Below are 72,089 nucleotides of genomic sequence, written 5' to 3'. Positions count from 1 at the left end.
TTCACAAGAACAACAGAAGCAAATACCGCAGAACAAAAACAACTTACACTTATGACATGCAAATGACATGTCTACACATTTTAATGGAAATCTACTTCAACAGTTTAAACAATAATGGAAGAACAACAAGTAGCAGGTGCTGCATCACAAAACTCGTTTATCTTCGTTCATCTCAAATAATCTCAAGTGAAGGTGAAGAGCACAAAAAAAATCTAATTTAAATGTATACACAAATAAAAGTGGTTCTTACATGAGTGGCTTTTTTGTCATCTGTATTATAGGAAGACAGGAATGACAACTAATATGATGCTGCTGGAATTGTTCACTTGAGGAAACGTAACAGGAAATGTTCAATCTAATTTGATGTTGTGTAGCGAATGTGGATGTGGATGTTGATAGAGTTGGAGGTGAGTTTAAGGAATGGAAGTTTTAAAGCGCATTTCAGGGGTTCACTTGCCTGAATTCACAAAAATCCTGATCCAAAATTGATATTTTATCAAATTTCTAGCATAAATTTAGCTATTCGTTGATTTTACAGATCAATTGTGATTCATAGCCGCACTTAGTAGGCACTTGGAGCTGGTTTAGTCGTTATGTTACTCTTTGTCAAGCACCATAACCAAGACAATTACCAATACAAGTGGAACAATGTGAATAGTGGGTTTTGATGTATCCATAAAGGGATTAGAGGTCCTTGATATTGCTGCAATTGATCCTGAAACTGCTTTATCACAGCATAGCTTAGAAATTGTCCAGTTTTTGTCCATTAGACCATGTCCCATGTACATTAGATCATTAACCCTCCTAAAAACAGCTTGAATCAAATTAGCAGCTGATATGTCTGAAATAGTTTAGTCTGAACCCTGTCACATCCCTCCTAACCCCTAACTTCATCCCATTAGCATCATCAGAATCTTCCTTCCCATCAACATCATCAATAAAGTCCATCTCATCACAGCAAAACCAAATCATAAGCTCAATTAAAACGTCAAGCAGATTTATAGATTTAAAGACACACAAAAAAAGGAACAAGATGAAAAATGAACATCCGACTCATGGGATTTTCAATTTTGTACCAAAAAATAAGAAAATAAAAAGTTTTGATTTATTTTAATACCCATCTAAATCCCATTGAACTTAAGCGATTCGTTATTGCTGAAAACTTTTTAAAAAGTAATTTCCTCTAAAGAGATTTTTGAGGATTTAAAAAAAGCTAATATCCCTTAATGCAATAAGGTTGAAAAAAGTTATTTTCCTTACTAAAGACTGTAGAAGATGTCGCATTAGCTTAAAATGTTAATTGTGAAGTAGTCTGGTGCTCTTAGGGGAATTTTGGGAGGATTTTTCATAGTGCTGGATGTCAAGTTGGTCTGAAAGGTAAATTTCAAGCTTGTTTCCTTATTTTGGTGGATGTACAGATCAATTGTGATCCATGGCTTCTCTTAGATGACGAATGAATCTGACTCTATTGCTGGTTATCGTTAGTCTATTACCAATGCTTAGTTAATTGCTGTCATTGTCAGTTCTAACCAAATTACAGACAATTTGGCAAAAAATGACAAAATATTTGCTAATCAGCAGAAATAAAGGAGACTGAACTGTCAAAATGCCGTAGTAAGCTTCAGTCTTTTTTATTGAAAACCCTTCAAATGTCATTTCCAAATTAGCAGATGGAAGCCAACGTTAGAGCCAGCTTTAGGCACCATCTGAGGGAGGCCTTGGATCACAATTGATTTGACAGTCAGTGAAGTAATTAATCATACTTAGTTCCTTGACTGGAGTGCATGTGGGTCCATTGTTGCACGGAGACAACGTCTAAATCCAGCTCTATCCTTCGAGAACCTCTGCCAGTTCGGAACGTCTAATAAGACGTAATTAAGTACACAAGTAAATGCCATTTCCAAAATTGAATTTGAAAATTTTTCCACTCAAAATCAATAATTATCTAACAGCTTAAAATCCATTTCCAAACAATTTCAAACTCAATTCCACTCAAAATTTTATTATCATTACTAATTGTCTATCTGTTAAGTGGACATGATGGCAATAAAAGTCCATCATATTTCACAAAAAAACTTTGTTCAATAAAAATTGAAATGAAATTAGAAAATGAATTTTATGTGTGTCTAGAAACGAGCATTGAGCATATCCAAAGGGGAAAGAATTTCAATCAAATTCACCTGGAATGTTTGCTGCTTGTCAATTTAAGCAGCAGTTCAATTTTCTGTACATCGCCATAAAATGAAGGAGAAAAAAATAGACGACATGAAATTAAATGATGATTATGGACTAGACGATGAGAATAGATGTGTACACATGCAACTTGAAAGTAAACGATTACAGCACGTGATAACTTGAGGATTCCATCACAGATTCGAGAGGTTAATGTAGTAATAAAAATGTTTCTATCTCTCTCTCTCTCTCGGTGCTTTCCTCATTCACTTAATTCAAGTGATGAGCAATTTATATGCTTAACAATTTTAATGGAACTCTTTCGTTATGCATGTGTGGCTGTCGATTGGGAAAATCTCTTAAGCAATCACAGATTTTTTGAGTATTTAAAAATAAATTTTTTCCTGCATGGATTTTTGAGCAGGAATGAATTAATCTGTCTGTGTCTCAATTCTCTGAAATGTCTTTTTGTCTATGGCAAGTCTATAAAGTAATCTACTCAAGTTAATACGTCTGCATCCTATTGTGTCCTTCACAGACGTCCGGCAAGCAGATTATTTGTCCACATTTCCGTTAATTTGTTCATTGTTCTGTGATGATGTCTATTATGTCATCCATTAGTCTAGTCTACAAATCCGTACATTAACATTAACAGGGAACAAAAGCTGTTGACTATCCTGAGCGACACAAATGAGGAAGGCAATATCAGAGAGCTTTTAAGGCTTGGATTAACTTCTTTTATTGACACTAAATGGATGCCGGCTCTGTTTAGCGTTCATATGGCAGCCAAACGCAGCAGACAGCACCAAATGAGAGCTTTTAGCAGCCATATGGACGTTTCAATACTGCCGGCGGCATTTAGAAGCCATATGGACGCTAAACGGAGCCGGCTTCCATTTGGTGCTAGTAAAAGTGTCATATGGACGCCAATTGGAGACGACTTACATTAAATGCAAAGTTTTGCAGCACCTTCTTCATGTGTTTCACTCGGGTATAGACTGTGCGATCGAAATGGTGAATTGTGGAACTTAATTGTAAGATAAAACAGCATTTATGGTGGCAAATTACTGTTAAATCATTAGATCTTCCTAGAAAGCTCAGTTTTATGGATTAAATTCAGCTTGTGCTGAAGATTTTCCTTCAAAAAATGATGAGAAAAATCTCAAATCAATTTAACATTTCACACTAATCTCAAAATGCGATTAAATTCAATATCCAACGATTCCCTTATGCTTAATCATCTCCACCCATTCACATCTATTATGTCGATTCATCAAATGATGCTTGCTGCTCATTTAAACACCATCAAATGTAGAAAACGAAGACATTTATATCCATTTTACAGTCAGTCAATGGTTTGATGTTCTATTGATAAAAAAGGTTGATGATAAATTAAATATTTACACAAAACTATCCATTATGTGGCACAAAAAAGTCTCTATAAACAGCTTAGCAAAAAAATGGTGAATTCAATAGCTGACATACGTGATGATGGGATCGAGTAAGAATCGAATTCTACAATGTTTCCAATATTTACTTACATTTTAACTTAATTCAAAAATTTTACTTCATCATTCATGCAAAATTTCTACAAAATCATGCTTTTTTTTGGGGCACCATCTTTTTTCTCCCATAAAGGATCAAGAGTGCTTACACAGAAAAAGGCTTTAAGGGGGTTGTTGGGGTGTGATGGTGAATGTTTAGGTATTTAGGTGATTTAGTGACTGAAGAAGGATTTTGGTGGTCTGTAGCCTTTAAAATGGAATAAACTTGAATTGGATAGGCTGAGACTAGTTGAACCTGTGTCTATCTGAGCCAGGGACGTAGCCAGTAGATGTATGAAGTGGTTAGAGCTACGATAAGCTCCTTAGAGCATGGAATTCACTCAGACAAATGTCAATAAAATAGCATGAATTCTCAATTAGACATCACTTACAGACTCCCCCCTCTTAAAAGCTCGTCGCACATTTTTCCTTATGCTTTCAAAAAAAATGATTCTTCCTTGGTCATGGAAGCATGCAATAAATTTATGTTTATGTATAAAAATATTCATTTTATTGAATATTTTATGGTCTACCGTAATAAATTCAATTTTTCATCCTACGTGTTCCAATATTATGTATGTGCTTTGTGGACTCCTTTTTTCCTTTAGATGATTACACGATAAATCTTGCTATTAATTGTAACATTTGCCTAAAAAAAAGTTTGATACAATACAGTTGGGGCTTTAGTTTCATAAAAAAAAAATAGAATTTTGAAGCTTAACATTTACATTTTTCATGAAGGTTGGTTGTGGATGCGAATGAGCTTAGATGTTATGACTAGATGTGTTCATTATGGAATTTGGAATTTAATATAACATGATCATTCAGTTTATATCTAAATTGTTAGGGTTGGATAATGGTTATGGCTGTGAATGAGAGAATTTTTGAGGGGATTTTACATGTTTGATCCTTATAGGCAGTTTAATAGAATATCGCGTTTATGGGTTAGAGCTAGATATTATTTGAAATGAAATGAAATTTTGCATGATTTAATAAATTTGAATTGCGGATATGATGAAGGCATACAGTCACAGCTTGAAGTTGACTCGGATTTTGTATGGATATATCGACTCAAGCTGACTCGTCTGTGTATCGTTGACTTAACTATGCAGTTGTACAAATCCGAATCGAATTTGAACCTCTGTAAGCAGTATTTATCCTCACGGCTTCAAGAAATTGCAAAAATGTCGGTTCCAATGGTATAATTACACAATTTTTCAAACTAGTCTCTCTTGTGGGCAATTTGACATAACGTCCAGTAGATTACTAGGTCAACTGTCGACTTATGAAACATTCTATGGAGCATTTAGGAGAAAATGACTTTAGTCGACTGAAGGTCTAGTTATTTAAGTTGTAAATTGTCCAATCGTTGAGAGAGGTCATGGTTCACAATAGATCTGTACGGCCAGTGAAGTTAATTAAGTAGCAAGTTGTCCACTCGAGTCTGAATCTCCTTTATACCCTGAAACACCACACCATCTAAACAAAAGCCAACAATCACAAGCCAACATTTCGTAAAACAGCGCAAAACCACCTGAAACCTCAAAAAATATCCAACTCTTTACTCACCTGTTACCGATAAAAATGTGCTAGCATTGTCTCGTGTAGCTATCCTTTCATCTTACATCAGTGCCTTATTTAATGAATCCAAATAAGTTCAGCACAAACAACACGTTTGGTGTCAAAATTAAAGATTTCTAGAATCTGATATGCAAAATTTCAAATTAGCCAAAAAGTACCAAATTGGGTAAATTTTCATAAAAACTCATTTACCTGATGATCTTTTGGAATTGCCACAAAGAAGGCGGAAATTCTAAAAAAAATATTAAAATTCCAAAAGCAATTTATGAACAATTTTGAGAGCACTTCCTCTTGTTCTACAGGTGGTTGAGGTTTTTGACTTGATATAAACGTAATTTTGGGTACGATTTATATCCAATATATGTGATGTATTTATAAAAAAGACGTGAAAGCTTTTACTGTAACTCGATATCCTTCGTGCATTATTCGCATTTGCTAAAAATAATGCTGAGTGGGAAAAAGAAGCCAAAATTTTATTGCGTAGAAAAGAAAAGGCTGTGCTACGTCACGGTAATACCGTACTTTAATTCTAACAAAATGAAAACATTTTTCTACGAAAAAAATGAATAAAAGTTAAGTCTTAAGGATATTCTCGTTCAAGGTATATTGGCAAAAGTAGAATAAATTGCGTCTTATTATGAAAAAAACTTTACATTAATCAGCTCACAAAAGAAATTATGATGGAAAGGTTAAATGGGAGGAAAAAATTAATTTTATATCAAAACAAATTAAGGAGGAAGAATGCAATGATTTTGAAGCTTATTTATGATTCATGGATGAGTCACATTTGCAAAATGTCTGTAAAAAATTGAAATTTTTCATTGTCATCTTGACTTAAAAGCAATTTGATTAATTTATTTAATTTATTGAAATATCAAATGATTCCTGAGCAGCGTAACGTGTTCGCTGAGGCACTGCTACGACGCTGTATTAACGATATGATGCAGAGTTCCTCTATCGACACTGTGACGTCGAATTTCGACCTTTTTATATGGTAAACGATTCGTTTCCAACAATTTTCGTTTGAAAGCGTTGCTCGGGTTTGTTAACTATTCAAGCACTGCCACTATGCCCACGCTATGTTAAGTTATTGACGGAAAAACGTCAAACTGATCAAAATGCTTCCTAGAAGCTCCATTTTGACTATTTTTGGCTCATTTTTAAGGTTGAAATCAAAATTTACTACAATGTATCGTTCAGCACATGTACAGCATATTATGTTAAGTACTGCATTTTGTTAAGCACATTATTTTCATGACTGTCTATGTATGTTTCATTATAATCGCTTCAACTGACGCTAATTCTTTATTTTTGTTGTTTTATTTAGTTTGGCAGATAAGCAACAAAGTTGTTTGGTCAATAACACATTGAACTTTGAATATAGAGATATATTGGAATTCAATGAACGGAATCAATAAGAAATTGGAACTCTGAGTTACATTGGATTAGGGAATGTATCAGAAACTTGAAGTTTAGAAGGATTAATAGAAACAAGAGTTATAAGATTAAGGATGATTGAGAGATGTTGAGTCAGAAGCACAAGTTTATAGCAGAATGGACTTTCAATCCCGGTATCAAAGTGTACTGGCTCCCGGGGTTTATATCACTATTACATTTCCGAGGCTGAAAATCATATTTAAACAACCTTGGTTGGAATCTGCTTAGGAAACGACACTTAAGAGCTCTAAAAGCCTCTTTTCGTAGAAAAATTATTAAAAAATGTCAGCTTAAGGTGCGAAAAGAGAATATCTACAAACTGGTAGGAAGAGTCAGCATCAGAGTCTGGTGGAAGCCTAAGCTCTTCATAAGAGCATGACTGTAAGCTATAAGACGACCTTATCAATAGAATATTCATCTCTTAGGCAGTTTGTCACTTTAAAAGAACTGAAATGTTATGCAAAAATGAGAAATTCACTAAAAAAAACTTTAATTTGAATTTTTGAAGCAATTTATTCAACATAATTTATAAATTTGTATGCAAAATAATGAGATGTCCTCAAAATTTGATCCCTGAAGTCGATCAGCTATTCTTGATCTTCATGTTTGACTCTAACATGCTTTAAACCATCGTCTAGCCTCCAAATCTCCAATTTTGATTGTCAAGTATAGTTCATCATCAGTAAATGTTCTGACCATAGTGATTGGCTTACGACCCTTTTGTTCCTGAATCATTTTGTTTCCATCAAATGTAATAATGCATGGAACTTCCTCACCATCCATTCTATTTTCGATGAATTCAACTCCAGGCTGGAATTTGATTGATTGTGTACGGAACGATGAAATTGTGTTGAAGCTGTACTCGTTATCACCTTCCTTGACAAGTTCAACTGTTGATGTTGTGGATGAGGCCATCTTACGAATCACAAAGTTAACACCAAGTTCCTTCAAGAATTCGTCAAAGTTTTCGCTTCTTTCAAGCTTGTATTTTCTGTTGAATGGAATCGACATGATGAATAGAATTTTTTTTACTTGCAACTTTTTACTTGAAAGACAAAAGACAACTGTACAGAAATGAGGAAATGTTCTGGTTTTTATACACAGACTGCTGTTGAGTAATCTGTTCTTACTTTTTATTTGCTTCTAAAGATAAGGAACATTGAGAATAACACATTGAACTATGAATGCATAGAGATAATGCTGATTATTCATCATCTTATGGTGAATCTTATCGATTGCTTATCGGGTAAGGAACTAATTGTATTATCTTCTGTAAATAGCAATCATAAGTACATTTAGAAAGTATGAATAATATGTGATAGAATGAATAATTTTTGAATCATCAGTTTGAGTATGACTTCATGATTGAGATCTTGAGATTTTGGCTTGATGTTGAGATTTGAAGATTTTGTGAATTCGTCAAAGTTGAGATATCGGAAACGCTCAAGTAGAGCCGATCAGCACAGATTATTTATAACAGCCAAGTGAGTCATTTGTCGTCCAATTGGCAATTTTCATGTTAATTGGCATAAGTCATCTGGTTGCCATGAAATACATGTTCCGGTCTTGATAATTAGATATTGACTCAGATTTTATATGAAAAAGTCGACTTGAGCCACGGACTTGACTCCACGGAAAATTCATATTCTGCTCTTTTGCTTACTTACTCATCTCGATGACCATACAAATCAATTGCTCATCCATGATCACCATGGATCTCACCTGAAGCTGACTGTACCGCTGGTTTCCAACTGGTAAATTTTCTATTCCGAGGAAAATGCTAATAAGATTCAGTGGAAATGTAAATTTATTATTATTTTGAACATTTATAAAGGCAATTAAATGGAAAATTCCAATTTTAGTCTATTAATTCCAAGAAATCTACATAAATTAATGTAAAATTAGCAAAAATATTCAAAATAGAAACTTTCAGAAACTGTCGAAAAATTTATGCTGAATTTGATATTTTCGATCAAAATAGAACTTTTATTTCAACATTTGCAAGCTATTTTGTTCAAATTTCTTAAATTTTGTTTTGTCTGTCTCTTCTATTTTTGTTTACTCGAATTTCAATGAAGGATTTATGTTTTTTCGCTTATTTTCGTCGATTGGGATTCCTTGCTGTGACATTTTAATCTAATTCTTCTTTTCGTAGAATTGAAGATTTTTCTTTCGTTGTTTTGTGGGAGGTTTTCAATTCCAATTATTGGTAAATTGTGAGATCCACTAAGGTATGATTCGGTAATGATGACCAATGTTTTGATATGGGATAGTTTTAGAAGTTAAATAAAGTCTTTCATTACTTGTCTTTATATGCCATAGTAGGTGGAATAAGGGTTGAAATACGAATTTGAGGATTGATTGTTATTCCTCAACATTTTTTGAAAAATTAATGAAAATTCATACAAAATATAATAAAATTGTGAAATTCTTTAGATGCGGTTGAGAGGAAGCAGAGTGGTGTCTGGGGTATCGAATCATATATATGCAAATCTGTCAGTACAAGAGTAAGGCTTGTATGGCCGAGAATGGATGTGTCTATCAATTTTAAATGAGTAAGTGGCCTCGATTCCCATAGACCGACCTCTCAACCATCATATAAAGTCCTGTCGACATGACAAGAAATCATACAATGTTCACGAAATTACAATATGCAGACATCATCACCGCACATCCCTTTAAAATTTCTCCTTCTTTCACTAAGCTTTAGTAAATCGAGCAAAATTTCTGCTGATGTTGAATACACATTTTGTGCTTAATAGACTAGTTTTGTAAATTAATTAACAGAACTCAAGCATGCAAAAATCTTGTTATATCCAAACCAGCTGAAGCATTATTGATTTAATTCAATATGAAGATATGAAACTTACCCACTTAGTATTATAAGACTACTTGTCTAACATTCACAATACCTCAATAGTCCAAAATATATATGATATGATATGAATTGAAAAGAAATGGATATAAAGATTCCGAAATGGATTATTGTTGTATCCTTTCATTAATAAAATATATTTGCAGACTTATGTTGAATTTCACATATATTGGATAAATGTCCATACGTGTACATTCATAACCCATCATAGACACAAGACATTCTGACACGAATACGATGAGTATTCTAACCCATTCCATTTAGCTTTATATCATCATCATCAACATCATGAATGGAAATAAAAAAAAATGGGCTGAAGATTGTGGCATGTTGTTATATCAATCACTGACGGATCAATAGCATGTGATATGTGAGGCTTACAAGTGAAACTGGCATACAATAGGATTCATATGTCTGGGTAAATTTATCTTTCAACAGATTATGTGCGTGCATGTGTATTTTTTTTTTCTTTATCTCCATCCTCCTTCTATCGGATATGCTTGTTATTATTAATTCAGATCAATTTTATTGTATTATATTATGTCGTGATAGCATGCATGATGTGGGAAAGTTTAAAGACGGTAGATGGGAGGATCGCATCAATTTAGGTCAATTTTGAAAGATGCTTTAATGCGGAAGGCAGGGTTGGTGACGGTTTTTATGGGTTTGAGGGATGTTTGAGACAGTGAAGCACTTGGTATTGGCAATTGATAAAAGACAACCAGATATAGAGCTAGTTTGAGATGTCAACTGAGAGAGGCTATGGAGCATATCTGATCTGTATAGCCAGCTAAGTAAGTAAGTAAGTTAAGGCCTTTTCGGTCATTTTTTGAGCTTGTTGTTGAAGATTGTGACTAATTTACGTGCATTTCTCAGAGATAAGCCTCATTTTTATAGTTTCTGAGTCAGTGACGCATTAATTGCGTACCAACTTATGAAATGACTTCCCAGTAGTCCTATTCCTCCCAAAAATCCAGCTTACAGTCCCTCCCAGCATCACCAACCTCTTATCAACTCACAACTCTGATTTAGCATCTCTATCTCCGTAAATGAACATAATTTCACTGTGTTTAAAGCATGTTACCACATGTATGTATATATACAAAACAAGAAGGTCCCCATAATTATCTCTGTAAGCACATACTTATCTTGTGACAGTAGAAGAAAGAAAATAAAACTTTTTTTTCGGTTCTGTTCTGTTCCGAATATAAAGCAATAAAAAGTTTTTTTTAGCAAATGATTCAACATAACGATTGCTATCATAATGGCACTTCAGAATTTCATCTTTATCAGTTAGTGAAATGGATCGAGCAAGCGGAGTTAAAGTGAGTGAGTGGAAGGAAACTTTTAAAGTAAAGTTGATATTTGATGTGAATTATGAGAATGCGAAAGAATTGTTTATCGAGGAAAGTGGAAATAAGATAAATTAAAGAAAAGATTTTTCATGCTGTTTCGTCCGTGGGTGGATTGGGTTGTAGAGCTTACTGGAAAGTTAGTTGTTGTACCTTTTGGCCTTGAAGATGAGATATCTTATGGAAAATTAAGAGGATTTACTTAGGAATTGCATCAACGAATTCGTAAGTAAATCTTCAATGCCATCGATGTCTGCCTTAATTTTGGTTTAAGATTCCTCGAACTGATGGTTTAATTGGAACATAAAAATATCAATTTATCGCAAACTATTCCGAAAAGCGCAAGTAAGTTGCGTACTTACTGTAATCATTCTTCTATGTGGAACTTAAATTACAACAAAATGCTGTTCATTTGACTCTGTTGCTGGCTCTGTCACCTAGTTTGTACAAAATTCTCAGTCAAAATGTAGCTGACAATCTTTAATCACTGATCTGCGCCATGTAGCAGTCGGTTGATCAATCCAAAATTCAGCATCAGGTCGACATGAATCTAGCATTTTCTAACAGACAAAGAGCATGTTTTTATGGTACGGTACCTAAAAGCGGTCTCTTTGCCTGTTAGGGATGGAGTCAGATTTGATTCGATTTCTGCTATTCGGGTATCATTCCCCAAACTATTAAGAACCTTTAACTTCTTTAATCACATTTTCCAGCCATTAGTTCAACAAAATATAAAGCTCTAATCAGCTTCAAGATATACAATAAATACGAAGCCTTAAAAAGAAATCAGATTGTTTTGATAATTGGCATTATTCTCTCTTGAATATCCTCCTCGTGTCTTGTCTTAACAATACAATTGAATCTCGAAAAGATCAATTATTTATTTACAATTTGGAAAACTTTTGTTTTATTTCTCATTAATACAGCCTTAAATGGTAAATAATGAACGCTTTCCATGGAAATTTCTCGTCTTGGTTTCAGCTTAATTAGACGAATTTTAAATAAGATAGTGAGGAATTTAAATGAAAAACACATAAAAGGAATTAACAGTTAAATACTTATAATGGAAAACTTTTCCCGATATTTTTCTAGAAATAACTTATTCAATAACAAAAGGCATAACAATTGAATACAAAAGAAATACACGTGCCACATTATTAATGCGTTTTATGTTTCGTGAAGCTTATTTCTTATTAAAAGACTTCCTTATAATTTTCTTATCATTTTTTCACATTAATTGACTTTAATTTCAGGTACTAAGGTGATGAATCACTTGAATTTCTGGTAGATAATGTGCTGTAAAAAAGAACGAGAAAGTCCCTAACATTCCGAACTGACAGAGGTTCTTGAGGATAGAGACGGATTTAGACGTTATGTCCGCGCATCACTGGGTCCATGTGCACCTCAGTCAAAGTAGTAAGTAAGTAAGGAATGTGCAGTAATGAGCACACAAGCGTGCAGTGAGATTTGAAGGAATTGGCAGCCATATGATGTCCAAGTTGCAATTTTTGTTAACTGTAATGAATGTCATGTGGCCATCATTTGGTTCCCATGAAAATCATGCCCCGATCGGGACTATTTCATATTAAATCGATTAAAGAGGAAATAATCCCATACTTAACAATCAACAACTGTACAGTCAATTCCAACAAAACTGACTAAAGTCTTCAATTTCCGCCTCCAAACACAATTCAATTCTTGAAAACCTTTAGCAAATCCAAAGGCATAAAAACAGCAAACAATAATGAAATAAAGAAATATTGTTGATTTCCCATCACAATCATGAACAATGGAAGCGAAAAGCAATTTAAAGTCGTAGAGAAAAGCGGATGAAAAAAAAACTGTTGCTTTACCCAATGAGACCATTTAAGAGCTTTATTTAAATCTATTCATCCATAAATTGAGGAATGAATATTCCTTGTTGACTTTGGAGCTTTTCAGTATTGAGGAAATTGATGAATAAAAGTGAAGGGGAAATTGTGAATGTTAAAGGAAGATACAAATGGATGTAATTGAAGCGGAAGACTTGATTTCAAAGATATAATTCAATTAGTATTAAATGAGAGCATTCGATCTTCCGATCAGGATATATTGAAATGTTGTTACCTCGAGCGACACAAGCGAAGGTTCATCAGGGAGCTTTAAAGGCTTCGCTAGAACTCTTTTGTTAATACAAATTGAAGGACACATCCGTGAGGCATCCATATGAACCCATATGGAATCTGATGGATGACAAATTTAGGTGTTTGTTGAATTTCACCATAATTAAGGCTGACTTGACTCTTATTTGATACTTAATTCGGTTTAAATCCAGCACCATGTCAGATTGGACATCTTGACATAATGTCTAGTTATTAACCAGACCTAAGATCGACTAATGACGTTTTCTCCGTCTAGTTCCTTAAAATTTGTCATTAGTCGACCTTAAGTCTAGTTATTAATTAGATGTTAAGTCGAGTTGTCTACTTGAGATGCTAAAGTCACTTCTGATGGCGGATTTTGCATCGATCAACTTCCAAAGCGTCCATTTCTTCATTGCACTTCCATTCAGTAGTCCTAGAAATGCCACAGCCATGTCCAGTGCCGATTTTTGGATCGACTAACTTCAAGACGTCCATTTGTCAATACACATCCATTCAATAGTCCTAGAAATGCCAAAACCATGTCTAATACCGTATTTCGTGTCGATTATCTTCCAAAGCGACCATTTTTTAGTTGCAGATCCATTCAATAGTGTCCTTGGTTTGCCAAAGTCATGCCTGGGGCCATATTTTGGATCAATTAGCTTCCAAACTGTCCATTCCTCAACTGCACATCCATCCAATAGTCCTTGGAATTCTTTCTCTTGCTCTCTTTATTTTCCAACGAAGCAAATTATTAATTAAGACACAAGAAGCATTGAGGAAAAAACCTTTTGATGTACAATAAACGATTCTACCTTTTTTACATCACTTTCATTGAATATAAATTAGAGAAAGTAAGAAACTTAATTTGCTGCTGAATTAAAGAAGCTTGAAGTTTTTGCTGTAAAAATTCACTTTACTTAACATTCTTAATTAAATCAATTAAAGGAAAGCGATGACATGTTTTGGGAACATAAAAAATAATAGAAAATAGAAATAAAAGTGTCACAAACAGAAGTGACGAACGGATGATGAAGGCCAAAGTATGGCAATTTATGAATTGAATGCCAAATTCATCAACCTTTTTTTTTCAACTTGAAGAACCAGCGTCAATAAATAAGAAATGTCGATGAGCTTGTTTGTTTTGTACTCAACGCCTTGTCTATGTCTGAAAAATATCCATGTCTTCTTCCTTCCTCGTCATGATTGAATTGCTTCTTTTTATCGTCGTAAGTCACTTTTATATTTACGTCTCAATGAAATTCTCCTTAGAGCTTGTTAGCAATAGATAGGTACACAAGAAGAAAAATGAAATAATCTTTTGGTTTAACGGTGGAAGCTGAATTTGAGCGTCCCACGCAAGCTCATTCGTGCGAAAAGCATTGCTGAATTAAATTTGTTGCTGTCCTTCAAGTAGAGACAAATTTAATTGATGTTGCTGTTTAGTCTGTTGAATCTGATGAGACTTATTGGAAAAATATGTAATTGTGCATGTTTTGGTGAGATCCTGGACAATACAAGGCTCTATTTGGAAGCAACATGAAGTTCAGTGTCAAATCCGTTTGGACTTTTCTGTCTACATTGTGCTGCTTTATAATATATTCCACTTTTTTCAAGATCAACCCTCCCAAACAGCACAACGTGGTTGACACAACGTTGCCGTATTAACGGTAAGACGCGATGTTAACCTGACGGCACCATGATCGTTGATGTCGACCCATTTTTTTGACAAGACGTGCAGTTTACTACATTATAGCGCGTGGGCCTCAATTCAGCAGACAAAAAGCAGACAGACTCAATAAGTAAACATAAATTAAATTTGATACTCAAAACCACGACCTTGGTTGCCATATGCTTCTTACAAGGGCTCCTAAAATCATATCCAATTTTAACATCACCTTCGCATATCGCTCAATAACTCAATTTAACTCTACATAAAATCAAAAAATTCTCATAGAAAAAGAAAATCATAATTTCATCAAAGTAAATCTCATCAAAAAGTCGAGCATGTCGAGGGAACCGACTCATCGTGACATGAAAAATTTAATTTAGCGGATTTATAATTTAATGCATTCTGTACGCAAAGATGGAAAAAGAAAAGTTTAAAGCAAAAAAATATGAAGCTGTTGATTAATTGTATGTTATTTTTTGTTAGATAAACGAGCCAGTTCCTTTCCTTTTTTTCGTTTGCTTACTTAATTCCATTTTTTAATTTTTTTGTTGACGGACTTTTTTTTCAATGAATAATTTTCCATTTCCTTTGATGGCACCAAAGGGAGAGACTAAAAAAGAGTGAAGAACAGTAGACACAAGCCGAACCTTTATCAGAAAATTATGATGCGGGAGATGAAGAAGTGAGAATTTTGAGGCATTTGTGTGGTGAATTTATAAACGCATTTTAAGGAATTGAGGGAAATTTGGTGGGAAGGGTTGTGGGTTTGGTGCTTAATTGAGTTAGAGCTTAATATAGCAGAGTAAGGTGAAGTACTAAAGACAACCTGACAAACTGACAAAATGGCATGTCAACTATGGACTGGGATACGTCGATAGGTAACTAGGGTAAGTGACCTATCCTAAAACCTCATCTGCAAGACTGGTATAACCTCAAATTGAAGACACAAGACTGATTGAGCCATGACAGCACTAAACATAGATCTCATCCTTTTTTCATTCATCATATCCATTTTAAAGCTCAATCTACTAAACCCATAAAACCATAATTCAACAGTCAATCCACCTAGCCTTCAAAAGAAATCACAAAATGGATGCCTAAAGCCCCCAAAGAATCACCAAGAATAAAATATGCTCTCAAGTCCTCTAAATCACCAGAAAAAAAAAATTTCTCGCATCAAGACTCTCCAAAAGCTAGTCTCTCCACGCCTCAATACCTAAAACGAAATCAATCTTTTTCATTTCAAGACATTTTAACTCCCCTTTTTTTGTCGGTGCGAGTTGAGTGCTGTGCTTTAGATACAAATGATTTATGACAACATCACTGTTGCATAATTCAACCGAGAAATATTTTTTCCACTTAGGATCTTTATTTGGATTGTTTGAGCTTTTTTCTATTGCTGCTGGTGCTGATTTTTGTGCTTTTTATTGGGGATTGTGCAGGAGTGATGAGTATTAAAGAGTTTGTTGGGTGGCAACAGCGAGAAAAATGGCAGTTTTAAATGATTTTAAAATGAGGATTAGGGAGAGATACGCTGATTTTTGACATCAATTCTAGCTTTTTATCAGCTTGACGATCAGAATTAACAGAATTTTGGGATTCTAGACTTAAAAAGTCCAAAATGGCACCTTTACTTGAGTCCGTTTTTTGAATCATTTTTAATTATTATTTTTTTTTATTTTGTTAAGAGTTTATAAGAAAAGGCGGATATTCTTTGGAATCCTGACTCAATTTCGGTCTATCGGGAAAGCCACCTGTGCTTATGTGATGGCTACATCAGGGAGAGAAATTTGGATTAGGGAGAGATGTATTTTTGACAGCTTTTTATCAGCTTGACGATCAGAATTAACAGAATTTTGGGTTCATTTAACCTTTACTTGATCCCTCTAAAGAATACTTTGCATATCAACTCTGCTACGCATATTAAACCTAATGTGTACATAAAAGCCATAGCTTACTTAGCATGGTACAGAAATAGCCAGATTAACAATAATACCTAAAAGCTTAGGTACCTAAAATCGTTCTCTCTGCCTGCTAGGCAAACATCATACCCAAATAACTCCCCAGTAATATCTGAACTGAAATGTTATTTTATTGATTTTGCTCGTTTGTTCTCGACTCCGACTGAATTGTTCTCGGAATTGGCTGTTGAATAGAAGCTGCGTTGTAATGACTCAATTCAATTATTTTGTTAAGCAATTCAGCTTAATAGTTTTACTGTTAATACAATTAATTAAAAAAAAGAATCGATTCGAACTCATTTTCGTGTAATTATTTGCAAATATTTTTCAAAGTTGTCTGCTGAATCACAAAAATATTAATGAAATGCTCATTAGTGGATGTATTCAAAATGGCTTTTTATTATTTTATTTTATGGTTAATTAGTGTTTTTGTGTAGCATCAACGACAGTAATGAGTTTGGTATTTGGGTGTTTTAATCAGATTTGGTAAACGCAATTTTAAGAGCTACATGCTTAAAATTAATGGAAATTTGGTACCTAATAATATTAAATATTAATTAAATTTATAAATAAACTATTTTTTGTCACAACAAACTTTGTATCCAGGTAGTAGTAAGATAAAGTTTGTTGCATAACAAACCATTTACAACCTGCCCTTAAGAATCTCAGTCTGGATTATATAAGATCCACATTTCCAAATGATCATCACATATCTTTCGCAATTGTTGCTGAGGACCATCCTAAGAAACTTTATTGTGCAAATAACATCCATCGATATCATCATCAAGCATTTACATCTCATCAACCGCATACATATAGTCAACATGGCACATCGTTTTGGAAAACGTCCAATGAAGCAATCAGAGAATACTTCATCAGACGAAGATGGTAATCAAAGAAATTGTGAAAAACAAGTCACTACAGACAAACTTGCAGATCTCAATGATTTAAAGGAGGACTTGTATTTATCAAGTGAGGATGAAATGGACAAATCAAGGAGCTCTATCGGCGATGAAGAATCTGACAATGAATCATCAAAACCTGCTAAGCCTGTTCCATCACCTGCTAAAAATGAACAGAAACAATCATCCAGTGCTAAAAGATCATTTTCAAGCATCGATGCCATTTCAAACACAGAAATAGTCAACAAACGTCCAAAAATAATTGAAACTAAGGAACCTGCTCAAACTAAGCTACCTGTTTCAACTCCAGACAATGTCAAGCCAACACAGGCATTAAACTATGACAGCAACTACTCAGATAGTTCTAGTTCTGATTCATCTTCGTCCAGCGATGAAGAATCTAGCGACGATGAGCCTGCAACTGAAAATAATCATGTCAAGCCAGCATCAGCAGCAAACTATGCCAACATCTGCTCAGATAGTTCGGATTCATCTTCGTCCAGCGATGAAGAATCTGACGATGAGCAAACTATGCTACCTGTACAAGTTCCTGAGAATGCCAAGCCAGCACCAGCATTAAACTATGGCAACAACTTATCAGATAGTTCTAGCGATGAAGAATCTGACGATGAGTCATCACAGCCTGCTAAGCCTGTAACATTACCTCCTACTCATATGCAGAAGCAATCACCTAGTGCCAAAAGATCCTTTTCAAGCGTCGATTCCAAGATAAATGTAGAAATCGTTAACAAACGTCCAAAAATAATTGAAACTAAGACACCTGCTCAAATGAAACAAAATAAGGTATCTGCATCAGTAACTAAGGTACAGACTCAAGTTAAGCTACCTCCATCAGTTCCTGCAGTAAATTATGACAACATCTACTCAGGAAAGTCCCTTAAAATTATGGAAAAAATGGGATTCAAGAAGGAAGGTGGATTAGGAAAGTCGGGACAAGGAACAACTGAGCTAATTGATGCTAATCAACAGAAAGGCCGTCGTGGTCTTGGATTGAAACTTGATGCATTGGATCAAGTAGCTATCAAATGGGATCCATCATCTGAGCAACTTTGCATACCTGAAAAAGTTGACTGGATTGAAAATAATGAACCAGCTGAAAGTTTGTTGGAACTGTCAATGGATACTCTCGTGTCCTGGGTCAAAAGAGGACCAAAGAAGACAACAATTGAGAACGAAAGTAAATTTTGTGATGCAGATGTCCTGAGAAATGTTTTGGAATCAAAATCAGTCTTTGACAAATTAGGTGCTGATGACATGTTCCGTGCTAGGACAAGGTCCAATCCATTTGAGACCATTCGTTCAAATATTTTCCAAAATCGTGCAGCAGTCAAGATGGCAAACATAGATTCCATGTTTGACTTCATGTTCACTAATCCAACTGATGTAAATGGAAATTCAGTCCTTGGAAAGAATGACTTGCTGTATTTTGCTGATGTCTGTGCTGGACCTGGTGGATTTAGTGAGTATGTTTTGAATCGTAAGAAGTGGGAAGCTAAAGGATTTGGATTTACATTGAAAGCTGATAATGACTTCAAACTTTTCGATTTTATTGCTGGAACGCCTGAAACTTTTACTCCATTTTATGGCACTAATGGGGATGGAAATGTCTACGATCCAGAAAATCTCAAATCATTTGAGAATCTCATCCTGAATCAAACAGAATCCGGTGTGCACTTTATGATGGCTGATGGTGGCTTCTCAGTTGAAGGAAATGAGAATATCCAAGAAATTTTATCAAAGCAGATGTATCTTGCCCAGTGTCTGTGTGCACTGCTCATTGTGAAGACTAATGGACATTTTGTGGTCAAACTGTTCGATCTCTTCACACCATTCAGCGTATCCTTAATTTACTTGATGCATAAATGCTTCACACAAATCAGCATATGCAAGCCCAACACAAGCAGACCTGCAAATTCGGAAAGATATTTAGTCTGCAAGTGGAAAAAGCCATTCACAGACACAATTCAGCGTCATCTGTTTGACATCAACGAGGAACTATTTAAGCAAGAAAGTACAATGAATAAGGATGTGCTGGAACTAGTGCCATTTGAGGTAATTAAGAATGATAAGCAATTCTTTGACTACATCTGCAACAGCAACAACAGCATTGGAAAGAATCAAACAATTGGACTCAATAAAATCGCAGCTTACTGCCATGATTCAACCTTAGTTGAGACACGTCAATATGAAATCAAACAGCAGTGCTTAAAACTCTGGAAATTAACTGATGACGTCCGTAGGAAACCAGCCATGAAGAGCTGTGAACTAGTTTGTGCTGAATTAATGGAATCAAAATGGTTGAAGGAGAACTTCATGCCTGCACCGGAACGAGGATTGGAATCATCTGATCATCTTAAGAGACAAATCCATTCAGTTCTGGATTGGTACTTTGTTGGCGTTGACGATATTATTAAGGAAAGCAAAGGACGAACATTTTTCATGTCACGTGGACGATTTGATGTCTATTCTTATAACATGTCTACAAATAATTGGGAATCAGTTGAAAATCAAAATATTGGAAAATTGGAACTGCCAGCAAATACACTAATCTATGGAGAAATTGTTAAGGAACTAAGTGGAGAGAATCGTTCACAAATTGCATCCAACGCATTCCACATCATTGATGGAATTGTGATAGGTGGAAAGGATATCCGACAATTATCTTTAGTCGAACGGAACCAAATGTGCCAGAAATTCGTAAAAGCATTGACAAAGCCACAACAAAGTGGTGACAAAAAGACAATTCCAGTTCGCTGTAAGAAAATATTCAAATTGACTGATTTTGCGGACTTTTTTGAAACTTTGGTGCCACGACGTCTGAAAGATCGCACTGAGAAATTGGGATATAATGTTAGCCATAACATGTTCCATATTCCACGTGGTCTTTTATTGCTCAATGAAGTTCGCAGTGACAAAATGCGATGCTTCTCGTACTCACAAAAGAAAGTTTATTATTTTGACAAAAACACAAAAAAGACTGACTTCCCAGAGAACCTACAAGCTGCTGAAATGTTTGCCTCATTCAAGAATACATACACAAATCGTATGATTTGGAAGTTTGAGATTCGTGACCAAATATTGGAACGAGTTGAACAGTCGAAAAAGCAACATCAGTATTTGTATCGGGATGATTTTAATAATTTTATTGATTTTTTGGCACCGAAAATTAATTAAAGGATTTGTCGAACTTGTAAATTTGTAAATAGAAACTGTATGAGTGGATAAAAATACGTTGATGACAAGTTAATGTCCAGTTGATGATAAATTCCAACGTATTTTTTGTGTGTGTAAATAAGTGTGCAATAAAGTGTGTAAATATTATAAATAATTAAATATTTTGGAGTTTATTTTTTAAAAAATGATTTTTTTTTTCAGTTTATTCCTAACATGCTTGATAAGCATACCAGATAGAATATTAGGCAGAGGCTTATTCTCGTCAACTCTCCTCTTGCAGATCGATATCAGCTTTAAATGCTTTACAATACAAATTATAGTTTTACTAGTGTGTATTCACAAGACATCCCATTCATTGCTAATCCCAGATTTGCATATCAGGCACCTGTTACAGGCAAAAAAACGTACAATTTATTGAGTAACAAATTCTTAAACATTTGTAAGAAAAACCATACAAATTATCAAGAATTTGTACGGTTTTTGCCAGTCTTATGTGCCTTTATTGCTACTCTGGCTAATCTTACATTCAAACTGGAAACTGAAACACTATCCTAGCCACTTTCATGCCGATTCCTGTCAAATCCAGCTAAAGGAGGCTGTTTTTCTATACAGAATCCGTATTAAGTAGAAATAATAGAGAATAAGATAGTTTCTAAGTAGAAAATGATTGTTCTGTCATCCTTCCAGCAACTAAGCAACATTGCATAACATCACAACCCAACAAATGTCAACAGCTCTGCCTAACCTCCTAGTTCTATGAACTTATCATACCATCACCTCACTCAAGTGCTTTCAAACAATAAAAGTATTCAAAAGAAGGTTCAATTACTGTCCAGATTAAAAGTTATGTAGAATACCCACTCAACAAATCTATCTCTGCCTTTGCCTTAAACATCCTTCCGATAAGTACTCAAAAATAAAAGTCTCCATGACAAATGAAATCGTCTAGTCTTTCAGACAATGTAAATTCCAAAAGAATTCCTCTCGATAAATTCCAACCGATTTTTTAATATTTTTTTGATCTCATTAAGCAGGTTGTCATGGAAATGGAATTAAATAAAAATTATATTCGGTGCTATAAATAGGTACAAGAGCAGATGGGAGAGCTAATAGAGCAAACCAACGCAAATTTATCAGAGCATCCACAAAGGCGCTCGTGTTTGTTCACTCACAACAAATTGGCAGTCGGTTTGATGAAGTAAAAGGCACCGCATGTAATTCGTTCATACGCACGATTGCATATGCAGCACATAAAGCTACAAACTTGTGTTTATTTTTTGATTTTTCCTGGTTTTTCTTCATGCTGTAAACAATTAAACGTGAACAATCATGTCATCATGTTGACATGGATGTAATTGGAAATAAGATCTCCAGCCATATCTGATGACAGTCTTGACGTAAGGATTATTATTGACATTTTCATCGAGTCAATTATTTCAAGTTTGAGATAAATACAGCACAAACTTACAGGAAATGGCAATAGAAATTTTTTTATTGTTAAGGTAAAATTTTCGCATCTTTTTGTTCCTTTCATCTACAAAAAGGCACCGACATCAAAAGAAATACGTGTTTTGATTCACGTGTCATATATCAAATGGGGTCACGTACTTATGATTCACAATGGAATAAGGCATGTGTTGCTTAAGCTGCGGTAATCGATTGCTATGAAATTCTTCCTTTGTTTTTGAACCCAAAAAATTGTGAATCAAGCTTTTATGTAGTCTAGATACATATCGTATAACTTGAAGATTTGAAAGAAATTTAAAGGCTGTTTGCAGGCAGAATTTGTGTATCAAATTTTGCACATTTGAGTACTTACTTGTGTTGCTGACTGTACAGATCAATTGTGATCCACAGGATTTATTGAATGGCATCTGAAGCTGGTGGCCGTTTGTAAAATTCCTACATCAAATATGTGTATTTCCAATACGGCTGCCAAATGAGCAGTGTAATTAGATTCAATCTACATTCGGACAGTAGAGATATTCAATTGGAAGCCAAGACTTTAGGCTTGATTTTAAATTATGCCATTCTCATCAGAACTGTCTCTAAGTTGATTAAAAGTGCAATATTATCTCGATCTACCGCTTGGATTTACGTAAATCATTTTAAACATTATTTTTGAAATTCAGCATATGACGCATGATACTGATGAAAAAGAATCAGATATTGATGAGTTTTAAAATGATCAGAAACGGTTCAAATTACTTGAAATAATGAGTTTTTTACTTAGGGTATCCAATTGTTGTATTGTTGTTGAGACGCTTGGCTGTACTTTTATGAGCTGCTGTATCTCTGGCTCCAAATGGACTCTAAATGAAATCTAAATGAATTATTGATCTGATTTGCTGTAGTTTAGGCTCTGGATGCCTCAAGACGTCATAAGAAGCCTCAAGTGGCCTTAAGAAGCCTCAAGAAACCTCAAGTAGCCTCTAGAAACTTCAAGAAGCCTCAAGCAGCCTCAAGAAGGCTCAAGAAGCTTCCAGAAGCCTCAAGATGTCTAGAACTTTTCGAACAACTTAATTCATTTCAAAACTTTCTAAAGTTGTCTCGAAGTTACATGAAAAACATTAGTTATCCTTTATATTTAAAGCATGTTATAAAACAGTCTCAGATTTTAATAGAACTGCAATCAATACATATAATATTTACATTATTTAATCACAATTTCCTCAATTTGAAATTTAAATTTCTTTGAAATTTTCAATAAATAATATTTGATGAAATCTACCATTGAAGTTACAGCAATGATGTATGTTTGCTTGAATGTATGAATTTATTTTTATCAATTTACCAGATTTTTCTTTCAGAGTTGTTAGATTGGTACCTTTTGGGAAGGTGATGTTGATTGCAATTTTAAGGTGTATAAGATGTTCAAAAAAATCGTTTATAACCCCGAGCGACAAAACAGAATAGAATATTGAATTGGGTTTGCCTATGACAAGCGACGATGAATAATCTGTTGAACCATGCCAAAGCCTCTTCAGAATGCCTAATTAGCGGCACAATACTGCAAACTACATTTTTTGACATAAAAATAGATCAAATCAGTTGTCGTGGTGCCGTCAGGGCAACTTCGTGTCATCTATACGGCGACGTTCTCAAGTTAAGACGTTAGATCGAGTCATCAACTGTACATTAACTTGCCACCATGTAATCATTACGTATTTTGTCTAATCGGGGTAGCAAAGCAACAGCAAACAACATGTACTGTTCGGCAACCCCTTTTCTCCTATTCCCTCAAGCAGTCTCAAAAAATCATTAATAATTAAGAACAAGACGAAGAAAAAAAGACTTCAAAAAATGTTTCGCAGCGTCGTGAAATGATTTGTTGCGTTTGAAAAGAATAATTTAGCACACAGTCATATTATCAAATGCTCATAAAAGAATTGTTAAATATGCTCAAATGAGAACATGTCATTATGATTATTAATGTTCGTTCACATTCATCTTAGCCTCCCTTACTTTTTTTCATGTGAATATGGTATATGTCAACGTATAACATGACAGATGATTTGCATCTTTTTACTCATGATAGACACCATCATATGACTGAATAGAAAGAAGCAAAAATAAGTTTAGAGCTTTTTCATAGTCATCGTCATTCCCATAAGAATTTATTAGTAACATATATACTATATATATGAAAAGATTCATATCGCATGGGCGTGAAGTAAGTGGAGGAATGAAAATAAATGAAAGAGGATCTTAAGTACTCAATTCAGTCGAATGTAGGTTGTTGTGCACCGAAACATAACGTGTCTAGTCATAATAGGATATTAGATTAGGAAATTACGGTTCGGGTGAAATATAAGCAGGCAAGGTGGTAAAAAACAAAAATTATTAATTCTATTTGCAGACTGTTTTTCTGTATTTTTTTGGTAAATTGATTTGCAGCTTCTAAACGATTAATTACCTTTAGGGAATTGCTCAATAATAATTAAAACTGTTTTGTTGAGTCTGATGTTGTGATTTGAATAGCTGTTGATGAGTTAGAGGCATGAACTCCTCAAACTAGTTTCTAAGGTAATACCAATACGTCAAAATACAATTGAGTGTCTTAATGATGTTATGATGGCTGTTATATCAATATTATGGCTGTAAAATGATACTTGCTACTGCTGGCTATTTAGAAAGATTATAGATTGATTTTGACCGGCCATACTCGGATGTATGGATGAAATATTGACGCTTTTGTCAATTTTGTATAGCTAAGGTTAAGTTATGATTGCTGTCAACTCAATCGGCACTTACCTGAACAGCACAAAGCTGTTAATCGATCAAAAATATTGGTCATGGCAGTCTCATCCGTTTGGATCCAAAATTGGATCAATTATCCGACTTGTGCTTTTCTTGTTAGAAAGGTTTGTAGATCAGATGGATTTTGACATGCAAAACTCAAATGTATGGATTGTATAGCACTGCTTTTACCTGTATTATGTCGCTCAGGTGATGACTTGCTTGTTCTCAAGAAACTTCTTTAAATTTACAATTCTACAAATTTAAATCCCACTTTTCCAAGATACTCCAACTCCACCCACTGACTACTCATCTGATTCCATCATATAAACAGGTATGCTAGCAAATATGCCAGAATACAATTCACAAATGTTGTTTTGCTTCAATTCCATTTCAATCCAAAAATATTACTCAAGAGTATCATCATTGTGACCTTGCATTTTTAAACCTGAGAAGTCTTATCATGACGTAATACAGCATAAAAAATTCCATACCCTTTTGTAAACAAAAAAGTTACAGCTTGTTGTTTTCTGACAAAAATTCCAAGAATATTTCATCAGATGATTTTTTTGGAGACAATTAGCATAAATTAAGAGTCATTCGCTTTGGTTCCATCAATTAATTCCATCAGAATATGAACGAATGGCAAATCAAACGCAATTTCAGCAATTGCGACTCTTTTTATTTACCCAAATTTGCGTATTCTATGAATTTTTATTTATCCGATGAAAGTGGAATCAAAATTTAATCTTGGAAGTTAAATTGCCTAGCAGCTGAAATGGAATAAACAAAATTTCAATTTTTGTATGTGGTTGACGTAAACATCGGCAATCAACAATTTATTGCTATAGAATCTTATGGGTAAGGTTCATGAACTCTTTAATGGCTTTTAATGACAGTGTTTACACTTACCGAGAGGCACAAATGAAGGAGGCTTCGTCAAGGATCGTTTTGACAGCCATATAGACTGCATTGAGCCTCCACGTGGCTTTAAACGGAATCTGAAAAGCATCGCGACAAAGCCATCTTCATTTGTCTCTCTCGGTAAAATTGAACACTGTAGACCTTTCATGATCCAAACCAACAAGAGTCTTAAGAGCTCTGAGACGATACCTCGGGCTTGATTGTTGGTTTTTCATCCAATACCCGCACTATGCAGCACCTAAATGAGATCTTTGATTCAAATACCTAACAAAACATGACTTTGAGACGTTGCTACCCTTAAATACATCTTACCTCACTCTCCTCTTTTGAGCATGCTCTTTGACTGCTAGGGAATTCTTCCTTTCACTCTTTCATTAATTGAAATGCTGTCTTACTGCTTCTAGAACTCGTCATCATTTATAAACAACTCTTTACCCACCTTTTTAAGTATCCTTTTGATGTAATGCGACAAAAGAGGAAGTGAATGGAAAATTCCAACCCACTGGATCTTCTAAGAATGAAAGAGGCAAAATTACTTTTGTGGTTGATGAAATACAGCATAAATATGAATGCAATGACAGTACTCAGTACCAGTAAGTACTGTTAAATGATAGAAGCATTAAATTCTAGGAAATAGAAACTGTTGCATTTACTATTGGAGTTGGATTGACCACACCAGACAACAGGCAACAGACATTGGTTTGTTTGGATCATGAAAGCCCAACAGCGTTACACTGTTGCTAAACCCGAGCGACACAAAGGATAAATGGCGTCAATATGGTTGGCAAACGGAGGTGGCTTCCACTTGGTATTAATGAAAGAAGTTTAGTGTCATTTGTGTCGCTCGGGCAGAAAATGCTGTTACGTCCAAGAACAGAAACTTGATCAGCCACTTTATTAACCTCCTGCGGTTCACAATGCTCCAATAGAAACTAATCATCATCAGATAATATCCAAATAATTGTTGTAATTCCTTCAAGATTCTCATCCGCGCACCAAGACACCACACCTTCTTGTTATCCAAAAAAATAATTGCCATTTTGAGCCTACAGCAAGCTAACAATATACCTAAAAATAAATCAAACAAAAATCTTTGTTAATACTTTTCATCAATAAGCTGTTGCTAAGCATTTACATCGAAAAGCTCGTTATTCAAGGTCGATGATATAAAATAGCTGTTGACATAAACACGCCGTCTAATGTAAATATCTTCCAATGATATTGAAAATATGTGACATAAGTTCATTCTCATTCACGAAAAAAAGGAACAAGAAGAAGATTATTAGACAGCACAAAAGGAGTAATCGAGTTAAGCTTCACATGTTGTAAGCATAAATTTCATAAAAAAAGGAGAGGATAAGTTGACAAAAATGTAATTAATCTCTTCTACAACGTTTAATCAAAGGCGACATAAAATGGGGTATGGATGGTGTGTATCATATGCTTAACAATGGAAATGAAATCCGTTCCACTTCACATTTACATGTCTTATAAAAATTCACTTTGACAAGCCGCCAACGCACATTTTTGTGTAAATAATACATACTTTTTTTGTTGTTGCTGTTCTGTTCATCATTTCCATTCCAATTTACAATGTTTTACTAATTCTCTTTGTTGTTTGAAGCAAAAATGTAAATTTTTTTTTTTTGAAATTTTATAATCTCTTATTTTGTTGATAACGATGATAACATTACATAAGAATCTCATTTAATCCTTTTTATTCTGATTTTATATGAATGTAAAAATGTGGATTTGTAGGGTGGAGCATTTGGGTTTTATGCGGTGTTTTGAGGATAATGACATCAAGCATTTAGTATTCTTTATATTAATTTTAGATTAAAAATTGGGCAATAGATCCTCCTAGCCTTTAGCCTATAGTCCCTATCTTCTAAATCTTAATCACTAGTCCTTAGAACAGTGGTGATCAACCTGTGTGCCACGGCACGATCATATGACTCCAAAAAATATTGAAATGACAAAAGCCATAAGTCCTATGTAGTTTTGGTCGAGGCTCATCATCAAAGTGCCGTGAAAATAAAAGGTTGTCCACCACTGCCCTAGAACCTAGTTTCAAATCTCAAGCTTCTAATTAAAGCTTCTAGTATTATTCCATATCTCCTAACTCAAATTACCTAATTCTAGATCGTTAACGTCCAGCTCACCACTTTTGGACCCTAGATCCAAATCCTTATTTCCCGGGCCCTAACTCCTTGTCCTAAGATCCTAAGCTTTAGTCCCTTACTTCTATTTTCAAGCAATTTTTTGCCTTCAGAAATAATTTATTCGCAACATCCTAAGAGCATACTCATAAGGATGCTCACAGATATTGACCATGCTCACTTACATTGATTGAGTATACTCATAAGCACGCTCATAAAGTCACTTTGATGAGTATCAACATTATCTGTCAATACATTGCAATTCAACAAGTGTTCCACAAACTACCAACTAACAACAACAATTCCCATACAAAAGCCATACATTCACAAAGAGCTCAAAACAAAAAATCATGCAAATATAAAGAAAAATTTCTTATTCATGCTTTTAAATCACTTAATATTACTAATTGAGTAAAAAAGAGAAAATTTCACCAAAAAAAGAATTCGATTCTGGAGGGACTCGAACCCCCAATCTTTGGATTCGAAGTCCAACGCGGTAGCCATTTCGCCACAGAACCCATTTTTGGTGATGATTTGTTCTGGCAAAAAACTTTTTATGTATTTATTAAGAATTTTCAATGAAAATAGGAAAAATGTTGGATATATATTTTTGGGGTGAATTCATAAATGATATGAAAAATTGCAAAATTGATATATGAGATATTTTGAGACTGGGAATACAAAAAAATGTATGATAAATTGTGAAATCTCGAAAAAATGAGGGAGAGGGGGTAAAAAATCCCACAAAATGCAAATCACGTTACTTACCCATATCCCCTTAAAATATGCGCACCCTAATACGATAATAAATTTATGGCTATGCGAAAGATACAAAAATCTCATGGTTTCATGCTTGATATATGCGATAAATATACAACAACAATTCCAGCTCTTATGAGTGACATTCATTCAAGTGTAAAATTCCTTATTTCTATCTCTCAAGACTCGAGATAACTTGAATTATTGTTGGCATATAAAATTTACATACACAAAAAAAATTCTTTTTCCTCTTCTTTTGTCTCATGCTTGCTCAAAAAAAAAAGCAGCAGCACATATGCTTGTATCTTGATTTATCATAATGTCATTCACTCATTTATACATTTTTAGAATAAAATAAAAAATATGTTCACATGATTACATGATGTGATGAATTTTTATTTCATTTTATGCTTCGTTTCTGCTGCTTTTTTGTGTTGTCTTTAAATGTACATGAGAATGAGTAAAAGATACTTTTAGATACAAATTACCACACATATTTCATCTTCTAGCTATTTTCATCAACTCTAGTGTGAGCTTTTTTGGTACTCAAGCATATTTTTATGCTAGTCGTCGACTCTTCTTGCTTGGTTGAGGTTGATTTTTGAGATTTTTTGGTGATTTAGTGCTGCATTGGATGCAGTTGGATGAGAATTTATTGAAATTTGATGGTTTTGAATGGAATTTTTGATTTTGATGGTTTGGAAGACAATGAGAGTGAACAGTGCTGTCATCATGGTGTTTAGGGAGCATGCTTACTGTCTGGAGTGACAGTAGAGCTTGAAATCAACTAGGACTATCTTTGGTAAAGTCGATTTAAGTCACATTTAAGCTCTGCTTTCAAAATTGCGAAAAGTCACGCCTACGACCAAATCCATGACTTCTTGGATATCCAGAATTGCTGTATTGAAGTCATTTGCCAAATCACCTCCAACCCCAGCCCAGTTCATCCAGACCCACCCCAAAAAATCCAATCAAACTTCACCCAAGTCGTCATACTTTCACTTTCATATCTCATCACTTAATTAAATTTTCACTCATTAATTCCTTTATGTAGTACGATTTAATGAGTTGAATGCTAATTCTACATTTGTAATACAAATCTGCTCTTTTGTTATTCAATTTTCATTCAAACTGTGTTTCAAAAAACGCCCTTGTTTCATATTGTCTGTTTAATAATTATTAAATTGTGTGACGATTACAAATGTTGTCTTATTTTGTGTCAATGAGATAAGTATTTTTGAGTATATATGGATTGAGATTTAGTTAGAGATGATGACGTGTGTTTTGAGCTAGTTTGGAGCAATTAAGGCTGTACAATTAATTTATTTTTGAATTTTTTGAAACATAAAATTCAACGAACGTTGATGAGCACTTCTGGGAAGAATGAGTCAATAAATAAATTCATTACTTACTTCTCTGGTTCCTTAGACGTTTCCTAAAGCTGACTCTTTCGCTGGCTTCCGTCTGCTAATTACCAATACAAAAATCCAATCCCAAGTCAAAATATGCCACAAACTTAATTATAATCCTTTACTCAACATTTCAAGTTCATAAAACTCATCCAAACCTTCAATTCTTCGAAAATTCCTAGAAATTCTATTAACTGCTACACAAATTTATGCAGCAGCCCTGTCATCCCATCTCAAGTCAAATTTTAGACTCCTAATTGAATTTTCTACACAAATTTCTTGGTGAAAGTTGAATTGAATATGATCTTAGAAGTTTCACTTATTAGCAAGTTAAGAATATGACTCTTCCTTCTGTCTCATATGATGCATGAGGGACAGTTTATGGAAGACGTAACGCTAATGTAGGGTGACCAGAGCATTTTCGCAAAATATCGGGACACTTTTTGAAAAATCGGAACATTTTGACGCTTTGTCGGGACACAGCAGCAAGGTTGAAAAGTACAGCAGCGTCCCGGCAAAAATACAGCAGATGGCCGCCCTACGCTAATGTGAAAGATGGTCTGTTTAGAGATGTGATGAGATTTATCAAAATTTTGTACAAATTCTGTTGCAGGAAAGATTAAAAATTATAAGATTTTGTACGAAAACGTAATTAATTTTGTAGGGCCGTTCGCAAATGACGTCTATCAAAAGTTTGACATTTAGGCAGAAATAAGAGTCGAGTACGACACTCAATGTCCTCAGAATTATAAACTAAAAGTGTGCATTCAATTCAAATTGCACATAATTTATGAATATTTCAAACATTAAAGCTAAACCATCCATATCACGCAAACATTATAAATACAAGCTTCTTGTACTTATTTAATTAAAAATAAAATCTTCATTCAAATTTGTCTTTGATAAAAAATCTCAGTCAAGAGATAAAAATTCTCACAAGAGATAAAAATTCCTTTCGTTCAGCATTCCTTATGTTATTTTAAATATGAAAATTGTTTTTTTGCTCTTATCTGGAACATGCTTTCAATTTATGTACATTGCAATTCGCACTGAGTTTATGCTGCATATGTACACATAATAAATATTTTTCTTATAGTTTCATTGTATTTTTGATCATTATTAAGCTGAATTTATAGAGTCTGAAAGTATTTTTCTTGTCGTGTTTTTCAGTTAAATTTTCTTTTTATTGGAATTTTTAGTGCTGTTTTTAAATGTTGCATTGGGAATGTGGCTATCTTATAGTTTAAGTAGTTCCTAAATGTTCAGTATTCTATGCAGTCGTACAAAGTCGAGTCACAACTTTTGGATACAAAATCCGAGTCAACTTCAAGTTATGAAATTAAGTAAAGGAATTATGGCCATTGTTCCCTTCTGGTCCATTATGTTACTTATGTTCATACGTCAGCAAAGGGAAGCCATGCATCACAATTGACATAAGCTTATAAATCACTAGATTTCAAGTGTTATTCAAACTTCCAGCTTTATACTTAGAAATATACAAAAATAAATTTTGCAAAATCCTAAATTTAACTAACCGAAAACCCAAAAAGCCAAACTCGTTTTTGAGATAATAAATCAAAAGTTTCCATAAAGCTACAATACAATTGAAGTCAGAACTGAAATTCTCTGAAAAGGTTATTTATTTCACAATAGAGTTGAAAGCATATTGTGTCTAAAATAAGTAACATGCTCGATGAATCTGTACATGTGAGATGCACAATATGGGATTAAAGCTATGGGAAATTGGGGAAGTCATTGTCTTGATCTCTAGATTTGTTGAGTGACTTTTGTAAAAACTTATACTTTTTTGAATAAAAATTTCAGAAATCCCTAAAAAATTCGAAAATTCTAACCTAAAATGCTGTAAAATTGAACTTAAAATGTAACAAAAATGTATTTACTGCCACATACATCCTGCAACCCAAGTAAAAGTAAATTTCCATTCAAAACAATTCCTATTTCTGACCACTTCCAGTTAACTTTAGTTATGTCACTTGTTTATCTCGTTCCAATTGAATTGCGTCAAATTGATATCAATCTATAAAGTAGTCTTAACTTCAATAATATTTATGTGAATCAACAACTGACTAGTTTTATCATCAACAATATCAAAAGCCATCATTGTCTGGTTTATCACAAACAGAATTCCATTCAGATATATAGTCAACAAACAGAATTTATATCAAAAGACTCTTTTTGATATTTTATTCAGGATTTTAATGAAAATTTTCCTTTCCTTTAGGTATTTTCCATTGATTCTGTTTCATAAAAATGTGGTTTTAATGAACAAAATAACTTACTTTTTATTGAAATTTTTTTCATAGACCACAGTGATTTATTTACTATATTTTATTCATATTTCACTACTTTTGAAGAATACATAACATGATTCATGCTGGTTATTAAATTTAAATTAAAACGGAACTTGTTGGTGTTAAGAATTGTGCATTTAATTGTGTGAAATCCAGTGGATAATCATGCTGTATTTCAATACATTCAAGCAGGGAATCAAGTCGAATTTCGCAGCTAAAACCACTTTTTTGTAGATTTACGCATGATAAAGCCATCTAAAGTGATGAAGCCAACTCGATGCAATTTGAGCGCCCCAAGTAGATCCAAGAAGACCTAATTGAACCTAAGTTGACCCAAGTGGACCCAATTGGACTCCAGTGAACCCAGTTGAACCTAATTGAACCCAAGTGGGCCCAGTTGGACCCAAGTGAACCCATTTGGACCTAATTGAACCCAAGTGAACCCAAGTTGACCTTTCCTCATCATTTTTCAAGAAAAATTCTTCATTTCAATTTAAAACTTACTTACTTACTTCGCTGGCCGTACAGATCAATTGTAATCAATGAATTCCCAAGATGTCACATGAAACTGACCCTATGACTGGCTTTATATACGCTTGCCAAAAATAAACAGACGTATTAAACGCGGAAATAGTTTGGGTAATTATATATGTTAAAGTGTTAAATTTCCCATAAAGTCACTGAAGACACTATCACAAAAATCCATAAAATTCATCTCAAAACTCATTACTTTAAGCATTTTTTAAAAAATCCGTCTGACCTTTTTATCAAGCACTCCTACACATAAAAATTTACAAACAACCGACCCAACAATTTTCTATGTTAATTTACACAAAAGCATTTATTGACAATGACCATGAAAAGTTTTTTAGTCTGCTAAACAGTTATTTGCTCATTAGAATCATTCTCCCAATCTACACATAAAAATAAAACTTTCGGGGAGGTTGCATGCTGATTTAAAGCTTCAATAAAATTTATGTGCTTTAATAGTAGCTTCTTTGTCGGTGGAAAGAACAGCTGTAAAATCGAATTCGTTTTGTTCCTCAATTGAATTTTAATGAAATTTGAAATGTCAATTTTTGCTGCCTTTGAACTTCTTTATAGGCAGCATAAGGAGAAGATTGTTTTGTGGAAAGATAAAAGTTAAGGTTGCTTCTTAGAAGAATCTATTATTCGACGAAAATAAAAGATTATTTTGACCTTTGCAGGTTTTTATGCTCAACAAAGCCTTTTGCGGTTGACTCTTCAGACTAAATTTTAGCATCCAAGGCTGAAATAAAATGAAGTACAATCATATTCATGAATGAATTATGAATAATTCTCTGAAAAATGATATTTTTTTGTTTTCCACCTACAGATAATATCCAACAATCAGCTTCAATCCAAATAGGTCAAAATGAGGATATAAAATTAAGACAAACAAATTTCCATCATTTAACGCGTCTATTGTTTGGTAACCACATTGTTTTAAATGTATTCAGGTTTCTCCTCCGTCATCATCATCATCATTACCTGCCCTAATAGCATGAAATTTTTAAAATGAGCATTAATTCTGCAGCATTAGTTTGCGTTTACATGCAAATTATGAACAAGGTGCTGTTAATGGTGATGAAATGGTGTCTCGGTTTTGTAGAGGATTTTGGATTAGATCTGAATAGAATAAGTCGATTAATCGATTGAAAATATGGCACTAAGCTAGCATGACTCAGACTTGATGATGGATTTGGTTTAAAAAGTGGCATCAGGACGGCGTGACTCTGAATTGTTGCTGGATTCGTTTTAAATTCGACTACAAGACGGCGTAGCTCTGGATTGTTGCCGGATTCGATTCAAACGTGGCATCATGTCAGAGTCATGTCGGCATTTATTAGCTGTTTATTAGCGGTGCTGGATTTAAAACAATCCAGCACCAGACTCATGACAGCTCAGCCTAGGGCCAGATTTTCAATCGATTAACCAATTTGTGCTATTTAGAAGACATCATCACTTACTTGAACAAGATAGTATGTGCATTTATATTAAGCTGCAATAGATAAAGTTCATAGACAAAAGGAGTAAATCTGTACCTTAAACTTCATGAAACAATAAAGAAGTCATTCATAATAGATTTACAAATTTTCGACTCCTTGTCTGGATCTTTCATTTATTGACATGACACATCGACTTGTACAGACGTTATCTTTCATGAGCTTATGAATTCAACATGATTCATTAATTAGAAAATTTACAACAATTTCAATTAAATTTCCATAAGTACTAAACAGTATGTTATCTCACCTATGACCTAATACTCATTCATCAAATTTAATTTCCCTTTGAATTGAAAATTGCCTTTGAATTGAATATTCAATTAAGGAATTCTCAACGAAGTCTTATTAATGTCCTTAAAATTCGATAACTTACAACTGCTTTATCTATCAACATTCCAGGTACATTCAATATGTATTTAACTGATAATCCCAAGACAATATGTTCCGATGTCTTTGTTGCAATACTCATCATTTTACGAGCAATTCTCTGTTTACTTTAGATCCATAAAAAAGCCAAAAATATGACATCATAAAAAATTGATAAAAATTTATCAATATTGATGGTTTAAAAATTGATTGAGTGTGATTGATCGCAATGATTTTTATAAAATTAGCTTCGACGTAATTTGGTGAAAATTGTCACTTGGTGTGGGGTTTGTTCGGAAATGATGTCTCAATTTTGAGAGGAATTGAAGCTACACAGTAAGCAATGAGACTGACCTGAAGTTGGAATTCATCAAATTTGAACAATGGACAGAGTCATACTGGACTTACTTCCTTGGCTGGGGCGCACATGGGCCCATTACCGCGTTTAAAGAACGTCTGTAGACAGCTCTATCATTTCTCTTGACAGCTCTATCTCACAATCTTTGATCGATATATTTAAGAATTTACCAATCAGGACATTCTCGGTTTCAAAAAAATTAGTTATAGTTTGTAAAACCTATTGACATACTGGACTGATGTCGAATTTTATCCATTTCGTTATGCTTCTGAGTGAATTACACGAGTGGGACATCATCTAGGGCTACTTTTAGGCATCTTTTTCGACATCGATAAATTCGAAACTAGTTAGTTCTACGAACGATTTACCCTGGAAACAGTGAATATGATTTAAAGCCTGATTTCATCAAATTTGGTCTCTTGACAGCAGTGTTGATATGGATTGCCATTGAAAAAGACATTGCCTTTGAATTTGCAAAGTTTGCCTTTTTCAAAGTCAAAGGCAATATACCAGCACTGCTTGATAGAGGTATGTCAACCTGCCATTGAATTTTTCATCATTTCTAGTCTGCATTCCTTTCAGATATTAATGCATAATTGCGATAAACCAAGAATAGGAGATCAAAAGCTGTACAGACGTTATTTATAAACAGCCATTGCTTATTTATATCTGATATTTTGCTGGAAATAAAGCTGATTGGTGTTGATTATTATTAAGAATTCAATTACATGCTCGAACATTATTGATTGCACTGATAAGAAAAATTCATATTAAATAACAAACAAATTGATACAATATTTACACAATGTGACATACTTACTAGGTATTCGGCTAGACCTGATCACATTTTGTTGACAACTGCCATTTATTATGTTGCTTCCTAAAATTAGTGCCATTCACATCCTTTATGAAATAAAACAGATTATTTATACATTTTAATACGATTTATTAATAATTTTATTCATTTTTTATTTATTTATTGATAACATCTGGCAATTATAATTAGTAATCACCACCCATATCTAAATTTGATACTCAAGGTAGCTCATTTAGAGCTGCATATACAAAAAATTTTCTTTTCTCACGTGTAAAAATTGACATTTGATATTCACAAAAATATTTCTGTAACCTTGGTTATTACGTACGTACAAAAATATTATTTCTACAAAAAAGTTTGCATTATTAATAACAAAAAAAACGTGAAAATTGATAACGCTGTGGTTCATTAGGATTATAAAAATATAGGAGAAATTTGGGAAATTATTTGGAATAACATTTTTGCTGTGGATTTTGTGAAATTTAATAGATTTTTAAATTAAAGCTTTTAAAAATTCAGGCTGTAGAGATGGTATGCATTTGATTCCATCTCTGTTAAGCCTTGGTTGTAAAAAATTTGGTAATTAGCAGATGGAAGCCAGGGATAGAGTCAATTTTATTAGATTTCTAAGGGAGATCATGAATCTCAATTGAAAAGGTAAAATTTCGAAAATTGGCTGTTCAGCTTGTCACCTTAATGCAAGAGAGGGATGAGGAGGACAATACATTTGCATGTTGATTTCCTGAGATAACAGGAATTCAAATTTTGGAAATTCTTTCCAAAGAAAGTCTTACTCGTTAATGCGCATTGCTTGAAATTGATCAGATTCTGAGGCAATAGGAATCCTAACAATCTTTGGAACTGGCTATCCAATTTCAGAATCTGAATCATTAATAAGTATTCACTCGAATTAATCAGATTCTGACATAAATGCATTTACAGATGGAGTCCAAAACCAGAGTAGGCAAGACTACGATGTGGAGGAGCCTCCACTGGATTCTGGATTCCAGAAAAGTAGAATCCGAACTTCTATAGAGGCGCCCTTTTGGAATTTTGGAGGCCGCACTCCTAAATTCCTGACAATTCTGTCTAAAACCTATTATTGATAGCTTTATAAAGACTAAGGTTGGGTTAGTAATCAGAACAACATTCTCGTAAAGCTCTTTAAAATCCTAACAAACTTCCCAAAACCACAGCAGTTCAAAAAACAATTCAAACTTAATAATTGATAAATTTTTCAATATTTCAACAAATTAATCATCATCTTTCAAATATCCATTTCCATTTATTAAATTATTGCCTTCTTAGTTCAAATGGATTCATCTTTGTTGTACAAAAATAATTTTTCATAACTTTTTCTTTTTCATCAACTTTTTCAATTATAAAAATTGAATTTTTATTCTTACTAGCTAATGCTCGTCTGGGAGATTAATGCGTTTTGGTCATTCTGTTTGGTATATATACAATTTTTTTTTTCCTTTTTGTCCTACTTTATCTTCTTATTTCCTTTCTTTCTTTTATTTTCTCTTAAAAGTAAATTCATTGAGTAATTTCCTTGATAAATCACTGCGTGAAACGACTGCTCCAGATTCTCAACATGCTTATTTTCACATCGTAGCTAAACTCATCACACGCCACATTGTGACAAAAATAATTTTTCATTTCTCATTTAGTTGATTGCAATGTCTTCTTAAGCTCATTTTTATGTGACTGTAAATTGGATGTTGTATACACACTTTGACTCAAGTGGGTGGATTCGTTGGATTATAGAAATTAATTTATCATAAAGTTAATAGTCTTGATGTTTAATTTTTGGAATTTAGAAAGACATTCTACTCAATTTGATTGAAATGTTGATTTATGGATGGACTTTAGTGATTAGACAGTTTGATTTTTTGGTACATAAGGTTGAAATTTGGTGGAAATTTTGTTAATTTGGAGAGCAATTAAGTCATAAATAGATCAACTGAGCATAAAAAGTGGAATTTTACTGTCTTAGTAACTTAAACTTGATATTCACTTGCTTAAAGTTAGCTGACTTTCAGGCAACTTTAAGCTAGACTAGGTTTAAGCAATCTCAAATTCGCTCACTTATTCTAAGGTACGTTTAAGAGCCACAAATCTGCATTTCCTGCATTTAAGATGCACAGGATAGCAGTTTATGTCCCTTATAGTTCGTCCAAGACTGCAGGCCTGTGTTTTTTGCTAACAAACCTGAAATTTTGGACGAACCATAATTTATTCTATTAAGTTTATCTATTTGTGTATCAGAAGTACAAACAGCGCTGCTATATCAAGTGATTTATTGAAATATGATGCCGGCTCATACAAAAAATGCAGCACTTTTGAGTAGAGGACCAGACCAAATGGTCACATAGATAGACATCTTTTCATGCATCTTAATTTGATTCTGTTTTAGATTAAGTATGTATCTTAGGGTTTATTTCTTGAACTATGAACCAATTCTAGCCTTCATTTAGTAACAAATTTTGTTTATGAAACTAGCTCCACCCTTTTAGTAGAAAGGATATAGACAGCATGAAAATAATATTCAAATTAGTGATACTCATTAACCCAAATAGCTTATCAAATTCATCACCAAATGTAACTGACTGCTCATCCAACAATAAAATTCAATCATTATTATCCAATCCAACAGACAATAAAAACTTACTGACCGACTTTCCTAATCAAAATGAGCCCAACTGCTTATCAACTAAATCAAAACTTTTTTTCATACTCGCTATGCTATAAAACAATTTATCTTTCCGTCCAATGTGTGTGTGTGTGTGTGTGTAATAATGAGTGACTTAATCTTTCATCGAAACACTCGCATAAATTGAAATGGATTTTAAGGGGTTTGGCCCTTCAGATTTGTCAGTAGCATACATTGTTGCCCTTTTGTCAAATATATATCTATATATTTATACACATTACATGTAACGTTATAAGGAATAGTTGACGATACATATAAAGATAATACAATTTTGTGCTGATTTTTATTCTTATTTCTTCATCTTTAATTTCGATTTGGAGTAGAAAAAGTTTTTTATTTTTCATGTCATAAAACTGTAAAGTTTCATAGATAAGTATACAAAAATTTTCGAAAAAGAAAAATAAGTAATATTAAAAACTAGTTCCAGGGGTGTAGCTGGTGATTGCGGGGCTCAGAAAATATCAGAGCCTGAAGTCGACTCTATCCCTCTATCCCTCTATCCCTCTATCCCTCTATCCCTCTATCCCTCTATCCCTCTATCCCTCTATCCCTCTATCCCTCTATCCCTCTATCCCTCTATCCCTCTATCCCTCTATCCCTCTATCCCTCTATCCCTCTATCCCTCTATCCCTCTATCCCTCTATCCTATCCCTCTATCCTATCCCTCTATCCTATCCCTCTATCCTATCCCTCTATCCTATCCCTCTATCCCTCTATCCTATCCCTCTATCCCTCTATCCCTCTATCCCTCTATCCCTCTATCCCTCTATCCCTCTATCCCTCTATCCCTCTATCCCTCTATCCCTCTATCCCTCTATCCCTCTATCCCTCTATCCCTCTATCCCTCTATCCCTCTATCCCTCTATCCCTCTATCCCTCTATCCCTCTATCCCTCTATCCCTCTATCCCTCTATCCCTCTATCCCTCTATCCCTCTATCCCTCTATCCCTCTATCCCTCTATCCCTCTATCTCTATCCCTCTATCCCTCTATCCCTCTATCCCTCTATCCCTCTATCCCTCTATTCCTGTCAGGAACGAATTCCTCATCGACTTCGAGCTCTGGAAAATATTCTTATTTTTGAGAAGTATCAAGTCACCAGCAGACATGATTACACCCCCTTGTCTAGTCATAAAGAAGTCCTTATTTACAAATCCGTGTGTAGAACTGGTTCAGTTCGTTGAACTGTATGAACATTGTTCGCTGTCTCGTTGATTCCATTCATATTATGATTCTTGCTATCAAAATGATTGGGAATTGTAATGGCCGTAGTTTTAATGCAAACATTTTTGCTTTTATCTTGCTCGACAATCGCCGCCGATGTTGCTAGTGCTGTTACAGCACCCTCCGATTCCTTACCAGCAATTGTCGTCTTTGTCTTTTGAAAATTGCTCTTTGCAATTGCCGATAATTTCTCTGAACTACGATTACTTCGTCCGAAGCGTGGAAAAATGCTATTTTCGATTTGAAGTTGAGCATTAATGTCTTTGCCTCGGGTGCACATACACGCCTTCATGAATGACTTTTTAAAATTGTCACTATGTATAATAAAGAATGTGGAAATTCCAAAATCGATCGAGTAAGCATGTACAGACATAGAAGAGAGGGAATATAAAATAAGACATTGATTTATTGAGTTGCCTTATCATATATATATGTGTATATTTACTAATGTCATGGCAGTGTCATGAACTCTACATTATACATACCTTAAGAACGCATATAAAATGGGATTTATGGCTGAATTACTATAGCCCATAGCTCCAACAAGAACAAATACTGTTATTTCCAATTTACTTTGGCAAACATCTGGCGGTGTATTAATAAGTGCCATTTGACTAACCTATATGCATAAAAATAGAGAAAAATCTTTATTACTTCCAATTTTTTGGTTACAATAATATATCCAGCATATCCCACACTTGTTGTGGAATATGAATGGATAGACATATATTTATATAAATTTTGTCGTTTGTCTTTGTCTTGCATTATCTGTGATTACTATAAATATAGGTTTATAGGAGATGTAGGAGGTAGTCATGAGAATTGTGGAGGAATTGAATTCTAGGAGTTGCGATTTACATGCTGGATTGGAGACAGATGCGATTTGTGGGCATCATAAATAAGTATAATGATGTGCAGGATGTATCAATCGTAGGATTTAAGGTAGAAGTAATTAGCAGCTAAGGAGCTTCAAAATGGTCTGGATTCTTCTTTAGAAACTGAAATTTGAACGCTTTTAACGCCTCTGGCATCTCTTGAGAAATGTCAGGATTGTCTCCATCTTGATTACGATACCTACTCAATCTCAAGACTTTGATGAAGCAGAGACATTAAGATCCCGTAATTTCAAGCGGATGCCAGCTATAGGAGCTATTTAAGAGAGGCTTTATACTAAAATTTGCAAAAAAAGTTCTTCAAAATTCCTTAAAATTAAAACCTCCAAAACATCCATTAGCTCCCATCATAAGAAGCTTCCAAAATCATCCAAAACATGAAATTTCAATTATGTGCTGAACAATTTTTTAAAAGCTTCATAAATAACCTTATCATCATCCAAAAAATCAACATTAACTTTTCTCTCATTCAAGCAAATCGTTATCATTTTTTCGCAATTTCCCTTCTGCCATTCTCGACGAGCAAATTGCCCCATTAAGCACACGATATCCTCATAGTCATCGATTTTGAACATAATAATAAGAAATTGAAAGGGATTAGAAGTTTGGATCGGAAAAAGGTATCGTTATACACGTCATAAGAGATTGATATTGTTTAAAGTACACAAAATGCTCGATTGGCTTAAGAATGGGAAGTTTGTATCAAGATTATGTTTATTGAGGTGTTCCTTTCTTTTTGGGGGATGTAAAAAATTATGAACAAAAGAGTAGGGAAGCCTATAAAACTTTTAGACAATAAATTTCCTAAATTGTTTTTGGTTCGACATTATTTGAGGTTTATTGGTTGGGAACTGAATGTAAGCTTGTTGAAAAATGGTTGCCCGAGAAGCATGTGCTGGTATGGAGCTGGGAATGAAGTAATTACTGGTTAAAAGCTTTCAAGAAGCTAGTCAAATGAGCGTTGATGTCTTATGGATTTGGCTTATCTTAGGACAAACCCCCAACTTTTGTGAAGTCCTTAATATACCGGAATGGGTAATGAAGGATAGCGCAGGCTTCAGACATCCTCAACTCCCAGCTATAAGCCAACATGTTCCTAAACCAACGAAGTAAGTAACCATTTAACCATTATTGTGGCTCCTGCATCGCAACCCTCCATACTCCTGCACTTCCCGGGTTATCAATTGCCATAACACCGCAATATCCAATAAAAATCACCAAATATGTCTGATAAAAGTGTCGCAACTGTCAAGAATGTTCCAAACATGTAAAATAATACAATATACACAAACATATTATCCTATTACATTCACTTACCCAATACGGTGTCCAACAAAGAATGTAAACAGCAATGACAGTAAGGACGAGTCGTGTCACCTTACGATGAGATCGTTTCTTATCTTTCGACTTATTTTTCGGACCAACAGTCTGAAGTTTCTTAATCACTAAATAATAGAATACGAGGATTAAGCTTAATGGTACGGCAAATCCTAAGATTAAGGAATATAATGTAAATGTTGAACCGCCTAGATGTCCATCAACGCTTGGGTGTGACCATAAAATATTACATGTCATTTGTTCCGATCCCGGATACTTTTCAATTGTGTTAGCTGTAAAAAAAGACATAAGATAAATTTTAGGTATACAGTACATGAAATGGCAATAGAATTATCAACATCAATGAAGAGACAATTGCTTACAATAAATGTCACGAGATAGGCATGGCATTTTTTGTGAATGGTAGGTGGAGAGATTATAAAAAATGATGATGATAATAAATGTAACGCACTTGACGGTCTTCTGATCTTAGATAGAAAGCGACAAGATTGTCTATGACAATGAATGTCTTTTTTTGTTCGTCCTGCTTTATTTAGGGCAAATTTGCAGCAAGACTTTTGATTAGTTGTATTGGATACATAGTCAAGTGGCTGACTGTCTGGATGAATTATTGAGTAACTGATTGATGACTGTCTTCTTAATTGCATGCCAGACTGACTGATTAATTATTTTGTCAATTTAAAGTTTAATTTTAGTGAATTATTTACAAAATAGTTCAATAACTTGTGGACTTGATGTCCAGTGGGATGATAAAGTTGTCATTTGAGTACACGAGACTCCAACAAGAGTAAACGACCGGCAATTTTTTGTTATTTATTGCTAGCTAAAGGTTAAATTTTGATTGTAATATAATTCCAGCAATAAATTTATTTTGATACCTAAAATGAGGTTGTTCATATGCTGGGTTTATGTCAGACTAGCCTGAGGTCAGGAGCAAGTCAGGAGAATATCAAGAAGAGATTGTTCTACAATGTTATGAACACTGTGAGAATCGTTTTTACTTTGAACTAAATGCTCCTGTTATCATTGAGAGCAACATCGGCATTTAGTGGGAATCAAACCCATGTCTACTGTTAGAGATTAGCATTCTGTGGCTTTGCTTTATTGGCTTAAAGGCTGTAGTTCATCATAAGCATGATTCATCGATCCTAATCGTTATGTAGCCGGAATTAGCATTGAACTTGGACCAATTTGACAAAATGCTATCCTCAAGTCACATAATAATCTCACAGACATGCTTATATACACACTGTCTACGTGTCTAGACTAAGGTAAATGCAATCATGCAATCCAGGAAGCTTTCTACTACATGACCAGTGTTATCCAAATTTTGGGGGCTACAGAACTCCTTGATGGTATGCTATCTTGCTGTTCAAGGCTTAAACTGATTCACGCAGCTTGGACAACACTTATTTAGACAGATTCTTCTCAAAATGAATCAGAATAGTCGTCAAATCATGTTAACATTATGCAGACAAGACGTATGCCTTACGGGCTATGTTATACCACTAAAAATTACCCCAATATCCAATAATTCAATTTTAAACAGCGGTAAAATGCTTCATTTCATACAAAAGTTCTCTCAAAACACACAAATGAAGCACAACTAGGTCACAAGTGTAACTAAGTCAAACAATTACATTCCAATTTATAAATTTATACAGAAAATCAAATTTACATGTCGAATCCCCAAAAAAAATTGCGTTCTAACCTCCTACATCCTGTTAAATTCAATTCCAATACATTATTTTGTTATTAATTCAATTTTATGAAATCCCATTTAATCACATCAATCTTGAGTTTATGGCTTCAATACCTACGTCATTAAACATCATGGCTCATGAAAAAAATAACAGAAAAAATTGAGCCAGATCTGTAAATAAATAAAAAATGGAAAGCCTGTTTTTCTGTACGCTTGAAAATTTTTATTATATTTAGGTCATGAAAGGTCGATTAATTTTCAATCTTCTTTAATTTTCAGTCAATATACATAGGATGGCCTTTTTCAGCAGCGTAATTAGAAAAGCTCTTTGAATCCTACAATTAAAATATTTATCAGCAAAGTTAATGAATTGAAATTTTTCGCGAAAAAGGAACATAATTAGTTAATTAACATCTACATTGTTTATATTGGGTAAAAGAGAACAATTTACTTAAGGATTATGCATTTTTTTGGGAAATTAGAAAGTCCCACATAATTAAATTTTCATGAAAAACTTTTATGTTCTTCTTTTGTGAAATTAGAGCTGAAACTAGTGGAATATGAATTACATATTTTATTAGTAATATAAATAATTCAACGTAATTTAAAACTTTTATAAGTTTTTAAAACTATAATGTGAAAGTTAGAATTCCATTAGTGTTTAAAGGAGCTTAAAGGCTTTACAACTCTACTACAAACTAAACAAACTATTTAGTAAGCCATTTCTACCGTATACTAAGTTGACAGAATCAACATTCCTGTCGTTTTTAGAGAAAATCGTTGAAATCTCCCGAGCGACAAAAATTAAGAAGGTTTCGGCACGGAGCATTTGAGGCTTCTCTAGAGTTCATTTATCAACAACAAATGGAACCAGAGTCGACAAAAAATACGTTAGAACAAGCCATCAACAGAGCATTAACTTGAACTGGTCAACAGGACATTAATTTGCAACTAGTTATAATGTATTTTTGTCCACTCGGGATGTCGCATAATTTTGACTGAAATATTGAAGCAACTCGAGGGCAGCTTCCATTTGGTGTCATTAAAATAGCTATAGCGGAGCCTTAAATATTCCATAGCGGAACTTTATCGTTTGTATCGCTCGGGTCTGCTATAAACATCATTCAAAAAAGCATGAAAAACTACAATAATCATCAACATTTCAATTACTATTAACTGCTCCTTCATAAGAACACCTCGTGTCATATTCTTTAAATCCATCGAAAAAGCCTCGCTTATTCTTTTCTTAATAAAACTTAAAATGTCACCGCTCTTTCAAAGACATCTTAAAATATACCTTTTAGTCATGACAACTGCATTATTTGATAGCAACAGACGTAATATAAACCTTAGAAACCGTGAAATCAACGCAGTTAGCTTTAGGATTTATATAAATTCTAGGTATGTTTATTTGCTGAGTGGTCGTTAGCTTATGGTGATGATGATTGATTCTTGTTAATCCATTGTGAATTGTTAAGTGTTGATAAAAGGTCTGAATAGGTATTTGCTTCTTTTTCAGCAATAGAGTCAAAGAGATAGAAAGCCTTTTGTAATTACCTAGGCTCAAAATCGGAGCTTGTTTACAGGAAGCAGTAACTAAGTGTAAGCGTTAAATGAGGACGCCAATGGCAGCAACTTGAATCTCATGTATAATTTGTGCCTACCGCCGTTGACACAATTTGGTGTCAATAATAAAGCTTCATTGGAATCTTCTTAATTTGTGTCGCTAAGGAATGCAGCTTCTAAACTGATCTAGATGTATCCATAATAGCCCAGACAATCAAAAATCTAGAACCACTTAAGACTAATCAGTAGATTAATTTTTCAAATCTGCTCCTAAGCTTCTAGCAACTAATCTTAATTCCAAATGAAATTCATCTAATTGGTCTGGAAAGTTCTAAATCTAATAATTGATGTGTCAGGTGAGCGGTTATCAAGTTGCTAATGTCACATGAAATGAGAAATGCTGACTAATATTGTAGATTAAATTTCAACAGAAAAACGAAATAAAATTTAGTGACAAAATCGCACTTGAATGCTTTTAGCAATTCTTTTGAATTAGTAATGTAATAAAATGCGCATTTGTCAAAGTCAAGCGACATAAAAATGAAGAAGATAATCACACAAATTTAGATAATTTAATGTCACATCATTGCTTCAAGGTTTCAACCAATTATAAAAGTTAAATTTAGTTTCCTTATTTCAATTCGCATCTCTGACATCATTAAACTTTTTTTTCGAGAACAACTTTTATTTTTTCAGTTTCACAGATGGAAAAATTTTGAAAATTGATGCCTGAATTGCCTCAAGTAATTAAAAGAAAAATCCGGAAAGCTTTTATTCTTCCATTCAATAAATTTTTGATTATTTTTCTTTTTAGCAAAGTTTGAGAAAAAGTTTTCTTGTTAATTTATTAATAAAATTTTCTTGAGCTTTTTTGTGATTTTTTTATGGCTGTGGAAGTGCTGTGAATTATGGTGCTAATTGGAAATTTTGATGGAGCTTCATTTTCAGAATTCGAATTTGCTTGGATTTTGAATGGAAAAGTCGATTTAAGTCTCAAGTCGACTCAAGTCTCAGTCGACTCAAGTCTCAAGTCGACTCAATGTCTCTCAAGTCGACTCAATGTCTCAAGTGGACTTTAGTGTCAAGTCGACTCTAGTCTCAAGTGGACTTTAGTGTCAAGTCGACTCAATGTCTCTCAAGTCGATTCAAGTCTCAAATCTTGACTCGATTCCATACAAAAAAGATCGACTAAGAAACAAAGGCTTGCATTTCCTGCATTTTAATTCAAGGCTGTAATCCTGCGGTTTTTAAAGCATCCACTATGACGTCTTGACAACAGTCATATGACCATCACACGAGGACTTTACAAAAAACCTCAAAAAATTCCTCCCAAACCCACAAAAACTCAATCAACCTCTTCTTAGGAAATACCTAAACTTTCACAATTCTATAACAATATTTCCATGCCGACAGAAGCTGTAACCGACACATGCCATGAAAAAAACTGTAACATTTGCGGAAAATGTGTGCACTTTTTATGTTTCACGTGTCAATGTGAAATATTGGCTTGACATCAGAACCAAAGTATTGAATGGAAATAAGCAGGAACAAAAATAAGAAAAATTCAATAAAAAGAATTAATCGAATAACATTTTATAATTTATAGAGTTTTTGAATTTTCATCAGCATGTGACGATGACTGATTTTAAAAAATGGAAATTTATTCATTTCCAAGTAAAAATGATTGAATGAATGCAATGCTGATCGAGCTTTGATTTCCGGAATGGAAAAAATTATTAGTTTTATTTTCCCATGAAAAGTTTTGATGTGAATTCAGTGAAAATTGGAGCAATTTGTTGATTTACTAAATTACGTAAAAGTTTAAAACTTGAAATTGCTCAACTAACTCGAAACTAACAACTTTTCGGAATTATGACGCATTTTACATCTACTCTTGTGAATTGGGACATTAATTCCATTCAATACCCAAAAAAATTCTACCTTTAATTTCACAAAAGCAGCAATTCTTTGAGTTATTATTGATTTTCCAGGTCAACAACTTTATCAGCCATTATTCATCAAAATACATGACATCAATACCCAAATATACTCAAAGTATTGCCCAAAAAAACAAATCCTCAATGGACAGCTTCTGACAGGTTATCAATTATCTAAATCACAAAATCTAAAGCATGAATGAGAATGTTACCAGACAGCAGACAAAAGGACCTTATGCTGCATGATATGCTCGTGTGCTGAAATGAGCAATTTTATAAAGTATCCAATTTTATTATATTGAAATAAATATGATTCGTTTAGGGAAAAATATTTCATATTTCGTCTCAAAGTTCAGCACAAACTCAATTTAAACTATTTCAGCTACTGCTATTTCATCTAGTTCATAAAACATTATTTATGTGAAGCTTTTGTTGTGCGAGAAAAAATGTCGTAAAGTTTTCTATTGAATAAACTTATAACAAGGTTTGTGAATCTGTGTTAAAATCTTTATAAACATGATTTCTGTAAAGCTATTTTGATGCCCGAGCTACACAAATGAAGAAGGCTCTGCTAAGTCTTTTGTACTAATACCAAATGCCTATTTTTGGCAACCATATGGACGCCAAACGGAAGCGGTTTCCATTTTGTATTAATAAAAGAGCTTTGGCAGAGCTCCTTGGCAAAGCGGCCTCTTAATTTGTGTCGCTCGGGTTAGATCCCATTTGGTAATTAGGATCGAATTTCCCGATAATTAACAGGGCTAAAATGTCTATATTCTATCCTATATGCACGATTTTCAATTTTTATATCCAGAAAATGAAAGAAAATACACGAAAATATTCAGTCTGAATTCTTTAACATGTCGGTAAAAAGCTCAGCATGATGCTGATTCACTTATTGTGTCTCACAGGTATTTATATTTAGATCTTCATCCTTAAAACGAAAACGATCCATAATGACGTTAATAAAACTTATTTTATTCGTTCCTGACTTCAAAGTGATTGATGTCAGTGATTTTCGTTGCCATGGATCAAATTCAATATCTGAGGAACTACATATGTGATTTCATTCCATTTTCCATAACATTCCAGAAGTTCTGGTAGTTCTAATAGACAGTGAACATACTCATCTAACTAATTGATCGTACTCATGAGTATACTCATTCAATATAAGAAATGACCGAAAATCTGGCACAAGACAAGTGTGGCTCTAAGTCGGTCTGGTACCGGCACCAGGCTAGTGTCACTCTAAGTCGTTCTGATACCAAATTTTCGGTCATTTTATAAGGCCGTGTGCTTTACAAGTTAATTTGTCTTATTTACAGTACAACTATATTGCTTAAGATGGGGTAGGATAGTTACCAATCTGGTCACTATATCCTCCCTGTCAATATTTTGACACTAAATCAAACCAATAAACTGCAAGGCAATTTTCACATATATCCAAAAGACCTTAAAGCCTAAACAGCACAAACAATATGAAAATATTTTCTTTTCGATTAGATTTTATTCAGCTCATGAAATATAAAACTCATCGTTTGCTAGCTAAAAAGCAAGCCTAAATTATACTGCGAATGAGAAAAAAAAACAGCTTGACTTCCGACGCTTTATTATTTTTTTTACCCAAATAGAAATTTGGGGGTTGGTGAGCTGTTTGAAGGATTGTTATGAAAAATTGGATTTTTGATTGCATTTTTAAATTGAGTTCTAAAAATATCGCAGACGTTTGTGCTTCTTACATTGAAAATACTGGACTAAGATGGCCAAACCAGAAACTGAGCACCAAATCATCGAAATAAATCCCAACCCTGCCATTTCTCATCAATTTTCCTCTTCACAAAAAGAAAATAAGCCAAAGATATATAGAAAGTGATTATAAAGAACGAGCAGAAAGTAAGAAGAAGCGTTAAAAAACATAAAGCTTATCTCCCTCGACAGCGTCGAATGAGTAAACAGTTTCCAACAGTATAATATTACGTGTGTCAGTCACTCATAATGTGCAATATGTGTGAAATGAAAAACCATTTTACTCCCCTTCCATTCGCAATGCGACTGTGAAGTATTTGATGAAGTGCAAAAGTTTTCTTTTTGCTGTTATTTGTAAGTGAGCAGTTTTGGATGAGATGTTGGAAGTGGGAGGGCAATCAATTTGGTTATTTTGAAATTTAGGGTATGATAATCACGACTATAAACTCTGTAACTCAAATAATGACGATTGCTACCTTATTCAGAAAGCTATTACGGATTTAAGACTAGACTTGGTCAAAGTCATATGATAACTGCATTAATAGACACTTGAAACCAGGAAATTAGGAACACGGTGCTAATAAGCTCTAAAATGTATCCATTATGACAGCTTATTGCCAAATGCAAGTCTAATTCAGCTTTGCATCGACCTAACGCCGACTTAGTACAGGATTTTATCCATTAACCTTGTTCCACGCACTACATTAGCTACTAAGGGGCCGTTCACTTATTACAGCTTAGCAATTACAACACATGACTAGTGAGCGACCCCTAAAGAAGGATTACTATTCAAACATTACGATTATCAGATCCTTAAAAGGTAAAGAGTACGCTTTCAAAGAGCAGAAATACCACTTTGGTACCCAAAATAGATCTCTTTGCATGTTAAAGGATATGACTGAGAATTTAACAAAGCATGAAAAGAGTTCTTCACCTAAAGTTAAAGAGCTGTCAATCAGATTATTTTAGACATTCATTGATGGATCCAGTCAAATGATTGAAACAAATTCACGCTTTTTAGCATTTGAAGCATCTCAAGAATCTGACATGAGACATCAATACAAATCTCTTGGGAATCAGTACATCTGACTGATTCTCATGCATCAAATGATGACATGTAATGCAGAGTGATTTGAATGTCATCTTTGTTCTCAATAAATGTCTTAAAATTGCTTAACAAAAGGAACATCCGATTGGATTGAAAATGCTATTTCATGGACCTTAAGTTACTTGAATTTGCAAGCTTCATTGTCATATATTTCAATATCATAGAGTCAATAAAAGTACAGCTACCAAAAATGCGTCAATGCCACAACTACCCCAGACACAAAAAACATCAAACTCAATACCATATCCAGCAATCAAGTAAGTAAGAGAGTAAATACACTTACCATATAACATAACGGGAAGCATGATGAGTGCAGATATTCCCCATGCCAATAGTGACACAATTTTCGATACTAATTGCGTTCGAAATCTTGGCGATGATATGGGATGACAAACAGCAATAAATCGATCAGCAGACATAATTAAAAGGAATATTGATGATGAGAATTGTGTTATTGATGTTGAGACCATGTACAATTTACACAAGAATGACCCAAATATCCACTCATTAAGATACATTGTCGTTAATAGAAATGGTATGCCTATGAGAAATGACTCATCTGCTATTGCAAGATTCAATATGTATCTATTCGTAACGGTTTGCATTTTAGAGAATTTAAGTACAACATAAATGACTAAAGTATTTCCAAATAATCCAACACAGCATACAATGATGTATAATATTATAGCTATCACATTTCCTGTTGGATTTTGTGTGGAAGCGCACGTTAGATATTGCATTGAATCATTTGTTGTAAAGTTATACAGCGGATATATCGAATGTAACCAGAATTGGTAAAAATTCATTGTCGTTCTCGAATCATTCATATGTGGTCGAAAGAATCGACTTGCCGTACTGTTGCCGTTCATTGAATGATTAAAGTTTTTCATTGCTGACCAAATCGAGAGGAAATCCTCTTGATAATGTTGATTTGACATCATCGATGCTGATAGTAGCGGTAATGTATGATTCATGTTGTCTATTTTGCTGTTATGTCCGTATGGGATGTGACGACTGCAATTTTCTTTATTTGTCAGCTGTATATGAGGAAGAGATTTATGTTAGACATTGTGGCTCATGTAAAGTGGCTTTTTTATGGTTTTTAACAGTTTTTTAATTAAAAAAATTCAGTGGCAATTAATTGTATTGAATGTGAAGGGTTTGTTGAGGATGCTTAAGGGATCTCAAAGGATTTTTTCCACGAAAATAGCAAAGCAGATCAAGGAAGTATGCTGCAAAAAGTTGCAAATAGATTGTGAATTGCATGACTGCTTGACGAGGGTGTGCAAGTTGAAATCAGAGTTGGCAGCACTTTGGAGTCCGGACTCCAAAAGTTACAGTCCGGATTTTGTAGACTCGGGCTCCACTTTATTTTTTTTTTTTGGAGTCCGGACTTTGAAATTCCGGACTCCACATTGGAATCCTGCTAACTCTGGATGAAATTGTGGTCGGAAATCACGATCCAGTCGCGACTAAGAATAGAATATAATTGGGAATTTATTAAATCGAAAATGGCACTGCGATCGATGATCATGTGGATCAGGTGTTAGGGGATAGCTAGAAAAGCATGGTTCAGGGATAAAGCTAAAATTTGGTGAATTTAGGGAATTTTTTGAATTATTCTTAAGGAAAATTAGAAGCAGAATTTTGTGCAAAAGAGAAGGAGGAGGCAGAGTAGTCTAACCTAGAGTTGGCAGGACTTAACTGAATGACCGCCAGTGGATGCCAGCCTATTGGCTTGAAGAGGCCAGTCTTTATTGGATTGTAGAGGCTTGCCAACTCTGGTTTAATCAATTTTCCTGTATTTTGACCAGTGGCCTACCTTTCAGCATTTTGAGGCCTGTTAACTCAGGTTTTCCAACTTTCCAATATTCTGACCATTTTATCATTCTACCCGAAAGGTTCCCAACCCCATGCCATTCAACTCTACATCTCTGATGCGCACATATGTGTCTTCAATAGTTGTAAAATATTCTCTTTATTCTTCTTTTATAGTATCTTCCTTATTATTTGTAATAATATTTTTTTATGCATGAAAAAAGGTGATGAAATGCTCACAATTCAATATTGAAGAAATATTTTCCTCACATATGAATGCATAAAAAAGTATTAGCAATTTATTCAACAATTTCCCCTTTTTTTCCTTGCTTTATATTTTTGTTACATTTTTGCAATTTGAATCAATTTTATTTTGTTTTCTTTGTTATGGATGCTTATGGAAATTTGATATATTTGAGATGGTTTCAAATACAGGGACTTCATTCGTTGACATTTTATGTTGCCTTTAATATTTATTAAATACCATAAGAAAAGGTTGCCTTTGAGATGGGATTGAATATATATTTAATATGGAATTTTCCGAGGGCAACGTGGAAAAAGAAAAACTTTTTAAAGTGAGGGTCGACAAAAAAAGAAAGACTTGAAAAGTTGTTTTGTAAATTGGGGTTAAAACTTTAAATTGAAGCTTAATAGCGCTTAGAAAACTGCAACATCATTGAAAATAAATTAAAAAGTCGAGGAAAAAATTTGAATTATTTTTTTTTGCTAATTTATTCTGTGTGAAAATCAGGAATTTATTCGCGAATGAGTAAAACACGCAAAAATGTTTGATAAAAAATTCAACTCTTAAATTATTCAAATTATGTGTTCAGGGTGGGTGGTTCTATGTGATGGATTTTGCTATCGTTAAAAGACAGATTCTCATGGATAGAGGCTGTTGATAGAGACAGTGAAGTACTTTGTATAGACAAAAGGCAGCCAGCGAAAGAACCAGTTTTAGATGCTCTCTGAGAGAGGACATGGATCACAGATAATCTGTTTCTAAATTGCTCATCGATGACTTCCAAAATATACAAAATTATCATTTCATACCCGAGAGACACATATAGAGATGGCTTCGCTAAAGATCCATGTCAATCGAAACTGCCTCCTTGTGGAGTCTGAATTCTACTCGAGGTACTAAACAACTTGACATAATGTCTTGTTAATAGCCATTAATAACTAGACCTACGGTCGACTAATGACTAACTTTATGGATCATTCCAGGAAAAATAGCATTAGTCGACCGTAGGTCTACTTATTAACTAGACATTATGTCAAGTTGTTCACTTGCACTAGCAATGTAATAAAAAAGGCAGCTTCCTGTGATTTACACTCCATGATCATAAGAGAATAAGTATATAATTACTAATTTTAATCCCGTGCGACATAAAACTTCATTTAGAGGTCACACGAGTTCGGACATCGGAAATCCATATGGACTCCGATTCCTATTTTATGTCGCTCGGACATAGACAACATTAATGATCGACTCTAGCAATTCCGTATCTAAAATGAACCCATTATCAAAAAAGCATCCCCAACACCCTTCCTCCTTCACCAAAAGTTTCCTGATTTAATAAAAATAATTTTTTTTCTTCTTCAATAATTTCCATCGTGTCAGGTTGCTTAATACAATTTTCATGTCCACATTTGTCTAACCATAAAAAAAATATCTTTTACGATTAAATTATTACTCCTGTTTTTTTGTTGTTGTTGAGCGTCCTCTTGTCTGCTCGTTTCCAACAAGTTCTCCTTTATGTGTTATGATGAGCAATATTAAGGTTTATGATACATCACTTTTATGCCATAAAAAATATGTATTTCCTTTCATCACTTTATCTTAATTTGTTTTCAACTTTTGTACTCGATTTTAATATTTTTTTTCGTTCGTTTCTTTATTGTTTGGGTTTGTTAGTGCTGTATTTGGTTCACATTGGTCGTTAAATGACGGGAATTGTGGCGATGATTATTAAATAATTTTTAATACACTTTTTGATGAGATTTTTTTGTCGTTTGAGACTTTGTTGATTGTTTTATTGGAAAATTGGTGATTTTTTTAAATAGTTTGTAAGTAGTTTGCACTTAGTTCTTTGAGTTTGGATAGGTTTGGGAATTATTTTGAATTTTTCAAATTTTTTTATTTTTTTTCAATTTTTTTTTAATTTTTTTCAATTTTTTCCAATTTCTTAAAAGTTTCTTGTTCTAAAATTTCAAACTATTATCAAATTTAGTTTATTTTTTGTCATTTTAAACTCATTTTAAGTCGAAATTGTGCACTTTCCTTAAAGGAATTTCAAGTTTTTAATGAATTTGATCAATTTTAAATTTGTATAATTTACAAAATTTTCAAAATTTCAAAAATGTTCATCAAAGTTCCACAAAAGGCTTCAAAGTTTCTATTAGCAAATTTGAAAATTTTCCTAAATTTCCATAAAAATCCTCAAATTTTTTGATTTTTCCTCCAAATTGTCATCAAAATTCACTTCATAAAAATACCCGAATTTTTCAACAAATCGAGTTAAATTCACCGAAAAATCCTTCAATGTTTTTCACAGCACAAACTCTATTCATTCAAATTTCCTCAATTTACCATTCCACATGTCCACAAAAAACTCAACAAAAAAAAGAAAATATTCCCATTCAAAAAAGTAATTTCATCACCGGATGAATAGTCGTTGATGTTACAAGATTAATGATCCACGAAATCACTTTTTCATCACATCAAGCACAAGAATATCCATTTTATATAAAAATTAATTGCTGATCCACACCATAAAATTTTTTAATATTACAAATTTTTTACTGTCTGGCTATTTAGTAGTTTTGTGTCTCTGTACCTTTTTTTCTCGACATACATGCACAATGTCTTAATGTCTTCAAACAAAGAAGCACGAGGGTGGTCGAGATGGAAAAGAGATTGGAAGGATGCTCGAATCGAATATTCTGACTGAAGCTCATTCATAAAAATTACAGACTTTTATACAGCGAGCTTTCGTATAAATTTGAACTTGCTGCTTTTTGAACTTCCGAGAGTGCTTTTCAGTGCCGCTCTCTTTTTATGGATCAAAACAACATTAACTGCGCATGATTGCCATGTGCAACTTGTTGAATATATTTTGATTTTTTTGTATCCATAAATTATAACCGGAAGTTCACAATCGGCATGCTTAAATAATAAATAAAGAACTGAATGTTGTTCCCAATTTAATGCTTGCCTTTTGTTCAGCTCTTTGTAAAGTAAAATGACTGCCTTCGTGATCATCATGATTGATTATTGTGAATTGTTGAAGTTTTTTGGGGTTGAATTTTGAAATATAGGAAGTTTAGGGATAGGATGTGTTTGGAATGTTTGAAGATGTGTCAAGGAAATTTGAACGATTTGTCAAGTCAATGACAATGGATGAAAATATTGAATTGTGGATTTTTGTAAGGAACAATTAGCTTTATATCAAATTTAAGAGGTAAATATGCTTAAATGCTTCCAAAATCTTTCCAAACCCAAAAGCATTCAATTTTATAGCCTCAAATGACCTCTCGGAATGCCATTCAGAATAACTTCTGATGCGTAGGATGATTCTCATCTTAAATTCACGACTCACAAGACCTTTTTTGAGATTTCTTTGCCTTCCTTTCTATTTAACTTCATTTCCTATGTTATATTAATCCATCTTTCTAATGAGCAGATTGAGAAATCTAAAATCAATCCATCAAATCAACCCTCCCAAAAAAGAAAAAAGTTTTTGAAAAATTCCATAATCAATACAACGAGTCCCACAGCAACAGCATAAGCAATAAGTAAACAAAAGAAAAAAAAAATTCACAAACAAGTTCTTAATGCAATTTATGTGTGTGACCTTGTTACAATTATTAATGCATGCTCAATCAGAAATAAAACAAATAAATTTGGAAACAATAAAAAATTTTTGGTGGCATTTAATGAAATTAAATAAATTAATCAGCAGTTTGGCTGATGAAATGACTAATTTTGATGAAATCATGTGAATTATTAATTGAGGGGACACGATGCCATAAATGATAGATGGTCTACAGCAATGCTGACCAAATTATGTCGCCATTACAATGTTTTTTTAAAATGCCACAAACGTGTGCCCGTGTCCAAGTCACGTATGCCGAGTCTGATTTTGATCGAGGCTAACCACCAAGGTGTGTCAAGGTGCAAGAAAGTTTGGACAACTCTGATGACAGGTCTAAGCAGCTTCTGATGTTGCTTGAAGCTGGTTCAACCGCATGCCAATTGAAAGCATTGGAAAGCTTACGACGAAAAAATGCCCGAATATCTAGTTTTAGCCTGATTTAACACTGACTTTAGACCAATTTCATCAAATCTAGCCAGGAATCAGCGCATTGACCAGAATATCAGCCTTTTCTACCATGTCTTCTGAGCTCAACGCTTTGAAAGAATGTTCCACTTTCCTTAAGAAAATGAACAAAATGCGCCTTATTAACCACCCCAAACCAACCCAACCTTACCATTCATATTCAAAACATTTACATTTGACAATTGTTACAATCAATAACATTGAACATGCATTGTGGAAATTTGATTAAACGACAGTAGTTGAGCATATTCAGTCATCACGTTCACATCGTATCGTTTACCAAAAATGCTAATAATGAAGTTACCATTTTATTTGGGGCTTTTTGTAGCTCTAATCGGAATTGTCATTCTGAGAATAGAAGTACCAAAAATATATAAATATCTAGTGACAAATTTAAGTGCTATTGCTAATAATGATAATTATCGAATCTGGCTGTCGTCCAAAGACCAGTCACGTCTGAATCTTGAACGTAACATTTTCAAGCTCTTAAAATACAATGAAATTGATGTTTTATGGAATAGTAAATGGGACATTCTATGGAGTACTGAGTATCCATTTAATCGTTTTAAGGATAGCATAAAAAATTTACAACCGAATCAACACATCAATCATTTTCCTGGCATGTCACAGCTAACAATAAAGAAACATTTGGCTACAAAGTTTAAAAATTATGATTTCATTCCGAATGGCTTTACATTTCCAAATATGAAAAATGATTTTGAGCTATTTTGTGCTCAACATCCGGAGACGAAATTTGTTGAGAAAAATTGGAACAATCGTGGAGTGAAGCTTGTAAGGAATAAAAATGAAATAAATTTTGAAAGTTTATCGACGAACGAAAAGTTTCTTCAAGAATTTATTGAGAATCCATACTTGATTGATAATAGAATGTTCGATATTGGTATTTATGTGCTAATAACATCCTTTGATCCATTGAGAGTTTATAAATTCAATAAAGAAATTTTATTACGATTCTGTGCTGAGGATTATTATCCATTTGATCAAGGTAAGAAAAATTAATGGAATGCTTTATATTTTTTATTTGGATGATTTCGTTGCGTGGGAGATGTGCTGGGTTACTGTGGTTTGTCACTGTGTCAGAGAGTGCATTTTGAGATATGACTAGAAAATAACATGATAGTTGTCACTTGAACGCCACATGACAGTCACTTGGACGTCACTTCTTAGACGCCACATGACAGTCACTTCTTAGACGCCACATGACAGTCACTTCTTAGATGACACATGAAAGTCGCATGGATGCCACATGACAGTCACTTCTTGGAAACCACATGACAGTCACTTGGACGCACATGACAGTCACTTCTTAGACGCCACATGACAGTCACTTGAACGCCACATGACAGTCATTTGATGCCACATGACAGTCACTTCTTGGATGCCACATGACAGTCACTTATTGGACGCAACATGACAGTCACTTGGACGCCACATGATAGTCTCTTGGATGCCATATCACAGCCACATGACAGTTACTTCTTAGACGGCACATGACGGTCACTTGGACGTCACATGAAAATCACATGACAGTCACTTGAGTTGTCATGACTAATTTGTATCGATCAGATCAGATTTCAAATGAACATTCCCCGACCTGAATCCATCCTATCTCATTCCTACTTCATTATTTAAATTAAAATATCACATGCAATTGGATATCCAATGAGTTAAAATCAAGTAGCAACTTCTCTACCTTAATCAACTTTTTTTTCCTTGATATTTGAGAACTTTATACCCGAAGCTAATAAAAAAAGTTATTAATTTATTGATAATCAATCCATTTAACCTACATATGCATCTAGAAAATCTCTAGCATGTGACAGACTTCTTCAACTTTTTTTTTCCTGCTTCAAACGTTCCTTATTCCATTAAAGTGAAATTCAATTTAGTTTAACGAAGCAAATGCGTTCGTCACAGCATTAATCCTGCATTTCAAAACCTTCAGTCATTCATTAGAAAAAAAACTTTTTCTTTTTAATGTCTAATGCTATTGACAAATGACCCTTTTTTCTTTATGTCACAATTTTCAATTCACAATGCAATCAACTATCTTGATTAGGAGGGGATTTGGATTGGGGATAGGGGTGTATTGGGGATTAGGGCAGGTGTTGGGAACTGGCTTAGTTCTGTAAAGTACGAAAATTACACCAAATTCTACTAATAATGCTCAAATATGGAGAACAGATCGGTTAATCGATCAGAATCCGACTCAAAGTCGAAATGACTCGGATTTGTTGCCTTATTCGGTTTATATCCGACACCATGCCAGTGTCACCTCAGCCTGGTGTCGGATTTAGGACCGATTAATCGACTAGTTCCATTCTCGTTCCATTTGTCCTATACTTCAAGTTCCTGACTCGTTCCCTAATTCAACGCTGTCTAGATCCACAATTCCATCTTTATCCCATATAATCCACCCCTGCACATTCCTCATCCTTTAAAATATTTCATTTCAATAAACCACAAGAGAAATTTCCTGATTAAAACTTAATCCCACTGATTAATCACATTTGATTCTAATTTTATTTTATTTTTCTCTTTACAGCAAATACCAAAAAGTTTGTGGTTGATGATAACAGTATTTATGTCTGGGACATTCCATCATTGAGAGATTATGTTTTAAACTTTAATTATACGACCAAAGATGCATTCGAAATTTATATGAGACAGAAAGGTTGTGATGTTGCGGAGCTGTGGGAGAAAATGGACGATGCTATAGTCAAGTTATTATTAGATAATGAGAAAAATGTGATTGCTGAAACTGGTGAGATTTTTTTTTACTTCTTTTATTGAGATTGGGGATGTTATGCAAGGGGAGATAATAGTGGATAAGTTAATCGTCATGCTGATAAGATTAACTTGAGTTCTGATTATTTGACTAGTTTTGAGGTTGTTTGAGGCTATAGTTTTTGAGGTTATCTGACTATTTTTGAGATATTTGACTTTTTGAGGTTATCTGACAAGTTTTGAGGTTATCTGACCAGTTTTGAGGTTATTTAACTGGTTTTGAGGTTATTTGTCTAGTTTTGAGGTTATCAGACTATTTTTGAGGTTATTCGACTAGTTTTGAGGTTTTTTGACTAGTTTTGAGGTTATTTGTCTAGTTTTGAGGTTATTTGTCTAGTTTTGAGGTTATCTGACTAGTTTTGATGTTATTGTGCTAGTTTTGAGGTTATTTAACTGGTTTTGAGGTAATATAACTATTTTTGAGGTTATTTGACTAGTTTTGAGGTTATCTGACTAGTTTTGAGGTTATATACCTAATTTTGAGGTTATTTGACTAGTTTTGAGGTTATCTGACTAATTTTAAGCTTAAAAACACCATCACCAGCCCAATAATATACACCACCTTGCATGCAGGATGCCAATTAATTAAAAACTTTCCTTTCATCTTTCAAATTTTTCCTCCTACAGCCAAAATTGGACAATCTTCTCGGAACTTCTTTGAAATTCTTCGTTTTGATTTCATCATCGACACCGAACTAAAAATACACTTGATGGAAATTAACATGAGTCCAAATTTAGGTGCCATAAAGGATATTAATAACATCAAGCGAAATTATCGTAGTCAATTAATCTACGATACGTTAAATATCATCGGCGTAGCTGGCACAAAGGAGATGGAGAAACGTGAAAATCGTTTTATAACCTCTGATGAACGAGATGTTGTTATTCCATTAGCTGAATGCAGTACAAATGACTGCAATTGTTCACAAGAGAATTGTAAAGTGTGTACGTCATGCACGAAGGAATATCAAGAGCTAATTCATCACATCTATGGTGAACATGTGAGGCGTGGACGAATGAAGAGAATTTTTCCTATTAAGAAGCATCATGATGGCAATTTGATTAACAGCGTAGGTGCTGCAAACAAATTTTCAATTAAATGGTTTTATAATAAATGTAAAATGGATGATGAATGGTGCTAAATGAAGCTATGGATATGATTCAAATCAAATTGAATGTAATGACTGGTTTTGAATAATAAGTTTGCGTATAGCTCAATATCAATAAATGTTTAATATTGCAATTAAGAATAGTTTTGTTCCAATATTCAATTATTTTCAGGATATTAATAAATTTGATATGAAATACAGGCACTCTATACCTAATTGTTCGATATAGCAGCCCCATGTTCAAATTTGTTCCTACACATCTAGGTGTTGAGCACACAAATCATAATTTAAATATTTCATTAAATCTACAAATTGTTGATTGTTGACAAAACACGTTAGAAGGTAAACGTACGAAGATGTAGGTAGGCGTCGATGAATAATTTACAGGAGGTTTAAATTAATATTAAATTTTTCATGTTTTCAAGATCTTAATTAGAATTTTTGATGTAATTAATTGCTATCAATTTGGATGGGGTCAGGTTAGTCATGTCATAGTAAGGAATAGTATTTGAATAATCAAGCCTCATTTGTGAGATCATCAAAGGATAATGAATGAAAATTGTTGAGTTTTTTAGATGATTTGATATAATGATTACTATGAGTAGTGCAGTTGATTCCGAGAAAAGAGTTGGCATTTTAAATTTAAACTCGACTCCTACTGACTTTCTATGGAACTAATTTTCTGAGAATACTAAACGTGCTGCTTTCAAATTGCAGTAAACAGAATATGACATAGTTGTTTAGATTCTTGATATAAACATCGAGACATCACAAGACGGAAAGTATTGATCTCTAGAATGCGTTGAAATCTATACCGAGTGGATAAAAATACCCCGAATAGCCTAACGAGTTCGCTATGTCCTGACGACACCGTGACGGCAAATTTAGACTAATTTTAATGGCAACTGCTGTTCGCCTTGTTGTTCCGGTTGAGAATCCGTTAGAATAACAGATCAACAAGACATAACCTAAATATTATGATGAAGAATCTAAAGAACTACCAAAGACCCTAGATCAGACTAAATTTACCTGGAATCAAACTAAATTCCTTAATAAATAAAGCTTAACAGACTCCAACTCCCACGAAATCTAATAAAAAAGCTCATTTCCCCTTAAAAATTACAAACTCATTTTAACGGTCAAAAAAATTTCAAAACGTAAACAATTACTGAGCAACATCATAACAGAAAGTCAGCAACCACTAACTCATAGGGCGTATCTGTGTCTTTATTATTTTTTTGATAATTTATTAAATTTACATCATGCACAAATTAAACTACATTTTAATATTGGTACTAACCTGCTTCTTCATTGATTCAAGTAAGTATTCAGCATTAGATCCTTCAAATAGTAGTCAATAATGATCAAAATTCTTCGTAGCTTTCGCAATTTGGTGTTATCGATGTAATTCAGCAACGCCTGGATGTTCCGACAATTTCAACTGGCGTGGTATTGGATTTCTTGGGGAACACTGTCCAGAGGATGACGACATTTGTGTAAAAGTCATTGAAACCAAAGGAGGTAAGTGACTTGAAATTCCTGATTAAAAACTGAGCAAATTCAAATTAAATTTTCATTTTAGCAAGTGAATTTATCACGCGTGACTGTCTAAGTGCCTTAGTACCATACAGAACAGATATTCCAGCTGACAAATACGAAGGTTGTCGACATGCAACTTTTGATCCAAAACTAGCCAACTACGTCAATAATTCTATTAAAGAAATTAACGTAAAACGAGACTACTTTGATTCGACACTTTATTGCTTCTGCTTTTTGGATCATAGATGCAATGGATCTAGTAATTTAAGCATATCTACAACTCTTCTTGTAGCCTCATTGACTGCTATCTTTGCCTTCTTACGACTTTAAGAGATGTTTTTACGAATCTAAGAGAATTTTAATATAAGAACCTGCACATTCCAAAGTTCTCATTCCGTCCAGAAGTTTTTTTTACGTTTTTAAATGAGAAAAAGTATTAAGTCCGTCCATAAGTGAAGTGTCTTTTTTGTAGGAAGTGAAGGAAGTTTTGTGAGATATTTTAAGGATGATAACGATGGCTTATTCACACAATTTAAATCGTAATAGCAACAAGTCGGTTAATCCATGGATCTGAATTCCAGCACCAGACTGGATTGACTCTGGTGTAAACCAAATCCGGCACCAAGTCAGTCATGCTGGCCTGGAGCCAGATTTTTGATCGATTAATCTGTTCGATTAAGCTGTTCGGGCCTAGTTCAAGGATTGTCTGATTTAATTGAAACTGCGGTGAATGTTGCGTGTCGATAAACAAATAAATCCACAGAAGTGATCAATAATATAAAGAAAATACAGTGATGAAGAAAAATCTAAGCGTGTCTTAATTAAGTGACAAATTTAGTCATTAATCAACGTCAAGACGTTCTTCTTTTGTGTATATTTTGAGGAGTGTCATTTTATATACCTAAGACTTTGAACAGTTTCTTGAATATTCGCATGACCAGACACATGACTCAATTCATGTCCTAGAAGTATATAAGTTAGATTACGTGAAGTTTCTTCAAATTAGCACAATTTAAATTGAGATCAAAATTGACAAAATGAGGCAGATTTGACGAAAATCCATGTTCGATGCTTCTAATCATCCATCGATTACTCTCTACTCATAGTAAGCATTTAGAAATGCACAATAGTAAGGACAGGTGTAAATTCCTTAATAATATCTCACAAAACATTCCTTCCCTTAGCAAATAAAGCAACTCCATAAAAACTCAAATGTAAAATGAATGATTGTGAATCTCTGACAATGTAGATTAATAGATTTATAGAATTAAAATACAATGAAACTTTTTATAAACATTAAGCTTGATCTATTTTTTTATTTCAAATTTCCCCCCAAATTCATAAAATATTTATCATCCTATGATAGAGAATTTTAAGTATTTTTTACGTGATATTTGCTTCTGTAATGCAAAAAAGAAGTAAAATAGTAAATTCGAAATGTGTAGTTCTTTCAGGATGGAAAGGATGGAAAGCTTTGCTCAACTAATACTTCAATTAATTTTATGTATTTTGTGTGGAATTGGAAGCTGTTGGATGATTGTTGAAGGATTTAGAGTTTCTAGGAGCTTAGGAACGGCTGCTATGGATTGGATAGCATTATTATAATTATATTAAGCAGCATGTAGCTCCAGATGTGGCTTTCAAAGCACATAGAAGCTCATAAACACACCAAATCACTTAAAACAACAACAGTATTGCTACTGGATCTTCAAAATCATCAAGAATCTGACTCTATGTCCCACTATGTCCAACAACTTCCAACCCCAATATCCCTAGCAACAACTTCTAAATCAGACATAAAATAAACAAATTTTAAATCTCATCTAGACTGGAAATAAAAAAATTCAACTAATACTAAATGCGCGGCTATTAAGGCATAAATTGATGCAAAAATGTCTTTCAAAATTTTCAACTTAGGACGTACTTTTTTGAGGCGACTACTCTCAGCATAGCACGTAGACATTTATATACAATGTAACAGAGAAAAGTGAAATGTTTGATTTACTTATATTTTTAGTAGGCAAAGTTCAATTCCTTATCATAGCCGAGTTTATCAAGGTTTGGCAAGCATGCGAAATTAATCATCGGTGGTGGACCGCACATGAGAGTAAGTGTATCTGATGATGGTGGAAATAGATTATTTTGAATCATTGTATCATTAATAAATCCAGTATCGAATTTCCATGTTGGTGATGCACGATCAATTGTATACCAGACTTTGAAATTCTCTTGATGCTTTGCAGCTAAAACGTCGATATCGTCACGCAGTAAAATATCAGTTTCGGTTTGATTAGCGTATAGGAGAGCTAATTGAGTGTTGTCGTCAGACTTCTTGAGCACTTCTGTGATGAGTTGGAGCATTGGAGTGATTCCTAAAAGATAATTAATGGATATGATTAGATATTGTGTCTAGAGCATTGAGAATATGCAATTGATGTTCATGGATTAAATAAATCGTTGGATTAATATTTAAATCCGATGGATTTAATTTTAATCTAATCCAATAACATTCCCCAATTTACTCACCAGAACCTCCAGCAATCATGTTGACCTTCTTTACATTAACAATTTGTGGTGGATCCTTACGGAGCTTCTTAATTGAGAACTTTCCATTGCCAAGATACTGCAACTTTCCAGATGGTCCACGGAAAGCAATTGTATCGCCAATTTTCATCTCATCAAGATACTGTGTCATTTTACCGCCCTCAGGGAACTTTGGATGCACATTACGCTGATAAACTTTAACAACTAAATCAACAAATCCTTTATCATCATCACTTGATACGGGCGTGTATGATCTGATAACAAGATCGCCATTGATTGTTACTGATAAGTGAATGTGTTGACCGACTGGAAGGCCGAGAACATGATCGGGTGATGGCAAGCCAAAACGGAACTTTCTTGTGTCATGTGAAATTTCCTCTTTTTCAACAAGTGGCAATAAGTATTTCTCATTTGGATCGGCGAGGGTTTTTGGAGGTCCGGCTGGCTTCTCACTGAAATTGAAGAAGGGAAAAATTAGATTAGGAATTAAAGAGAAGTAGGTCGGTGCCAACAAAATTGATCAGTCCGCTAAATGCTTCAACAAAATCATCTTCGACACTTGACGCTGTCAGCACTTTTGTGTCCCAAATAGAATTAAAGATTTAATTTACTTAACAAGTCAGTAATTAGCAACGTAAGCAGACATTATTCGCAAATAGTCAGCTACGCTTGCTTTTACTACCAAATAACGTTATCAACGCCTACTGTATTTGCTTACGGATAGATTAATGTAATTTTGCTTACAGCGATTGAATTCTATTTTTAGCAGAAGCTACCTTTTGTTGACATTCTTGGGGTGCGCACGTGGTGATTTGGAATTTTAATTGGACGATGTCTGTGTTATGGACATTTTCTAAATTTAGGCAGTTACGTCATGTGAATGGCTAGGACAGTCTCGAATATTCCATCTGGGTCTCTAATGACCGATGAATCAGACATTAAGCAATTCAAGTATCATTTCGAAAAAAGCTTCAAAAAACAGTAAGCTTTGAAAAGAATGCGTGACGATGGCATTTCAACATCCAAAATTGAGATGCTTTCAAAAATCACATGCGGTTTAATTTTTTGAGGTCAAGGTCGTTTGATCTCGTATTTTGGATGTGATATAACTTAATAGACATACAACAATACTAAGAGCTTAATAGTCTAAATTTATGTCAATCTATGCTGAAATTTTTGATTCTAAATCTCACTGAAAGTAGAATTTACTTGAATTTATTTACAAACTTTACTGGATCTTAGTCATTACTATAACTTTTTATTAATTGCGTCTTAAAGCTTATCAGATCAGATTCCTTCACCTTAAAGTAACATTTAACTACAAATTGTGATCAAAATCCTTGGTTTTTTTTATAGAAATAATTGTCCTAAATATTAAATAACGGTCTCAGTGGTCAAGTCCGTGACATGGAATGTTTTTGTGCTGGTTATTATCTAACTAGATGGATGGATTTTGGTGAGATTCATGAGCTGCTGATTAAGTTTTATTTCTTTTGAGGTAGATAATACTGATGTTCTGCTAGCAATACAGACAAGATGAGTAACTAAGCATATTAAGTGGTCCTGTTGGAAGCAAATATGATGGGAATTTAGATTATAGGTTGTAGATTTGGTGGGCTCTATATACAGAGACTTAATATTGAGGGTATAAGTAAATGGCTGACTCTAATCCGTTCTAATTAGGAATAAATGTTCTTGATGCCTAAAAATGCTAATTAAGTAGCTTCTAATTCTTAAACAGTAATATTTAGGGCCAATTAGCAAGCTAGTCCCAAATTCTATTTTTGCTAATTAAATTCTTGCTGACAGTAATGTAAAATATGCTTGCTATGTCTCTCAAGGAGAAAATTCCAAAAATAGCAAAAAGTGAGAGTAATTTATGCAGAATATGCAAAAAAATTTAAGTTCACGGTCCTCATTGATGATTTTCGGATGAGAAATTAGCATTTCCTGAATATTAAGTAGCTTAAGTCTAAAATTACAGCATATCATGCAGATTCAAACTCGATTCCATATAAATTTCGAGTCGACATCAAGGTACTTCAAGCTCTGACTAAACTAGACTATCTATTTATCAAGAATGATACTGAACATCTACAATTGCATGTGTATTACCAAAAGCACTTGACTATAGCTGAATAATAGCTTTGATTCCAATTCAAAACCCATAAAAAAGTTTAATTTCTCCTCAATAGTAATACACAAACATTCAAGATTTAACGGCACATACATATTTTTGATACAGTAACAAAAAAGTGAGTATAGCCAGCATGTGTAGCTTATTTTCTCACATGTTCGTAAAACCCTAAGCATCATTAACATACCATACGTGGAGCAAAAGAAACAAAATAACTTGATTTGGTCCAGATGTGAAAAACATTCAAAATCTAGCTATAGACACTTGTTGTCTTCTTCTTAAGTCAGTTAATTATTGAAGAATTTTCTTCAAAAAGAAACTCATGTGACTGTACTGATCAATTTTATTGGCATGTCCGCGTTATATGCGTGATGTCAGTCTATAAATATTAAATTACCGCTTTTCGTCTTGTTGTTGTTCGGTATGCTCTTCCTCTTCTTCTTCATCCTCTCTATGTACTTGCTTCGCTTTGAATACTTTATACAGGAGAACGGTCACTAGAATTGTTATTGCACCGGTTATGAGGGGAAACACCTAGTAGAAAGAGAAAATAGAAATGAACAAAAATCATTAAATAAATTTATGAATGAGTAATCGGAAATGTTTTTTTGATGGACGTTTGGGCATGGTATGAAGTTATGACATAACTTAGTGGAATGTTGGTTGTATTTTTATAGATTTATAATCGGATTTATTGAGAAGATATCTCATAGAGATCTGATTTTGGTATATAATAATCTGACGAAATTCAGTTAGTCAGAGCTGCAAAACAGGAACCTGTAACAGGCAAAAACTGTTGAAATTCTTGATAATTTTTTCTTACAAAATCTACAAATTACCAAGAAATTGCCTGTCACAGGCGTTTTGCAACTGCAGTAGCTATGAAGCAATGTGTTACTAATAGTACATACAATGACCTGGGGTCGCCCCTTGTCTAAGATTCAATACTGAATTTAAAGGCATTTGATAACAATATTCATGCCAAAAAACTGTGCAGCAGAAATTACACTAATGAAGAGTTAAGACTCTCATTACTGATACCGATAAGAATTCCTTAAATATCTAAACCATGATCAATACAGCAACACCTGACGATTTTTTGAAAACAAAACAAGATTAAATGGAAATGTAGACATGAAGTGCATCAGATTCTTATAAATTACACACTGCCTAGCTTTAATCCACAAAGAACTAGATCAAAGATTAATACTTCCTAAAATTTCTAACACAGATCTTGTTTGTCGTAGATCAATGAACCAAACCAGAGCCGCAGAACAGGCAACTGTAACAGGCTAAAACCATACAAATTCTTAATTTGATAATTTTTATGAAATTGATATTTGTAAGAAAAACCATACAAATTATCAATAATTTGTACGGTTTTTGCCTGTCACAGGTGCAACTCTGAACCAAACAACTCTAATTCAAACCAAACCATAACATCCGAAAATTAATCATGTTCTCTCTCCTATCTTCTCCCACAATTCGAAGCCGTTAAACCGAAAACTTTGATGCGTATCAGAATGGAATATCAGACAATACATGCTCTCAAATTTACATATTCCTACAAAGTTTTTCATTTCTATTAAGAGGTGTTTAACATTATTTAAAAATATAATACACAACAACTTAACATTCTTATAAGAATATCCATAAATAATTCTCTTTTGTTAAACGAGCCAGAGAGAGAAGAATTGTTAATGTGTAAATTAATTCCAATTTTTAGAGTCTGTGTAGCCAGAGTCTATTTGCACCAGAAAAATGCACAACTGCTGAAGCAGTAAGCTGCGGAACTGTAGAATTCAAGCGAATCTTATTGTGGGTTCTGGTTCGCCTTAAATATTGGCGTAGGAAATTCCTTATTCCAATTTAAATGGTAATGAATGAGCACTCATCTGTGTCTTGAAATTGAATTCTTAATGGTTTGTTGTTGGGGGCAATGATGAAGGAATTAATGATGTTTAACTTTGTAGATCTGAATTTTTATTGCACAGTTTATAGAGAGTTGAACTTAATAAATAACAATATCATTGCTAGTGACGCAAAGTACTGCTTGCGTCACGATTTAATCTACATCTTGCAATTCCTGTGCTCAATTTATCATGCATGTATAAGGATACCTTTCTTAAAAACCAAAAATCTAATAACATCAGCCGTTAACAAGCTAAACGAATCTAATTCAAACCATGTGCGTAAGCAGCAACGATTTCTTCGAAAGAAATGCTCCAAAACTCTTTTTATGCTCAGCCTAACATGTTAATATATCCAAATTTTAACAACGGCACATAGCTCTTTGAAGGTCTTTACGCGTTTTTTGAAATTGCGAAAGCGGCAATTAAATCTCTAAATTTTCTTAATTTAATTGCGCAATAGCTATGTATCTCGTGAATAGTCAGTCCGAGAAGAAAAAGAAAACATGAGATCCAAGTTCAAATAGCAAAAAAAATGGGTAGTTGGCAGGCACAAAGATTACTCTCGAAAATGAAGAAATAAGACAAAAGAAGAGTTGAAGAAAGAGAAATAATGTGTTGGCCAAGTCAAGTTACACAAACACAATTGCATGTGCTTAGAAATTGGTGTGATCATTAGATACCCAAATTTCAGTAATATTGACGTTATGTTTTAATGCCAAAAATTCAAATTTAATTCTCGTCCGAGACTTTTTTTGAAGTTGATGAATGACTTACATCTATATCAGCCATTGTCAAGAGACGGATATTTTACTGCAGCTATTTACTTATGTTACTCACTAGAAAATATACTAAAATAAAATTGATGTGAAAACGTCGACGCTCAAAACAAAACTGAAATTGAGTTTTTTTTTTTGTGTACGAGTTGCTGCTATGTGTTCACAAAAAAATTTTTATTCTCTTTTTTTTTCGTCTAGTTTTAAGAGGTATGAGTAGGGAATGTACTAGCAGTTTGGTCGATTTGGGAGAAAATTTTCAAGGTATGTATTTCATCCCGAATAGCACAGGGTGTTCATTAGGGCACCGTTACGTCGTCGTTTACAGTAAGACTGGAAGTTGTCTCAACGGAACGTAACGGCTAATTCCATTTATCTTATAATTTTGTATGAAAAAGGGTTTTCAACTATGTACAATAAATATTATTCAAATCTCAAATGAGCGTTTATAACAATCATAATGTAGTTAATGCTGTTCTGTTGACTTTCGAATGAGTCAAAAAATAATGTTTATTCTTCTTAATTTAATTCTTGTGAATCTGCTTAATTTCATTCAACACGAGCCAATATTATCTTTATATCGATAATAAATCTAATTAGTCACTCAATTCTACTTCCACCAACAAGAGCGCTTTTCAATTCAACCACATGTAGACCTTCACATACTCGCCATTGTTGTTGCCTTGCACATATCGAAGTAAATTTATTTCGTTATTTCTTTCTGTCTAAATTGATATTTTTTCTCCCTTTCAAAAAAGTGACAATAAATTAAATTGACGTGTGTTTGATCTTCATCTTATCCAATCGTCAAATCATTTGTGGTCCACTCATTATCAAATCAAGTTTTAGATACAAAGAAGATTTTCATATTTTCTTATTACGTATGATGAAGGTTAACATAACCTCAGAAATTCAATTCACAATTATTTTCATTCTGAAATGATGACGATTGTTTTGTTTGATAACGGATTTATGCTTTATTGATTTGGTTTACGATATTAGATAACGAAATGCAATTCATCAACGGATTCGGAACCTTTTTTACTGATTAGATAATCAATTTTTGTGTAACATTTGTGAAAAAATTGAAATAATTTTGTAAAGCCGGGGACAGGTTTAAAGAAGAAGAATATCGTGTGATGTACTTACCATTTTGGAATTCATTATCAGCGACAAAATTGATAACCTGTGAGAAGCACAATATAATTAAAATTTACACAGTAGAGTCAATCACTTGAGAAAAAAATTGCAAATTTGTAAATAAAACATTGACTAACTATTTGAACAGAAATTATATGAATTGAGAGAGAGTAAAACTGGTTTCATACACACAGCACTAAAACAGCCTTGACTAATTGCTCAATAAAATTCACTTTGCCAAAAAAACTCTTATTACTTCACCATTTATTACCAATATATGCTGCTTCGATGAGCTTAAAAAGTAAAGTAAAGAAGCACAGCAAGAGAAATATCGCGCGGACGAACTGGAACTAAGAAAAAAGATAAAAAATTTCTACTTTTGAAAACGTAAACAAAGCAGCAGCACCAAACTAAATTTAGCACATACGGATAAGCAATTTCTTAAGACTTAGTCCATTTCTATTCATAATTTGAATTTGCGGCTATTTAATTTGTTATCAATTTGTTTATTACCAACTCATTGTCTGCCTTATTTGATTGTATTTGTGAGAGAATTGAGCAATTTCTGATAAGAATATTCTCTCTCACTATATGTAGAGTTTGAGACTCTCCGAAGAGACTTTAGTCAATGACTTGCTGTCAGTTTATTTCTCCGGTATTTTTTTGAATTTTTTCGACAGTTACGTTGACGACTTTTTGAAAATACCTGTTGCTATATGCTGTATATAGACGGAAATGGTTAGAAATAAAGATTTATAATTTAGAGATAAGACTAGTATGTAATTAGTTATGAGATTGAAATGAATGAGTTGAGATTGATAAAGCATATGCAGGCATTAATGAGCAGTAGTTGGGTAATTAACTGAATTCAACTTTTAGTCTAGATTTAAAATAAACCCTAGGATTAAAATTAAATCCGGATTAATTTCTCCCGAGAAATTAAAAAAACCGAAAATTCAATGAAGTAGCATACATATTACAGCGTTTAGCTTAAAATATCATCAAAAACACTTCAACAACTACTGCAGCATACATAAATGCGCCGAAAAATGTATTTATTGGATCTTTATCCACAATCTCAACGGAATCTTACTAAACACAGCAATTCACAATTAATTCATCATTTATTGAACAAGTTAGCTAAAGTTCTTAATAATCATGTTACTAGACCTTTTAGAAAGTAGTTAAAAGCTGTAATTAAGTGGAAAAATCAATGCGGGTTGAAATAATAATACTCATTTAATTGCTGGTTGAATCAATCAAGCAATTCTGCTATATTATTCTTTTTGCTTTAAGTCTAATGTGCTGAATTGCTATAAAGCTTACAACTCAATCAGTATTTAATTAAATTACACTTCACTGGATCTTTCATCAAAATATTTTCAAAGAATTTACAAATTTGCAGTAATTTTTACACAATTCTGGGTTCAAATCAATTCTATCGAGTAACTTACCCGAAATACAATCGCCGAATAAGGTTCTCTTCACTTTGTAAATGAAATCAACGAAGTATTGAAATATTTTACACACAATTTCACGGAATTCCATC

The 72,089-nt window shown here is 33.7% G+C and overlaps 6 protein-coding genes and 1 non-coding gene across 10 annotated transcripts; 3 read left to right on the top strand and 4 right to left on the bottom strand.

The window, feature by feature from the left end:
• Nucleotides 1-7,297: 7,297 nt before the first annotated feature.
• LOC139089092 (fatty acid-binding protein-like) lies at nucleotides 7,298-7,772 on the bottom strand. The gene has a single exon (XM_070638524.1). The coding sequence runs from the start codon at nucleotides 7,743-7,745 to the stop codon at nucleotides 7,347-7,349; it is 399 nt and encodes a 132-aa protein (XP_070494625.1). The 5' UTR covers nucleotides 7,746-7,772; the 3' UTR covers nucleotides 7,298-7,346.
• Nucleotides 7,773-17,541: 9,769 nt separating this feature from the next.
• LOC139089077 (cap-specific mRNA (nucleoside-2'-O-)-methyltransferase 1-like) lies at nucleotides 17,542-20,814 on the top strand. The gene has a single exon (XM_070638506.1). It carries the CDS (start codon nucleotides 17,542-17,544, stop codon nucleotides 20,812-20,814), a length of 3,273 nt encoding a protein of 1,090 aa, XP_070494607.1.
• A 7,767-nt stretch (nucleotides 20,815-28,581) lies between these two features.
• On the bottom strand, nucleotides 28,582-28,654 carry TRNAR-UCG (transfer RNA arginine (anticodon UCG)). Its single transcript has one exon. It is a non-coding gene; the product is annotated as a tRNA-Arg (tRNA).
• An 11,312-nt stretch (nucleotides 28,655-39,966) lies between these two features.
• On the bottom strand, nucleotides 39,967-54,385 carry LOC139089062 (somatostatin receptor type 5-like). Its single transcript, XM_070638491.1, has 5 exons — nucleotides 53,932-54,385; nucleotides 50,700-51,453; nucleotides 42,337-42,629; nucleotides 40,612-40,745; nucleotides 39,967-40,440 (listed from the first exon to the last, which is right to left on the bottom strand). The coding sequence occupies exons 2-5, from the start codon at nucleotides 51,388-51,390 to the stop codon at nucleotides 40,050-40,052; spliced, it is 1,509 nt and encodes a 502-aa protein (XP_070494592.1). The 5' UTR covers nucleotides 51,391-51,453; nucleotides 53,932-54,385; the 3' UTR covers nucleotides 39,967-40,049.
• Nucleotides 54,386-56,871: 2,486 nt separating this feature from the next.
• Nucleotides 56,872-60,527, top strand: LOC139089076 (probable tubulin polyglutamylase ttll-15). Its single transcript, XM_070638505.1, has 3 exons — nucleotides 56,872-57,583; nucleotides 59,144-59,362; nucleotides 60,013-60,527. Exons 1-3 carry the CDS (start codon nucleotides 56,872-56,874, stop codon nucleotides 60,525-60,527), a joined length of 1,446 nt encoding a protein of 481 aa, XP_070494606.1.
• Nucleotides 60,528-61,683: 1,156 nt separating this feature from the next.
• crim (QVR superfamily protein crim) lies at nucleotides 61,684-63,323 on the top strand. Its single transcript, XM_070638529.1, has 3 exons — nucleotides 61,684-61,814; nucleotides 61,875-62,015; nucleotides 62,077-63,323. Exons 1-3 carry the CDS (start codon nucleotides 61,757-61,759, stop codon nucleotides 62,361-62,363), a joined length of 486 nt encoding a protein of 161 aa, XP_070494630.1. The 5' UTR covers nucleotides 61,684-61,756; the 3' UTR covers nucleotides 62,364-63,323.
• LOC139089093 (NADH-cytochrome b5 reductase 3) lies at nucleotides 63,318-71,076 on the bottom strand. Of its 4 annotated transcripts, none has more exons than XM_070638525.1 (5): nucleotides 71,054-71,076; nucleotides 70,550-70,586; nucleotides 67,112-67,248; nucleotides 64,560-65,029; nucleotides 63,318-64,405 (listed from the first exon to the last, which is right to left on the bottom strand). In XM_070638525.1, exons 1-5 carry the CDS (start codon nucleotides 71,059-71,061, stop codon nucleotides 64,047-64,049), a joined length of 1,011 nt encoding a protein of 336 aa, XP_070494626.1. In that variant the 5' UTR covers nucleotides 71,062-71,076; the 3' UTR covers nucleotides 63,318-64,046. The 4 variants fall into 4 exon arrangements, with proteins under 4 accessions (XP_070494626.1, XP_070494629.1, XP_070494628.1 ...); XM_070638528.1 differs by lacking the exon at nucleotides 71,054-71,076 and adding an exon at nucleotides 70,812-70,903; XM_070638527.1 differs by lacking the exon at nucleotides 71,054-71,076 and adding an exon at nucleotides 70,678-70,864.
• Between the last annotated feature and the right edge of the window lie 1,013 nt (nucleotides 71,077-72,089).

This window comes from Chironomus tepperi, unplaced genomic scaffold (genome assembly GCF_022539635.2).
Source record: "Chironomus tepperi strain 1889 unplaced genomic scaffold, CSIRO-AGI_Ctep_v1 contig_174, whole genome shotgun sequence".
NCBI classification, from domain to species: domain Eukaryota; kingdom Metazoa; phylum Arthropoda; class Insecta; order Diptera; family Chironomidae; genus Chironomus; species Chironomus tepperi.
Note: the sequence above shows the minus strand (reverse complement) of the source record. Positions and strands in the feature narration are given on the sequence as shown.

What these genes read in the sequence shown, in the direction of transcription:
- LOC139089093 (XM_070638525.1), bottom strand. An exon ending in CAACAACAAGACGAAAAGCG is followed by an intron (nt 65,030 to 67,111) that starts GTAATTTAATAT and finishes CTTCAATTTCAG; the next exon opens with TGAGAAGCCAGCCGGACCTC. An exon ending in CATGATTGCTGGAGGTTCTG is followed by an intron (nt 64,406 to 64,559) that starts GTGAGTAAATTG and finishes ATTATCTTTTAG; the next exon opens with GAATCACTCCAATGCTCCAA.
- crim (XM_070638529.1), top strand. Translation starts at nt 61,757, where the DNA reads ATGCACAAATTAAACTACATTTTAATATTGGTACTAACCTGCTTCTTC. An exon ending in CTGCTTCTTCATTGATTCAA is followed by an intron (nt 61,815 to 61,874) that starts GTAAGTATTCAG and finishes AATTCTTCGTAG; the next exon opens with CTTTCGCAATTTGGTGTTAT. An exon ending in AGTCATTGAAACCAAAGGAG is followed by an intron (nt 62,016 to 62,076) that starts GTAAGTGACTTG and finishes TTTTCATTTTAG; the next exon opens with CAAGTGAATTTATCACGCGT.
- LOC139089062 (XM_070638491.1), bottom strand. Translation starts at nt 51,390, where the DNA reads ATGAATCATACATTACCGCTACTATCAGCATCGATGATGTCAAATCAA. An exon ending in TTTGTTGGACACCGTATTGG is followed by an intron (nt 40,746 to 42,336) that starts GTAAGTGAATGT and finishes TTATGCATATAG; the next exon opens with GTTAGTCAAATGGCACTTAT. An exon ending in ATTTTATATGCGTTCTTAAG is followed by an intron (nt 40,441 to 40,611) that starts GTATGTATAATG and finishes TATTATACATAG; the next exon opens with TGACAATTTTAAAAAGTCAT.
- LOC139089077 (XM_070638506.1), top strand. Translation starts at nt 17,542, where the DNA reads ATGGCACATCGTTTTGGAAAACGTCCAATGAAGCAATCAGAGAATACT.
- LOC139089092 (XM_070638524.1), bottom strand. Translation starts at nt 7,745, where the DNA reads ATGTCGATTCCATTCAACAGAAAATACAAGCTTGAAAGAAGCGAAAAC.
- LOC139089076 (XM_070638505.1), top strand. Translation starts at nt 56,872, where the DNA reads ATGAAGTTACCATTTTATTTGGGGCTTTTTGTAGCTCTAATCGGAATT. An exon ending in TTATTATCCATTTGATCAAG is followed by an intron (nt 57,584 to 59,143) that starts GTAAGAAAAATT and finishes TTCTCTTTACAG; the next exon opens with CAAATACCAAAAAGTTTGTG. An exon ending in AAATGTGATTGCTGAAACTG is followed by an intron (nt 59,363 to 60,012) that starts GTGAGATTTTTT and finishes TTCCTCCTACAG; the next exon opens with CCAAAATTGGACAATCTTCT.